The sequence below is a fragment of the Capricornis sumatraensis genome, chromosome 1, assembly GCF_032405125.1.
Source record: "Capricornis sumatraensis isolate serow.1 chromosome 1, serow.2, whole genome shotgun sequence".
In the NCBI taxonomy this organism is placed as follows: Eukaryota; Metazoa; Chordata; class Mammalia; order Artiodactyla; family Bovidae; genus Capricornis; species Capricornis sumatraensis.
Window position 1 is genome coordinate 251683678 of NC_091069.1, and position 70849 is coordinate 251754526.

Sequence of the window (70849 nt, forward strand, 5' to 3'; positions counted from 1 at the left end):
ACAGGCGTGGGGCATGGAGAAGCCAAGCCTGTCTCCCCAGGCTCTGGGTGGACGAGGCAGCGTGGCAGCTGGTAAAAGGCAGCAGGCCCTGTGTCCCCGCCATGCACCATGGAAGAACCTACCATGTGGAGGGTGGCAGCCAAAAGGGGCACCCCACACTCTCACCCTAACTCCCACCTCCACAGGCCCTACTCCACAGGGAGCATCCTGGCAGCTGGGGAAGTAAGTCAATGATTGAAAAAAAATCAAATGGAAAATCTGGAATTAGAAAGTGTAATAACAGAACTGAAAAATTGACTAGAGGGACTCAATAGTAGATCTGAGCTGACAGAAGAAAAAAAAAATCAGTGAACTTGAAGGTAGATCAAAAGAGATGATTTAACTTCATGATTTAAAGAAAAAAAGGGGAGAGAAGAATGACCAGAGCCTCCAGGAATTGTGGGGCATTGTTCATACACCTACGTGCGCATAATGAGATGCCAGAAGGAAAGACAGTGGGGGAAAAAAAAATCCACCAGAATAATGACTGAAATCTTCTCAGATTTAATGAAAAACAACAATCTATGTATCCTGGAAACTTCACAATCTCTAATAGGATAAACACAGAGAGATGCACACCCAGACACATCACAGTAAAAATATTGAAGTCCAATATTTTGGACCTCAGTTTTAAAAATAATTTTATTTATTTACTTATTTTTGGCTGTGCAGTGGCTTTTCTCTGGTTGTGGAGAGTGCGGGCTACTCTCTAGTTGTGGCGTGCGGGCTTCTTAATGCAGCGGCTTTTCTTGTGCAGCGTGAGCTCTAGGGCATTGGGCTTCAATAGTTACAGTTCGTGGGCTCTAGAGCACAGGCTCAGTAGTTGTGGCTCATGGGCTCAGTTGCTCCGAGGCCTATAGGATCTTCCTGGATCAGGATCAAACCCATGCCTGTGCTAGTGGGCAGATTCTTTACCACTGAGCCACCAGGGAAGTTCTCTCAATTTTTTTTTAAAAAGAAAACGCTTTAACTGTAAACCTAACTTGAGAGAAAGGGAGGCTATGTCTAAGGGGCAGGAACCTGAACTTAGAGCAAAGGTTCTGTCCCTAGTGCTGCTGCAGGCCATAGCCATCTGCAGGCCATGTACCCAGACAGGGCTAGAATGTCATAAGATGATGACACAAGTAGATTCTAGGAAAGAGAAGGTTGTCCAAGTGCCATGGTCATGGCTGGACTGGGTTGAGGTGAGTTCAAAGACAGAAAGATTTGAGCAGTAAGAGAAAAGTGACCTGCCACACACAGGGAACCCCAAGCATAGTAACAGCTGACCTCTCATCACAATCAAAGATAGGCAGATGACATGTTCAAGTACTCAAAGCAAAAAGCTGTCAACTTATATCTTATATCTAGCACAACTATCCTTCAGAATGGAGAAGGCAATGGCAACTCACTCCAGCACTCTTGTCTGGAAAATCCCATGGATGGAGGAGCCTGGTAGGCTGCAGTCCATGGGGTCGTGAAGAGTTGGACACGACTGAGTGACTTCACTTTCACCTTTCACTTTCATGCACTGGAAAAGGAAATGGCAACCCACTCTAGTGTTCTTGCCTGGAGAATCCCAGGGACGGCAGAGCCTAGTGGGCTGCCATCTATGGGGTCGCACAGAGTCAGACACGACTGAAGCAACTTAGCAGCAGCAGCAGCAGCAGCCTTCAGAAATGAAGATAAAATGAAGAAACTTTCAGGTAAACAAAAATGGAGAAGGTTTGTTGTTAGTAGGCCTCCTGAATAAGACATATTACAGGAATTTCTTTGAGCTAGAAGCACAAGACCTCAGACAGCAATTCAAGTCCACACTAACTCATGAACCAAGAGCACCAGTAAAGTTAGTATTTACTAACTATAGAGGCAGCACAATTACATATTTCTTTTTTTCCTGACTTAAAAAACAATTGTAGAAAATAGTATCTATAAAATTGTATCATGGGGCCTATAATACACCTGACCTTTGTCACAAGGAGGGGGTAAGACTGATGCTATGCTGGAAACAACAGCAGATGAAACCTCAGATCCACAGGGGGAAATGAAACTTAAAAATAATAAATATATGGGTTAATATAAAAGTCAATAAACATATCTGCTTCCTACATGTCCTCTGAAGGTGGGGGTCCTCCTCCCAGCCCCCCTCCTCTACCCGCTGGGAGCCACACCTGGACTTTGACTGTTTTATCGCCTGCCCTGTATATTTTACCTCCTCCTTGCACAGTGTTTCATTTTGCACAGTTTTTAATGCTGATAAGTTTAATCGTGCTAAGTGCATTTTCTATTACAAGCGTTTTCTTCACGTGGCTTTTTGTGTGGCCACTGACTCTGTGACCCAAACATTTTTAGGGTCAAACAGCATTCTGGTCACATGTGTCTGCTCATTGCAAGTGGAATTGGGGTTATTTGCAGTTTTGTTTGCTTTTTACTGTTATAAAGGTCACTTCTGTTATAAAGGTCACTGCTGTAAACATTCTTCTGGGGTCTCCTCACGCAAGTATTTGTATTTCACAGGAAACACTAGGATTTGGACAGCCCCCATGCACAGCAAGCGAGGACACTCATGGTAGAGGCAGCAGGCCTTGGCGGAGGTCACTGCAGCCCCACTGGGCTGCCCAAGAGAAGCCCCATCAGGGCACATCTGCCACTAGGATCTGCACGCTGACTGGGAGACCCTCCAGGGCACTGCATACTGATAGCTTATGGTGAACGGTGTCCGCTTCGTGATCTCTGAAGAAGAAGATTTAGCTTCGAGACCAGGGGCCAGGCTTGATCACTCAAGAGCTTTTGTGTAGCAAAGTTTTATTAAAGTGAGAAAGCTTCTGACATAGACATCAGAAGGGGGACAGAGAATGCCCCATCCCTAGTCTTAGCAAGGGAATTATATACTTTTTAATTGATTGTTACAATAAATCAAAAGAATGTCTCAAGGTTATAAAGATCTTACTAGACCTACTCCCATAATATACATTTTAAGATAACAGGATTAGTCAAGAGGTTTTCAGGAAAGAGAAATGTGTCCTTAAGCAGGATACATTATTGTTATACAATCCTTACTAAGGAATGTAGAGAAAAAAGTTTGTCCTTTCCTCCTCCTTGAGAATTCCAGACCCCTATCTCCTCCTTGAGATCCTCAGACCCCTTTCTCCTCCTCAGGGGCCCCGGATTTCTTATGAACCTGCCTAGGAATGGACTCTCTCAGTGCTGATGGGAGACCCTCCAAGGAGCTGTACACTAACTGGGAGACCAGGAGCCAGTGAGGCTGGAGGATCCTCCCCCAGAGCTCCAGAGGGCACTCACCTCTAGGCTGTGAGAAAATGAACTTCTACGGCTTTAGGCTGCCCAGTGTGTGTACTTCATTATAGCAATCCTAGGTAATGTAATCACACAGGAGAAAATGGAGCCGAATTTACAGCCAAAGGCCCTGATGGACTCAAACCAGACCCCCGAGAAAGGAGCCGCAGCTGTCGGGCCAAGTCCCTGGGCAGCACTGCTGGCGCCCCAGGGACACAGCTGCTGGCCCTGGTCAGGCACAGGCATCTAGATGAGCACGATGCACATCCCTCGAGACCTTGGTTCTAGAACCATCTCTGCAGGTTTCAGAAGGAATCCGGCTCCCTGGGGACGTGGCTAGTCCAGGGGAGAGCACAGAGAGGGTGAGCTGGAGCCTGGTGCTCAGAGAAGCACAGACAGGGCTGGTTCCACCGAGTCCTGCCGGCAGTCAGGAGGCCAGCGTGAGCAAATAAAGTCTCAGCAGTCACAGGCCACAAGCTACAGAACAAGAGGAGAATCTGTGAGTACCCACAGCAATAAATGCAGGAAAAGTCAAGGGGTGCAGGAGGAAACTCTCCCTTAGAGCAGAAAGCAAACAACTGGAGATGGAACAAGGAAATTACAAAAACCACCGTTACAGAAGTCAGAGTCAGAGTTGTTTTCATCAAGAATCATCAAAGGATGTTAAACACTTGTAGGTGAAGGTTTAATGAGAAATAAGGAATTTAATTTCTTAGAAATAAGCAGGTTTTCCAAGAACATGCCCAGAAGATGGTAACCTCTCAGTGGAAATCTTGGTTGATGTCCCTTCACCTGGGAGCTGATCAGCCGTGATGTTCCCAGCGGGACACGTGGACCTCAGGAGGCTCCTGACCCCGTGTCCTAAGAAGGGCTCAGAATTCCTGCCAGGAACATACAGCTTGAAGCTGACCAGGAGGGAACATCAGGCAAACCCAAAGTGAGATGCATTTTACAAACTAAGTGTCCTGATTCCTCAAAAAAGTCAACTCAGGAAAGGCAAAGAAGAGGTTGAAGAGGCCTGACAGCCAGACCTAAGACGTCATCCCGGGCTGACCCAGGCAGTAGGTGTGTGTGTGTAAATATAAAATTTTCCTCTTTGCTATAAAGCATGCTACCATGATGATTAAAAGCACTTGAATATGCTCTGTAGATTAGGCAGTGTTATCTGGCCAATATTAAGTTTCTGATGCTAATTATGATACTTGCTTGCCCTCGATTATCAGGAACATGCAGGCGAGACTGACTGACCTGACCCTACAGAGCCCTGGGGGAGTGTCTCTTGGAGGCAACAGCATTTGCCATTGTGGCTCCTGGGCCCATCCATCCGTGGGGGCTGCGGCTGCCCCACGGGGTGGACCTCGCCTCCCAGGTGTCCATAAAGGCTACTTCAGTGGTCAGGGCGTCCTCCCAAGCAGGTGCAGACGTGAGCCTCCAGTGCTGGGGATGGCGCGCTGGCCCCTGACGGGGTCCGAGCAGGGCGCTGCCAGGCCCTCCATGGACACTACTTGGCGTGTGCAGGGGGCCAACGGGATGGCTGGGAAAAGCTGTAGAGACAACTCCTGGAAAAGAGGGCACCGCACCCGACCGGACTGCGCCTGTGAAACCCCCCAGGACACAGGATAAACCACCGCAGAAAATCATTCTCAAGTGTCAGGTTATGAACTCAGTGTAGGGGGAGATGACCCCGCTTGCAAGAGTAAAACAACCTAAGACAGAGCAGAATAAAGTGAAACAATAGACCCATCAGCGTACACTGAACAAGAGCTGCCCAGAACACGTGAGAAAAGACCCATGCCTGCCCTGACCTTTCTGCCTGTGGTCGTCCCCTGGGCCCCCACACCTCGGGGCAGATGCTCCACCTGCCCCCCCAACAACCAGGGCCTCGGCCTTGGGGCTCAGGCCCTGGACGAGGCTGGGGGGGGGGGGCGTCTGCACGAGTCCCCGGTGGGCAGCAGAGGGCGCCCCAGGCCCAGCACACTCGCCCGTCCCGAGTGACCACGTATGATTTCTCCAAGCATCCCGCGTCGTCCTGAGTGTCCAGTGGGTTTGGTGGGAGGGAGGGAGTCCTGGCCCCTGCCTTCCTACCACGCCCAGGGAGAGGGCCTGGGGGGAGCAGAAGGGTCCACAGACAGAGACCCCCCAACTCCAGCCAGTGTCAGATGTGAGCGCCTGCTTCTGCATGTGTGGGGGACACTGGCGCCAGCCCATGGCCCATAGAGACCGTCGGTCCCGATGCTGAAGCCTGGGGGTGTCAGCCTCATGGCTGGGGGCTCAGAAGGCCTCATCTCCCTCGGCCTCTCCCTGGAGGGGAACCCAGACCCTGCACACACCCGTAGTCCAGCACAGGGCAGACTAGCGCTCCCCGTCTGCCCCACCCCTGGGCCCACTGACACGTAGTGGGAAGTAGAGGCTTTAATGGTGCTTCCTTGGAATAATTTAAAACCATGGCCCCTGGAGGCCCTTTTCCCTGGAACATCAGTGTTCTGTTCTGTACACTGTCTCTGGGGTTTGGCTGGACGGCGGAGGACAAGCAGAGGCCAACCAGGCCCCACGTATTCCAGAGAACCCCAGCTATTTACCCCAAGCACACATCTGTCCCCCTATGCACGCTCAGCACCGCTCATCCCAGAGGTGAAGCAAATGTGGGAAAAATGGAGACGAAACGTGGACTCAGGCTCAAGAGGGTGGCCCACTAGACCACTGGACCAGTGTCCACATTCTCCAGCCTCGTGGGGAGCTCGCCAGCCAGACTCCAGGCCAGCGCCATGCCCCACCCCCACCCTGCTATCATTACCACCCCCGCCCCCCAGCTCCCACCCTGAGCGAGGCGGGATTTCTCTGGGCAATTTTTGAAGCTGATGTGGCTGGCCCGAGGTCACACAGCAGGGGACAGGGCTGGACCTCTCCAGTCCGACTGTGCCAGCTCCTGGGGTTTTGGACCTTGGGGTAAACTGGCTGGACACCAGCAGCTTCCTAGAGCTGTGGTTCGGTCAGGCTGAGGGTCGAAAGGGCTCAGTGGCCCTCTGCAGATGCTTTGGTCCTGGGACTATCAGGGCAGGAAGCAAGGAGAGGGGCTTGCTGGCCAGGGGCCACGGTGACCCAGGGCTGAGGTCATTCTGCGCCTGGCCAATGGAGGGGGCTCCCTCCTTCTTTGGGATCCTCTTTTGTGTACTGGACCATGGATATGGGGGCCTCGCCCTTCTGGAGCCTGGTTGCACCTCCAAGAGACCAGGACAGGGCTGGCCACCCCACAGGGCCTTTGCCTTGGGACCCCTGGCCCAAATACCAGCAGGGCAGGAGTGACCTTTGTCTGCAGGAATGTTCTGGCAGCCGGGGCCCTAGCGGGTGGGCTCTGGGCCCATGGGAGACGGTGGTGGACGGCCGGGTCCATCGCTGCCTGGGAAGCCCCTTCCCCCTGGGTCCTGGCTGGGCCTCCCACGGGCCCCCAAGTTCTGTCTAAACCTTGGCCGTCTCCAAGGCAGGCGGCCAAGCTTCTCCTGCAGCCTCAGAGCCCATTAGAGACATTTTATTGCCAGATGTTTTGCTTTTTCCACAGAACCAGAGGCCAGCATGAGGTAGCCGGGGGAAGATTAACCCCTCCAGACCTGCAGCCGGGTCCTATGTCTCAGCCTGTCCTCCAGGTCCTATGTCTACCCTCCCAACCCACTCAGGGCAGGGCGGGGGGCACCCTCCCCAAAGACAAGAAGCACCCCAGCCGAAGCCCCTGGGAATTTTGTGAAACAGACGGCTATGGGTGCTCCACCAGCCTCGGACAGGGTCCCCCGTGGTCCCCCATGCCAGCCCACTCCCCCACTGTCACAGCCGTGCCACAGTGCGACCCGGGGGGGCGACCTTCAGCCACAGGTCCATCAGATGGGCAGTGGTCCCAGGCCCAACCCCAGGACGCGGGGGCAGCCCCCATACAGAGTCCATCGCAGACAGTCTGGAGGGTCCTTCCCTCTCCTCCCCCTCCCTTCCACAACCTCCCTCTCCCCTTCCCCTCTCTCTCTTTCCTTGCCTTTTCACTGTTTTTTCAAACACAACCACAGCCTCTATCTGATTCCAACCGACCAGAGGACCCGACTCTTGGCTCTTGAGCAACATGACAGAGTAAATCAGGCCAGGCCAACACATGTCTCTGGGATGCCGGCCAGTCAGACTCATGGGTTTTCTTGGGGCAGCTGGGGTGGGAGGGGTGGGGCAGCCTGGTGACAGCCCCTCGGCACGGTTTCACAGGGAAGCACACGGCCCCATACTCACGATGAACAGGGCAGTACAGAGGGCCGTGAACGCAGGCGAGATGAGGCTGAGCCCCTCCTGCCCAGGGCCCCGTTGGCCAGAGGCTGGCTGTCCAGAGCCTCCCCTGACAAGTGGGGAGCCCTGCTGGGTCTGCACAAATGGGCTGCTGTCCCTACCCCTGTGCCCCAACACCCCCCCCCCCCACTGCCCACCCTCCTCTTGCGCCTCTCACACCAGGCCTGTGTATCCAGTTCCGTTCTCTGCAGCTGGTGGACCTCAGACAGTGAAGGGCCCCATAATTTTCTGAACAATCCCTATTGTTGATTTTTCTGGGGATGTTGCCACATTTTTTCAATTAAAACCCATCATTTTTCTGTTGGTTTTACAAACATGTCTGTAGGATGTCTTCCTGGTAATGAAATGGCTCTAATTCACACTCCCTTGTGGGTGTGCCCCACCCACTCTGCAGGCTGAGGCCCTGGGGGCCTCCTGTTATCCAGAGTGGCCAGCACGCATCGGCATCAGTGGGCTAGCACAAGCCCCTTGTCAGTTAGGACATGAGTCACTCCTCGAGGGGTTCCGCCTGCAGGGCAGCATGACTCAAATGCCCCATCTACCAGCGCTTCCTCCTGGGCAGGCAGCCTGGCCGTAACCGGTCCACACCTCTGAGCCCCAGGAGCCTAGAGGGAGAGGCTGCTCCACGCTGGGGGTGGGGACAGGAGCCGGGCCAGTCTGGTGCCCCCAGCTCCAACCTCTGCTCAGTCGCACCGCCATGGAAACCACATGTGTAGCTGCAGAAAACGTTTTCCTTGATGAATCATGTTCTAAGTTGGGAGGGAATTCACTCGATAGTTGAGGCATTAAAAAGAAATCAAAAGGGTTTTGTTCAACAGATGCTAAGAAGGTTTGAGTCTTTGGTGTTTATAAATGAAGGCAGCTTTCCATCACCCACGCCCAGGAAGGAGCAGGACATTCTGGAAACACCCGCCATCATTGCTCAGGAAGCCAGGCTCCTAGGACACTCTTCACGTCACTCTAGAGTCCCCATCAACCCATCCTCTGGGCCCTTCTGGTCTAGAAAGTTCTAGCAGGAGGAATCTGAATTTTTGGAGACTGTGAAGGATGGCTTACCCTGGTGTGGGTCCAAGTGGCCCTGGGTGGGGCCAGACAGTGTACATTCAGCGGTGAGGGCTCAGCAGTGGGCAGCGGCCTGGGTCTGTGTCCATGGGTTTCTCATCCACCGTATGGCTGAGACACCCCTCCTCACTTTCCCCACCTGGACAATGGGGATAATCTCTGCCTACCTACCCCGAGTCAGAGGAAGCCTTGAACCAGGAGACATAGGGAAAAGCCCTTTCTGCCTTGAAAAACAGTGTTTGCAATTATAAGTGTAGTTTTTCCCAGAAAGCACTGTTTCAGACCAAAGAACCAGCATTCAGCAAAGTGGACTTTGCTCCCAAGGGCAGTGCCATCCGACCCATCAGCTGACTGTGGCTGTGGGGACTCTCATCCCAGTATAGGACAGAGGAAGGCCCTCTGGATTCCATCTGTATGGTTGCTTCAGACCAGAAACCTCACTGCACGTGGCCTGGACCCTGGGCCTGCACAGAGGCAGGTGGAGGTAGAAGGTAGACAAGAGGGAGTCAGGTGGGGGGCTCTGGAGCTGCACAGACCATCCAGGGAGGACTAGCCCCCACGAAGGTCCTGGGCACCGAGAGTGAGAGCCAGGCCTGAAACAGTTGCCTGTGTGTTATGGACATTACACCAACAGTCTTCCCAGAGAACTATCACTTGTTTGGTGGCTTGGGGCACAACATGGGGTCACCCGCTGGCCACCTTCACTGTGTGGACACAGTGCTGTGAGCATGTGGAGAGGAGGTTCTGGGGGATACATTGCCCATGGCAAGGCACGCTGCCTGCCTCATCCTCTGTAGGTGTGCACTTGTTCTAACAGCCGAGGAGCAAAGACCTTGAGGCCTGACGGGTGTCCTCACAGCCCACAAAGCATGTCCACATTCCCCACCTGCCCAGGCCAGATGGTGCTTCACCCATCTGGGAACATCACGCATCTGAGGGTATCACCCATCTAGGGCCATCACCCATCTGGAGGGCATCACCCATCTGAGGGCATCACCCATCTGGAAGCACTGCCCACCTGGGGGCATCACCCACCTGGGGGTGTCACCCATGGGGAACATCACCCATCTAGAGGCCATCACCCATCTGGGGGCATCACCCATCTGGGATGTCACCCATGGGGAGCATCACCCATCTGCGGGGCATCACCACTGATGCACCCATGTGGAGACCATAGTGGGAAGTGGTCTGCTCTGCTCTCCCCTCCTTGCCCCTGTAACCCTCTCACCCTCCATTCATAAAGGCCCTGGGCTGTTGCTTTGCTGTCCTTCCTGGGGGTGATTCTGTGTCTATGGGGCCTGACCCCTGGCTGGGGCAAGCTGATAGCCCCCCCACAAGATCCTGGAGAGGGTCCCACAGCTGGGGTAGGTGGGGAAACGTGCCCTGGGGATCCTGGCACGACCCGGGCCCTGACTGTGGCTGGAGGGGCTGCAGGAGGTCACCTCCATACTTGCTGCCTGAAAGGGTGGGAAGAGAGGGGAAGGAAGATAGCTGAGGAGAAAAGAAGAGTATTAAGCTCAGATGGTAAAGAATCCACCTGCAATGCAGGAGACCCCTGTTCAATTCCTGGGTCGGGAAGATCTCCTGGAGAAAGGACAGGCTACCTACTCCAGTATTCTTGGGCTTCCCTGGTGGCTCAGCTGGTAAAGAATCCGCCTGCAATGCGGGAGACCTGGGTTTGATCCCTAGACTGGGAAGATCCCCTGGAGAAGGGAAAGGCTACCCACTCCAGTATTCTGGCCTGGAGAATTCCATGGACTGTGTGATCCATGGGGTCACAAAGAGTTGGACACAACTGAGCGAAATCACTTCCCTAGAAAAAGGCCTGCCCTGAGCTGTGGTGAAGACGTCCGCAGGGTGGAGGGGGCGCTGTTGCTCCACGGAGGGGAGGGAGGGGGCGGGGAGGTCTGCTGCGCCGCCGCCCCCCACCACCCCCATCAGCACGGCCTGGGCAGCAGGCCCTTCCCGGCTGCACTGCGGCTGCGGCTGCGGACGCCAGCCGTTTCCTCCCAGCTTCCACCCACTCCATGGTTGGGTTTTAACCCCAACGACCGCCCTGGTGGACTTCCTCTTGCCTCACACCTACTTTTGAAGGCTTCTGGTGACTCAGGGGTCGGGGAGGCGCAGCAGTCCATTCGGAGGGTCTCCCGGAGGGCTCCTGTCAGGGCCCAGGGCCCAGTGCTCCAGGCCTGAGACCAGGGAGTGAGTCGCGCGGCCTCTGGGCTCCAAGGGGCACAGGACACTGCAGGCCGCACCCTGGGGCTAGTGACCCGTGCTTCCCTGAAGCAACCACCCAGCATGGGTGCGGAGCTCCTATCACCACCCTGCCCTTCCTGGGGACAGCCCTGTCCCCAAGCCTCCTGTCCCGAAACCTCCTAGCCCCTCTCCAGGGCCTTGACTCCCCCTTGGAGACCTCGGCCGCCTGAACAGGGTCACGGGGTGGTGGGTGGATCCCTTCAAACCTGCAGGAGCCCTGCTACCTGCCCCACCCCGCCCCTGGTCCCAGTGGACCTCGACCTGTCTGTCGCTCACCTCTCACGGATGCTGGATGCCAGGCACAGTTCGAGGGCGGGTTGGGGGGGGCGGTGCTTGCATCCTTGGGGTGAGTATGTCCCTGTAGCACCCCCCTCATGACCCTGGAGGTGGGGGATTCTGGTGCTCCCACCTGGCAGCCTCCCTTGTGGTCCTCGTAATGCTGTGGGGAAGGCCTGCGCCCTCAAGGCTCCTCTCAGACTTCACATGAGTGACACCCCAACCCTGGGGAGGGGTCAGCAAGGCCCCTGGGGGAGCGAGAGGAAGAGACAGCAGCACCCAGCTGCCTGTCCTCTCTCCTCTCAACAAGTGGGGGACCGCAGAGCCCCAAGCCCCAAGCTTCCTCCCTTACAGCCTGGCAGACAGTCCCCCAGGGCAGCTGTGCTGTCTGTCTGGCTCCCGGGAGCCCTGCAGGGATCGGGCAGGGGCCTGGCTGGGCCCTGGGGGTGGGGGTGTTGACGCTGCCAAGGCCGGTCCACCTCGTGTGTTCAGAACCACCCAGACTCACAGTTCCTGGTTTTGTACAATATGGTTCGATTTCTTCTCCAAACCTGCAAGAACCTAAGAGTTGCTATCTCTGCAGGTAAAACAGCTCAGACTTGGAGAGGCCATGGCAGGTAACAGCCTCGCATGAGGAGCTGAGGCCCTTTGTTTGACTTGGAAGCTGGGCGCCTGTGGCAGACCCCGAGGCACAGAGAGAAGGGCCCACAGCAGGGCTGGTGAGGCTCGGGGCAGGAGAAACCACCCTAGTCAGTCCACAAGTTTCAGAAAGTAGGTACGGGGAGATGCTGGAAGAGACCCTACAGTAGCCACGGAGACGCACGGTCTCCAAAGTTCTCTCAAACTTCTTAATGGTTACACGATTTCTGCATGTCTTAAACTATAAAGCATTTCGGCTGGTATTAGACCAGTGTTAACAGCGCCAGCTCTGGGGAAGATCTAGAATGTTCTCTGGGGCTGGGGTGGGTGTGGCCTCGCCCGGAGCCCACCCCCAGCAGGCCCCAGGGTGGGGCCTTCACACCTGTCCCCAGAAGCAGGGCCTCAGCTCTTCCCTGTGTCTCTGTCTACACACGCTCTCCAGTTTCTCCAGTGGCTCAGCTGGTAAAGAACCTGTCTGCCAATGCAGGAGACTCAGGAGACGCAGGTTGGATCCCTGGGTCAGGAAGATCCCCTGGAGAAGGAAGTGGCAACTCACTCTAGTATCCTTGCCTGGAAAATCCCATGGACAGAGGGCCTGGGGGGCTACAATCTATGGTGTCACAAAGAGTCGGACAGAACCGAGTACACGCACACACACAAATGTGTGTGTCGTTATTGTTCTGTGCTTCCCTAGAGCAAAAGCGGAAGATCTTTTGTCAATATGTATGTGACTAAACCGTGAAGAGGTATTTATACGACAGCTCGAAAGTCAGACAGATCCACGGAGCTGAAACATTTAAACAAACAGCACCACTTTGTAGAAACTGGTTAGTGAGGGGGAGGTGAAGAGGCCGGTGGATCCCATGCAAAGAATGGAAACGCCCAAAACATGTTTCAGGGAAATTCATCTTGGGTTATGCACTCTTTTTCAGACTTCTTAAACTCAACAGGAGAATTGTAAGCAAATAAAAGTCCTCATAAACCAGGGAGGTAAATCCTCTAGCTGAGGGCTCCAGTGGGAGGGGAGAGGGAGTGACTCACCCAGAGCTGGGAGAGACGCCCCCCACCAGGCTCCTCCTCCACCCTCTCCTCCCTCCACCCCTCCCTCCCTCCTGGGCTGAAACTCCGGAACGAGAGCAGACAGGACTTCTCTCTGCCCGGCCAGCATCACGGTCACTGCAGCCCACCCTGCCCGCAGCCCTTGCTCCATGGTGGCACGAAGGCCGGTGACATGAGGCTGCCCCGCGCTCTGCTGCCCCTGCTGCTGCAGGCCTGCTGGGCCTCCGCGCAGGACGACCCCGTGGCCTCGAGGGCCATCGCCTTCCAGGGTGAGTGGACTTGCCGCGTCTGTTGGGCGAGGCCGGCCTGGACCAGACGCATCCGGTGTGAGGTCCAGGGGACCCTGGCCCCTGCCAGGATGCTCAAGCGCTTAGATGCGGCCCAGCTGGTGGGGGACCCTGGGGAGGAGGATGGGCCTCACCAGGTCTCAGCCCCTGTGTCCCCTGAGTGTCTGTCCTCAGCGGGCACTGCACCCCCTCTGCCTCCATCATCGGCTCCTTCTGATTCCTTCCTGGTGGTCAGTCAGGAAACACAGTCACCTGGTCCTACCCACCCTCTCCTGAAGGTCAAGCCCCTCCCTGGTAGTTTCAAATTGAACTTGGAAACACAATGAGAAACGTCTCCTTGCTCTTTCAGGAGTGTTGGGGCCTGACTGGGTATAAGGGGGTGACTGGCTGGGGAAGGGGCCGGGGGGCTGGTGGGGGCTCCCCTGGGGAAGGGGAAACACAGGGCTAAGCCTCTCCTCCTGTCCCTGGCCCAGACTGCCCTGTGGACCTATTCTTTGTGCTGGACACCTCCGAGAGCGTGGCCTTGAGGCTGAAGCCCTATGGGGCCCTGGTGGACAAGGTCAAGTCCTTCACCAAGCGCTTCATTGACAACCTGAAGGACAGGTAGGACCTTGTCCTCTTCCTCCCGTCCACCATCCTCTTGGAGGGCGGAGGAGACAGGCTGGTGTCTCCCCTGCCGCAGCCAGTGGGCAGGGCTGGGCCTCAGTGTCCCCATCTGAGAAGGACAGTGTTGGCCAGGCCACTCGAGTCCCTTCCCCTGGGGCTGTGTGGTTCACATGGGCTAGAAAAAGACTGAGTTGAGATGGAGCCGGCTGTTTAGCCAGGAGGGCCGAGGGGGACAGTGCTACAGCCTGGGCTCCCCAAACGCAGTGTTGAACAGCTCCCCTCCCCCACCCTGAGCCGGCTTGGGAAGCTGGCCTGAGGCCCTGTGGGTCTGCCTGGTACCTAGAGGGGGCGCCCCTCACCAGCCACCTGGACACTGACGGCTGCCCAAGTAGACGGTCACAGCCCAAGTCCCAGACCCGAGGTCTCAGTGTCCCCTGTGTCCAGTGTCCTGGACAGAGGGGCCCCAGCCTGGAGTTGGCTTTGGGGGCAACATGCTCCATCCATCCATCTATCCATCCATCCATCCACTCACTCACACATGGGGAAGCCCCTGGCAGCGGGTGTGGCGGAGGACGGGACACGCCTGCAAGGAGGCGGGGCTGGGCCAGGGGGCGGGCTAAGCTCAGAACCAGGCTCCACCCCATCTCCCTCACCCTCACAGGCCCCGCCCCTCCTCCCACTCTGACCCACTGACCGGCTGACACAGGCCCCCAGCCTCCCACCCACCAGAAAGGCTGCAGGGAAGGAGGAACGTCTGCCAAATGCAGGGCATGGTGGGACCGAAACCCCACACCTCCTGAAAGGCCCGGGTTTATGAAGGCCAGGGAAGGCCCAGGTGTGGACAAGTTTCATAGAGTGGGCACGGGGCAGCCAGGTGACTCAGCATCCCACTCTGGGGGGCTTTGGCCCCGTACCTCATTCACTCCAAATGTGAACTGGGGGCTCTTCCTGCCTTTGGGGCTGTTGGCGCCCCACGGAGGCCTCTGTCACCTGTCTGCTGATGGGCTGGAGGGGCCTGGCTACCCCCTGAGATCGTCGGCCAAAGTGACCAGGGCAGAGAGAAGAAGCCACTCAGACCCAGGGGTCCTATCCCCTCCCTCCCCCGTCCCCTGTCACTGGCTCCACTTCTCTCTATGCAGGGCCGGTCCCCCACTCCATGGCCCTGCGATAGGGTCTTGCTCGCGGCTCCTCATCTGAGGCCTTGGAGATCAGGGGACGTGGTGGTCACTAGCTGGCTGGGCCCGCCCTCCTGGCCACCGCCATCTATCCGCCATGTGCCCCCGGCGCGGGGACCAGTGTCTCAGGGCTGCTCACGGGGCCACAGGCTCCTCCCTCTCGGCGTGAGAGGGGACCGGCCGTCTGTCCACCTGTGACCCTGCTGAGCAGGGGAGGAGAGCGGGCCAGGGTGTGCGGAGGCCCGCTCACCATCCCGGGCCCGCAGGTACTACCGCTGTGACCGCAACCTGGTGTGGAATGCGGGCGCGCTGCACTACAGCGACGAGGTGGAGATCATCCGCGGGCTCACGCGCATGCCTAGCGGCCGCGACGCGCTCAAGAGCAGCGTGGACGCCGTCAAGTACTTCGGCAAGGGCACCTACACCGACTGCGCCATCAAGAAGGGTCTGGAAGAGCTGCTCGTGGGGTCAGTGCCTGCCTCCCTGTGGCGCCGCCCCCCACCCCCCGATGCCCCGTAGCTCTGCCTGGGGAGCGCCCAGCGCTGCCTGGTCGCTGCCCGCTGGCCGGCGGACTTTGGTGCCTGAGGTCCCGAGAGCAAACCTATGCCCCAGGGGGTCATGCTGGTGACCACCGCCCAGCCTGCCCCCTCACTCTCCACCAATCTGTCCCTCCCTCCAGCTATCCGCTGTCTCCTCAACCACTGAAGGCAGAGGGGACCTGAAATGTGATCCCACAGAACTTTATTTTTTGTTTTAATATCCTTTCCTATGTTGTTGAGTCGCTCAGTAGTGCCCCACTCTAGACCCCATGGACTGCAGCACTGCCAGTCTCCTCTGTCCTTCACCACCTCCTGGAGCTTGCTCAAACTCATGTCCATTGAGTCAGTGATGCCATCCAACCATCTCATCCTCTGTCAACCCCTTCTACTCCTGCCCTCAACCTTTCCCAGGATCAGGGTCTTTTCCAGTGAGTCGGCTCTTCGCATCAGGTGGCTAAAATATTGGAGCTTCAGCTTCAACATCAGTCCTTCCAATAAATATTCAGGACTGATTTCCTTTCAGGTAGACTGGTTTGATCTTGCAGTCCAAGGGACTCTCAAGAGTCTTCTCCAACACCACAGTTCAAAAGTATCAGTTCTTCGGCGCTCACCTTTTTTATGGTCCAACGCTTATCCCTTTCTGTAAGCCCACCTTGTGGCCGGATCAGCACAGAGAAACTGGAAACAGTGCTCTGAGCCACCCTTGGGTCTGCATCTTTCTCTGGGGTCTCTAGCCCCCTGCCCCTCACCTCCAGCCTCGGGGTCTCAGCGATGTGGTCCCAATGGGGCCCTGGGCTGTGAGGGTCAGTGTTGGCCCTAGGAGGCTGGGCCAGGTGGTCTCACCTCCTCCACACCCTGCAGGGGCTCCCACCTGAAGGAGAATAAGTACCTGGTCGTGGTGACTGACGGGCACCCCCTGGAGGGCTACAAGGAGCCCTGCGGGGGCCTGGAGGACGCTGTGAACGAGGCCAAGCATCTGGGCATCAAAGTCTTCTCCGTGGCCATCACGCCTGACCACCTGGTGGGGCATCCCCCAGGGCCTGCAGTGGAGGGAGGGGGTACCCAGGGACTACAATGGGAGAGGGGTACGGACATAGCCCGAGGGACTGTGGCTCCGGGGGAGCAGAGGAGGGGAGGCCCTGGTGCTCTCACTGTCACTGACGTTCACCCTCGCTCTGGTTGCGTCCATGGCAGGAGCCACGTCTGAGCATCATCGCCACGGACCACACGTACCGGCGCAACTTCACAGCAGCTGACTGGGGGCAGAGCCGTGACACGGAGGAAGTCATCAGCCAGACCATCGACACCATCACGGATATGATCGTGAGCACTGCCTGCAGGCCCACCCCAGCACCCTGCCGAGTCCAGGTGCCAGAAATCCTGTGCCCAGGAATGGAAGCTAATTTGACTTTTCTCTCTCACTTTTCAGAAAAATAATGTGGAGCAAGTGGTAAGCGTCTCCCCGCCCCCCTGCCACCCGCCCTGGCATCACCAGCGCCCGTTCCTCCACCAGCAGCCTGAGCGTGGGCGGCCAGCATGGCCGTGCCCACGCTCCTGACATGCCCCTCTGTCCTCCCGTCCCACAGTGCTGCTCTTTCGAGTGCCAGGTGAGTGTGGCCCTTGCCAGCCCCCACCCCTGGGCCGCCCCCAATAGTGCCCCCACTGACTGTTCTTTTTGTGTCTTGTAGCCCGCCAGAGGACCCCCCGGGCCTCGAGGCGACCCCGGGTACGAGGTAAGTGGCCACATCCTGCCGGTGCTTACCTTGATGAAGGGGGAAGCCTGGGAGAAATATCCTGCAGGCTGGTGCCAGGTCTAGGGGTGCAGCTGGACCCCAGGCAGCTGCCCTCAGCACCCACCGCCCACCTGCTCTGCTGAGCAGGGAGAGGGTCTGGGCGTGGTGCCCCACAGCCGACGTGGTGGCCATGCTGCCGTGGAGGGGAGTCCGCTGCCCCAGCCTCCTTCCTGTGGTGGAGGGCATGGCCTTCCTGGAGTGAGTGTCCCTGTGGCTCTGCTCCTGGAAGTGGGCCTGCTGTGGGATGGAGCAAACATGGGCCCGAGGCCGGACTGGAAAACAAAATTCGTTGCTAGTATTCACAGTCCAGGAGCTCACTCGTGAAATTCTAGATTTCTGGCTTTTCCCGGAAAGTGTCAAGTCCAGTGGCCATGGATCCATGTGGCCACCTCCCACAGGGGGCTCCCAGGCTGCGTCCACCCTGCCCTCCCACCCATCCCTGGGGGCCCAGCACGGCAGCAAGAACAGGCAGACAGAAAAGAGTCAGGGTTATTTTTGCTGGTGCCAGGCAGTCCCAGGGCTTGGCAGAGTGTGTGGCAGAGACCCTGGGCCTGGCCTCACACCCTGGGCCACGGGAAAGGTGTCTGGAAACCACGTAGACACTGGAGATGGGATGGAATAGCTTCATAGACCTGTTTTTGTTAGCAAGTAGGGGCTTCCTTTCACCAGCTTTTTAGAAATAAATGGAATCTGTCCTCTGACCATGATCTGCTCTCTGTTCTAGGGAGAAAGAGGGAAGCCCGGGCTCCCGGGAGAGAAAGGAGAAGCTGGAGACCCTGTGAGTGCCGGGTACCTGACTGAGGGGTTGGGACACTGAGAAGCCAGAGGCCAGGGAGCCAGACTGCAGAAACTTCCAGAAGGATGACTGGTTTCATGAGCATCATGTGGCCTGATCCTCAGAGGACACAGCTCCTGTAGGTGATGAGGACTCGGGGGCAGACGGCACAGCTGGCCTTCCAGCACCCCCACTGGGGCAGACCCCCACGCCCCTCAGCCGCCCCCCACAGGCCCACCTGCTCCCAGAGGACAGGTGGCAGGGATCAGCCAGCAGGTGGCCTCTGCTTCAGCCATGGTGGTCTCCGCCCCGGGGGGACCCCGGTGTTTCTCCCTCCCTGGAGCTCCACTGAGAGCCCCCCAGGGGTGGGGTTGGGCTTCCGCAGCAGGGCGCTTCTTGGACACAGGTCAGTGGTCAGCAGGCCGGGTCTCTCTAGCTGACCAGGCCTGAGTAGGGTGGGGAGTGAGGGAGCTGGGTGGGGGTTTCCTGCTCCCAGGGCTGTCTAACACGACCCCCTCCTCTGCTGCAGGGAAGACCTGGGGACCTTGGACCCGTCGGCTACCAGGGCATGAAGGTGGGTCTCTCCTCCCCAACGCGGCCTTGCCCTGGGCCTCAGGGCATTAGGCCTCCGGCACCCCTCACAGCCCCTTCTTCTTCTCTGTTTGCTGTGTAGGGAGAAAAAGGGAGCCGAGGAGAGAAGGTGAGTGACCTGCGGCTTTGGGACGTGTCCCTGGGGCACGGAGTGGCCCCCCACTCTGGACAAGGACAATGCTGCCTGTTCCCGGCGTGGCGGGGCTGCAATGAGCTGGGGGTGCCTCACCCCACGATGGAGAGACCAAGTCCCTCACCCTCCCTTTCTATCTCCACAGGGCTCCAGGGGACCCAAAGGCTACAAGGTGAGATGCTGGAGGGGTGCAGCCAGTGGAGACACTGTCCTGTGGGGGTACAGTCTGACGTTCGTCTGACCTTTGATTTTTTCACTTCTCAGGGAGAGAAGGGAAAGCGTGGCATGGACGGCGTGGATGGCATGAAGGTCACCCTCAGCTCGGGGAGGGTGGAGGCGGGGCACATATTTCGGGGAAGGGATGGTGGGCCAAGCTGGCTATCCTCAAGGAGGTGGGTGGGTAGGGGTCTCGTGTGTGGCCACCCTGGGCAACTCTGAGGTAGCATGGAAGGCAGGATTCGCATTCTGCCTCTAATTAGAATCTGTTGCTGATTCTTGCCAAGCCTCAGGTCCCGATGGACCCTAAGCTACCCAGCCAAGCTCAGAGCGTCTTCCACTGGGGAGAACTTCCTTGGGAAATGGTGGATGAGCCAGAGCTGAGAGGCTTGACCCCCAAACCCACCTTCCTCCTTACAGGGGGAGTCAGGGTACCCTGGCCTGCCAGGCTGCAAGGGCTCGCCCGGATTCGATGTAAGTCACTTTCTCTCACCCACATCTTAAGGCTATAAGCTCTCAGAAGTGAAAATTGCCTCAGCCCTCCTGCTAACGATGCGAAGTCACGCATGCCTTGTGGCTTGGGGACCCGCCCTGCTGGCTTGTCGCTCGCCAGCAAGTGGCTGCCATTTCATACTGTGGTCTGACTCTGCGACCTCTCCCCAGGGTGTCCAAGGACCCCCCGGGCCCAAGGGCGATGCAGGTGCCTTCGGACTGAAAGGAGAGAAGGTCAGTGACTTGAGCCCACAGGGGTGGGCCCGGCTGGGGCTTCATGACCTGCCTGGCATTGAGGAGAAATTCCTTCTGGAAGCAGGTTCTCGGCTTTAGTGTGGGGGCCAGGCCCCACTGCCCTTCCCGGGCTGGCAGGGATGGGCATGGGAACCTCTGCCCGGGAGAGCACTGGGTGCCCAGCCTTGGGTGTTCCCCCCGCCATTGCACTTCCTGCACCTGCCCGTCTGTCCAAGGCCTCTCTGGGCACCTCAGGACCATCCCTGCAGCCTGTAACCCTCCGGTCAGCCCAGGATCAACCTGCTCACGTGAAATGTAAACTCAAGAATAAGCAGGGAGATACTCACACTGCAGTGGGCAGAGCAGTGAGGCCTGAGGATTCGCGTTCTGCCTCTAATTCGAATCTGTTGCTGGTATTTCTTTGGGTTTTCAGCAACAGGAAATGCTGGAAAAGTTGGAGGAGTAACACGGATTCTGTCCCAAATGCATTCTAGCAACATGGATGTCCTGGAGTGTGGTTGAGGTCTGAGGGTGCCAGCCCCCAGCCTGGTAACCCCGGCTGGCCCCTGCCATGGGCAGTGTTTGAACCCGGGAAGTGGGTTTGGTGCAGAGATGTGGGTGGCTAGGGTCGTCAGGGACCATGGCCTGAAGCCTGGGTGAGGAGGCCAGTGTGGGGCCACGGGCCCCCAGGACAGCCGGGCACGACCTCCTGAAGGCTGACCCTCAGGTCTTTCCAGGGTGAGCCCGGAGCAGACGGGGAGCCTGGGAGGCCAGGGAGCACGGGGCCCCCTGGAGATGAGGTGAGTGTGCATGTTTCCCTGATGCAGTGGGGGTGCCCATGCCTGGGAGGGCCACAGGATCAGAGGAGACAGTCTGCGCTGTTGTTCTCAGGGTGAGCCCGGACAGCCTGGTCCCCCAGGAGAGAAGGGAGAAGCCGGCGATGAGGTAGGCGCCCTCCTGCCCACAACGCCCCAGACTCAGCAGAGATCCTGCTGCTGACGAACTCATGTCGATTCCTCTTACTCCAGGGAAATGCAGGACCAGACGGAGCCCCCGGAGAAAGGGTGAGTGGGTGCTCTGAGCCTCACCAGTCAGTGGCCGGTGTGACTGGTGTGGCCCACGTGGCCCCAGGTGGACAGGGAAGGGCATGAGACGGAGAGACCACACATCCTGGCATCTGCTGGGGGGACAGCCCCGAGCCCAGGCCCCAGGCTCCCACCCCACACCTCACCGCCTCTGCTCCCTCCACACAGGGCGGTCCTGGGGAAAGAGGACCTCGAGGGACCCCAGGTGCGCGGGGCCCAAGAGGAGACCCGGTGAGTCACTGTCCCCAAGCTGGGACCCCCATGCCCTCAGCAGGGAGGTGCAGAGACCGGGCCAGACTGGGGTCTGGCCATCAGAATCAAGGACAGGCCACCATGACCCTCTGGCCCTGAGATGTGGGTGACCCACACACAGGACTCCCATGTCCCAGAGACCCCCCTCTCCTGCCCACTGCCTGTGTGGGACCTCGCCCCCCTCCAGGCCCCAAGCTGCAGAGAACGGTCAGCAACAGATTTGAATTAGAGGCGGAGCACGAATCCTTAGGCCTCCCTGCTCCGCCCACTACGGTGTCAGCATCGCCTTGCTTGTTCTTGAGTTCACATTTCACAGAGGGGAGTGTGGCCAGTGCCCCCCCAACCCCTGCCAGGGGGGTGGGGGGAATGAGCTGCCTCCAGGCCTCGGCAGGGGTATCGGCCCCTCATCATGGCCCCTTGAAAACACGAGTCCCCTGACGGCCAAGCACGTTGCCACTTTGGAGGACTGGGGTGAGAAGGAAGCGAGGCCACGCGCAGCAGATGACAGAAGCTGCTGGACCTCAGCCGGTGGCCCCCAGGGCAGCCGGCCTCCTCCGTCTCCTCCTCAGTGGCTTTTCCTCCCCAGGGTGAAGCTGGACCCCAAGGTGACCAGGGACGAGAAGGCCCCGTCGGTGTCCCCGGTGACCCGGTAGGAAGCCTGGCTGGCAGGGGTGGAGGGGCGTGGTGCTGCCAGATGGGAGCAGCTCACAGATGCAGGGGGAGGTCTCTTCACTGCACACCCAGGTGCTTCCTTGTGGGGGTGTGGCCTGGAGACCTGGGGTGTCTGGGGTTGGGGGGACGGTGGCCAGGGGGCTGGTACAGATTGGCAAGGTGGACCAGTGCTCACAGGGGGAGCCCTGTCCCTGGGTGGGCACTGCCAGGATGCAGCCCTGAGCAAAGATCCCTTATGCTGCCCCTCACGCTGCCCTCAGAGTGGGGAGGGTGCCTTGGTGTGGCTAGTGCTGGAAGAGGTCACTGAGGGTGGAAGCCGGGCAGTGAGCCATCAAGACCAGTGGGGGCAGGGCTGGCAGCAGCAGAGGCATGCTGGAGCCTGGGCCCTGGGGACCCCTCCAGCCTGGGGAGACGGGCGAGGTCTCAGAGGACTGAGCCCAGACAGGCACCACACCGCAGATGAACTGTGTAAACCTCCCTCAGGGTTTGGAGCCCCGGGGGTGAGATGCTGGCAGGAAGTTGACTTGGGAGTGTCAGTCCAAGGAACATTCCAGAATTCCTGGGCGTGACCTTCTAGAGGCCATGCTAGGGGAGGGGAAGACAGTGGAGGCCTGAGGAAGCAGTGGGCTGGGCGGGAGGAGCAGTCGGGGAATAGGCTGGAAGGTGTGAGCAGCTGGATGGGAGGGAGAGCTGAGACTACTCCCCCAGGGAGCATCGTGCCCAAACGCCCCCCTCCCCCCGTCGCCCGCTGGTACTCTCAGCCCGTCTTCTCCAGACCCTGACTGGGTCCTGCCACAGGGCTCGCAAGTGGAGGGCATGTGGGGTGACAGAGTGACACAGAGGCGAGGCAGGTTGGGTGGGCTGTCACCACTGAGCAGGCCTCGGCCAGAGGGACAAGGCAGGAGCCTGGCTGTCGGGTTTGTTGAAGCTGCCACACCACATTGACGGGTGGTCTTGGCCAGGCCATGCTGGGGCTCTAGTGGTGTCCTGGCACTCCTGGTTGCCAGTGTGTCCTGGAAGAGGTCTGCAGAACCCACTTGAACTCCAGCCCGCCCTGGGGAAGCACTGGAAGGGGGGCACACAGCCTGGTGCCACCCTCATGGGGCACGGGTGCTGGCAGTTCAGTGGGGAGACAGACCATATGCACGTGAACACATAGCAAACGGACCAACGTGCGTGGTGAAGATGCATGGCAAGGGAGCTGGGTCCTGCGAGGCCCCGGACTGCACCTGCCACCTCCCGTGGGGTGAGGGCTGCACCCAGGACCCACAAGCCCCTGAGGGCCCCTGAGATGCAGGGTACAGCCTGGGCCTGCGATGGGGCCTCTTCCTTGGCGTCCTCGGAAGGCTCTGCTTCCTGCCCCTCATCATTCGCATGGACTGTGTGTAGATTGTCTGCAGTGCTTTGCTTTAGAGAAAAATACTGTCAAAAATATTGACATCCATCTGTTGTTCAGTCAGCTCATCCGTCCGTCCGTCCATGTGTTTATCCATCTTTATCTGTCCATCTACTCATCACCTGTGTACAGGTGTCAGTTCAGTCCATCTGACATATGTGTCCATTCAGTTCAGTCGCTTGGTCCTGTCTGACTCTGCAACCCCATGGACTGCAGCACACCAGGCTTCCCTGTCCATCACCAACTCCCGGAGCTTTCACAAACTCATGTCCATCGAGTCGGTGATGCCATCCAACCATCTCATCCTCTGTCATCCCCTTCTCCTCCTGCCTTCACTCTTTCCCAGCATCAGGGTTTTTTCCAATGAGTCAGCTCTTCGACTCAGGTGGCCAAAGTATTGGAGATTCATCTTCAGCATCGGTCCTTCCAATGAATATTCAGGACTAATTTCCTTGAGGATGGACTGGTTTGATGTTCTTGCAGTCCAAGGGACTCTTAAAAGTCATCTCTAACACCACAGTTCAAAAGCATCAATTCTTCAAAGCTCAGCTTTCTTTATAGTTAGGCTCTCACATCCATACGTGACTACTGGAAAACCACAGCTTTGACTGGATGGACCTTTGTTGGCAAAGCAATGTTTCTGCTTTTGCATATGCTGTCTAGGTTGGTCATAGCTTTTCTTTCAAAGATCAAGCGTCTTTTAATTTCATGGCTGCAGTCACCATCTGCAGTGATTTTGAAGGCCAAAAGAATAAAGTTTCTCACTGTTTCCATTGTTTCCCCATCTATTTGCCATTATCTTAGTTTTCTGAATGTTGAGCTTTAAGCCAACTTTTTCACTCTCCTCTTTCACTTTCATCAAGAAGCTCTTTAGTTCTTCTTTGCTTTCTGCCATAGGGTGGTGTCATCTGCGTATCTGAGGTTATTGATATTTCTCCCAGCAATCTTGGTTCCAGCTTGTGCTTCATCTAGCCCGGCCTTTTGCATGATGTACTCTGCATAGAAATTAAATAAACACGGTGACAGTATACAGCCTTGATGTTTTGGAACCAGTCTGTTGCTCCAAGTCCGTTTTAACTGTTACTTCTTGACCTGCATACAGATTTCTCAGGAGGCAGGTCTGAGATGGTCTGGTATTCCCATCTCTTTCAGAATTTTCCACAGTTTATTGTGATCCACACAGTCAAAGGCTTTGTCGCATAGTAAATAAAGCAGAAGTATATGTTTTTCTGGAACTCTTTTGCTTTTTGTATAATCCAAAGGATGTTGGCAATTTGATCTCTGGTTCCTCTGCCTTTTCTCAGTCCAGCTTGAACATCTGGAAGTTCTCCATTCATGTACTATTAAAGCCTGGCTAGGACAATTTTGAGCATTACTTTGCTAGTGTGTGAGATGAGTGCAATTGTACAGTAGTTTAAACATTCCTTGGCATTGCCTTTCTTTGGGATTGGAATGAAAACTGACCTTTTCTAGTCCTGTGGCCACTGCTGAGTTTTCCAAATTTGCTGGCATATTGAGTGCAACACTTTCCCAGCATCATCTTTGAGGATTTGAAATACCTCAGCTGGAATTCCATCACCTCCACTAGCTTTGTTCATAGTGATGCTTCCTAAGGCCCATGTGACTTCACATTCTAGGATGTCTGGCTCTAGGTGAGTGATCACACCATCATGGTCATCTGGGTCATGAAGATCTTTTTTGTATAATTCTTCCGTGTATTCTTGCCACCTCTTCTTAATATCTTCTGCTTCTGTTAGGTCTATACCATTTCTGTCCTTTATTGTACCCATCTTTGCATGAAATGTTCCCTTGGTATCTCCGATTTTCTTGAAGAGATCTCTAGTCTTTCCCATTCTATTGTTTTCCTCTATTTCTTTGCATTGATCACTGAGGAAGGCTTTCTTATCTCTTCTTGCTATTCTTTGGAACTCTGCATTCAAATGGGTATATCTTTCTTTTTCTCCTTTGCCTTGAGCTTCTCTTCTTTTCTCAGCTATTTGTAAGGCCTCCTCAGACAACCATTTTGCCTTTTTGCTTTTTTTTTTTTTACAATGTGTACACATGTGTGTATCTACCCATCTATCCATCCACCCATCTGTCTAGTCATCTGTCATATATCCATGGATGTATGTATCCATCCATCCATCTGTCTGCCCACCCACTTGCTCGTCCACCCATCCTGAAGAACTTCCAAGGCAATATCCAGAATGTAAATTCTTAGCAGCAAAATGTCTTAGCCCCAGTGTTGTGTGTATGAGTTGACATTTGCCAAATAATCCTACCTACCTGCCCATCTGGCCCCCACTCACACTCCCCCAAGAATGTAAAACAAGCCGCACACACACCTCTGCCAACATGAGCTATGATGAGACTCTGGCTCCGCACAATTACTCGTCTCCTGGTTTGACTGTTGGTGTGTTTGTGGGCTGAGTGGTCTCTGCAGGGCTGTTTATGCAGGTGATCACTTCCTGCCAGGGTCTGTGTTCCCTGTGGTGGTGGGGGATGGGGGGCTGCACCCATGGTGCGGACGTTGTTCTCATCTGTCCTGAGCTTGTCTGGGGTGCTTTGCAGTTGAGGTTGTCCTGCTTGTGCACAAAGGTTCACAGATGCACTCACCCCTTCCAGTGTGGTTTTGCTCACCTCTGATTTGTCAGGAGCGTAGACTCCAGTGGTGGAAGAGGGGTGGGCTTGCCCTGCGTGGCTTTTTCAGTGAACAGCCAGCCCATTGTCACAACACACACGAGTGCAGTCTGTCTCAATGATTGAAATGTGGTTCCATCAGGTTTAAAGTCCCTCATCTCTACGTGTCTCTTTCTGGAACGACTGTCACCCGCCCCTGCTCTTTCCGTGTCCACCCCATTCCCACAACTGACTCTTGTGGCCTCTGTTGCCAGGCCACCTCCCTGGCTGTGGCCTTTCCTGGACGGTAACTGAGGAGCTGTGACCGCTCCCGGCCAGTGGTGCTGACACATTCTGCCCAGGTTCTTCCTGAGGCACTGTGAGGAAGTCATTAACTCTAAAGGCACAAACACTGGAAGCAGGACCCGGCACGGGGTCCTGGGTGCATCCCAACTGCGTTAGTTTCCAGAGTAATTGGTTGCTGCAGTAAAAGGAAGCTGCCAAGAGTGTGGGGCAAAGGGAGGCCCCTCCTAGGCCGCAGGAACCCTGGACACTGCTGGGAACGGCTGCCTCCTTTGGGAGGGGGCTCTGTGTCCCCCTAGCCTGTGACCAACTGGGGATGGTCACCCCTGGACCTGTGGCTCCCAACCCAGGTGGCACTTGGTCACCTGCACATTCAACTTCCTGGCCCCCAGGTCTTCTGCTTCTGAGCTCAGCCCCACCCTCCTGACCCTGTTAGGGGCCCCACAAGCCCCTCCCGAATCCAGACCCAACAGGAGGTCGGCTCCGACACCAGGGTCCATGCGAAAGGTCCTGGGAAATGTGTTTTCCCAAATCGCAGGGAAAGGCCACTGAGAAACTGAGGATAGGGTCCCATTCTCCTGTCGTGCACCCAGCCACCAGGCCTCGCCCATCCCGTGTCCCCCTGCAGTGGTCACCCCCGTCCCCCCGTAGTGGGTGCCCCAGGAGCTCCACCCAGTTTGGTGTTTCCATGTCTCAGGTAGTTCCTTGAGTTCCCAGGATGCGCTACTGGGGACCAGGAGGCATCACCACACAGGGCCACTCCCATCCCTTTCCTGTCCCAAGATAGGTCAGGGGTCTGTGGAATCCTTGGGGGACCAAGAGCCTGGATGGGAATGCAGGCGATGGCCCCCAGGGAGCGGCAAGATGGAGCAGCCAGCAAGGGTGGAGTGTGGGGCCGGGGGCCACTGTGGGTCAGAAGGGGCCCATCGGGTGTGTCCTCTCTCTGCAGGGCGAGGCTGGCCCCATTGGGCCAAAAGGATACCGAGGTGATGAGGGACCCCCAGGGACCGAGGTGAGTAGTCCTCCCTGCCGCTATCCCAGGAGGGACTAGCCTGACCCCCGTCCCCGCCCCCTACCCAGACTTCTTTGGGAGAACCCACTGGGCTCCTACACATAAATGTTTCATTTCACTTCATGGAATGTGTGACTCTGATGACATTTAGAAAATGCAGAAAAATATTAGAAAGAAAGAGAATTGAAATCTAAGCCCCCTCCCCACCTCAGAAAGAAACAGCATCAACAGTTTGACTTCTTTCTTTCCAAATTCCTTTTTTTCTTTCTTTGCATGTTATGCCTTATGCATTTGACTTGAGAAAGTTTTTTGTTGTTTTTCTCATTATGAACTCAGACCTTAACGACTTTTCAGCTTTGCTGATGTGCTGGCGCTGGCCACACCTGTGGCGTGTCCGCTGGCTCCTCCACCCTCTCTGGTTGGGCTCTTGGGTGTGAATCCCCCACAGTGACCCCATGGGTCCGTGTCCCTGTTCTGGTCACCTCCTTCTTGGGTCACTCCCTCAGTGGACATGGGGCAGGTGTAGCTTCTAAGGCCCAAAGGTGGCGTGGCCTCCAGGATTTCAGGTTTAAAAACCTTTCTTTGAGTAATTTATGTGCTGCATGAAAACATGTTACCTTATTTAATTCTCTTTGCTCCAGGAGGCCTCGTGCCTCCGAGCCTGTGTGGCTTACTACCCAGAGACCACTTCATTTTCTCCTCCTTAGGGTCCCAGAGGAGCTCCAGGGCCTGCAGGCCCCCCCGGAGACCCCGGGCTGATGGGTGAGAGGGTGAGTGACACAGAAGGGTACATCCTGGGCGGGAGGTTGCCTGCGGCCAAGAGTCTGGAAGCAGCTGGCCTGGGCGAGTCCTGCAGTGGCTGGACTCCATCTGCTCTCCCAGGGTGAAGACGGCCCCCCCGGGAATGGCACTGAAGGCTTCCCCGGCTTTCCCGTGAGTACCCTGAGTCCTGCCTGGTGCCCCCTTAAGCCAGTGGGGCACATGGCTCTCTGGCTGGGGCTGCCCCTCTAGTGTGACTGGTGTGACTGATGTGACTGTCCCGCCTTTCCCCAGGGCTATCCAGGCAGCAGAGGTCCTCCTGGGATAAATGTGAGTACATGCCATCTGCTCTGTTGGCCATGGGAGGTGCACACGGGCACACACGCTCGTGCAAGCGCATCACTCCTACACCTGAGCACACGTGCAGACACACACAGGCCTGCTCATCGCCAAGGTCCCTGCCCATGACTCTCTCTCCCTAGGCTCTGCTCAGCCCCGGGTGCCCCTGCTGGCTGACGCTCCCCTCGGGATCTGTTCTCTCCATGGCCCACCCCAGAGGCCTGCCCCCTAGAAGCCCAGAGCCGCAGCACCCACCCCAACCCTGGGCCGGCTCCCCCTAACTATGTGCTCTCCATCACCTGCAGGGCACCAAAGGCTACCCTGGCCTCAAGGGGGACGAGGGAGAAGCCGGGGACCCCGGAGAGGACGTGAGTGCAAAGCCCACCACGTTTGGCAACATCCCCAGTCAACCTCGGCCTCGAGGGCCCAGAGCCCACAGACCATGGAGGAGCGTGGCTCCAAGGGTGGCTGAGCCTTCTGGGGCTCAAGGGGGTGGTGGCCAGGCTCATAGCACTTGGTCTGGCCATGCGTGGCAAGCCTACAACACTGCACTGTTTCTTTCCAGAATAATGACATTGCTCCACGAGGCGCCAAAGGAGCAAAGGGCTACCGAGGTCCCGAAGGCCCCCAGGTGGGTCCATGGGCGAGCGGGCACCCTCCCTGAGTCTGGGGTGGTGGGAACCTGGGAGTAAGGCTCTGGAGATGGGCTCCAGGAGGATTGGGGGGACATGCAGTTTCAGGGCCTGAGGGGCTGAGCATGAAGGGGTGGGCAGAAAGGGAGGGCAGGTCTCCGGGCAAGCTGTGAAGGCATGGCAGGGCCTCAGGTGGTGCCTGGGTGAGGCCAGGCACCTTGCCCATCAAGGTGGTGCCATTAGACCCACCGGGACACTCACCTGCAGGGGGTGAGCTCCCACTGACCACCAGGAAGGGACAGTTGGACAGTGGCCACCAGGTGGACGACAGTAGCAGGTTCCCCAGCTTTCAAGGTGCAGAAGCCTTGGCTCCCCCTAGGGCTGGGGGACCCTGCATGAAGGGGGTCAGCCAAGGGCTCCCGTCAGATCTGTGGCCCAGGAATCAGCATGGCCCCAGCGTCCATCCTGACAATCCTTCTCCCATCCTTTCTCTGACAGGGACCCCCAGGACATGTGGGACCTCCGGGGCCAGACGTAAGTATTGTGAATATCCTTGTGGACTGACCACTCTGGCCAAGGCTCCTGTCAGGGTGGGGAGACTGACAGCAGCAGAGATGGCCACAGGGAGACATGTGGAGGCCATGGGGGCACGTGGAGGTCACAAAGGGGCACGTGGAGGCCACTGCAGGGACACAAGGGCCGTGGGGGATGTGACAGTCATGGGGGTCACCTGGAGGCCACAGGGGGACACATGGAGGTCACAGAGGGGCACGTGGAAGTCACAGCAGGGACATGGGGAGGCCATGGGGGCACATGGAGGCCCCAGGTGGGAGACATGGAGGCCACAGCCACCACGCAAGGGTCGTGGGGGCACGTGACAATCACAGTGGGGATGTGTGCTGGTCATAAGGGAACATAACAAGACACGTGATGGCCACAGTGAGACACCTGTGGCCACACATCAGAGGCCACATCAGATGTCCATGCTCCGAAGGCAGGGGCCTCGCAGGTAGAGCAGGGCACGCCCTGGGAAGGGGTCACCCTGCATAGCCCAGCCCAGCCCCTCTGGGGTCCCAGCTGGAGTCCCAGGGGAGGGGGACCTGGAGGGGTGGCCTCACCCCCCAAGCCCTGGGAAGCCTCTCACCCCTCAATTCCATCTCCTGGGAGTATCTCTTCCCTCACCCCCAGGAATGCGAGATTTTGGACATCATCATGAAAATGTGCTGTGAGTGTCTCCCCCTTGATACCTACCCTGATGAGAAAGAGCGTCCTGCCATATGCTGACTGGGGGGTTTGGGCAGGCAGGAGGGCAAGCATGGTCCCCTCCTGAGAGGAAGTTGGGGGGAGGGGTGAGGAGGGCCTTGCTGAGGGGTTGTGTCCCATGAGAAAGTCAGGAGGGGAGAAGGGGGAGCTGGCTGGGGGGTTAGTCTTGACACCATATGATTGCCTTTTCCTTCTCTTCCCAGCTTGCTGTGGTGAGTCTGACTCTTCACCTTGGGGGGTGGACTTACCCCTCCCCACTGGATTGGCCCTGGGTGCTGGCCTGCCGGTCCTCCCCTGGTCATTCACACAACCAGGGATGGGGAGGCCAGAGTTCTCTCCATGACCCCCAGTCCTTGAGCCCTCACCCCTATCTGCCCTGCTTTGGAGGGGTCCTGGGAGGGGCTCTGAGGCTTACCACACCCCTGCCGCCTGCAGAGTGCAAGTGCGGGCCCATCGACATCCTCTTCGTGCTGGACAGCTCCGAGAGCATCGGCCTACAGAACTTCGAGATCGCCAAGGACTTCATCGTCAAGGTCATTGACCGACTGAGCAGGGACGAGCTGGTCAAGGTGAGGCGGCCACCCTGGCCTTGTTCGAGGATGAAGGTTCCTAGGGAGGCAGGGGTCTGTCCTGACACCAGAGTGGAAGGGCCGGGTGCTGGGGGCTGCAGGAGAGATGCTTTGTTTTTCAAAAGCCAAAGCCCCCAGCCCAGCAGAGCACAAGAGCCACCTGGGGGCCTGGGGGCCAGTCCAACCCGGGACGGGAGTGGGTGGAGGCACGACCTGAGCAGGGAGAAGCACCAGCACCCCGGGGATCCCTGAGGGTGCTCCTCATGGCGGCGGCTCTCTCGAGCAGTTTGAGCCTGGGCAGTCGCACGCGGGCGTGGTGCAGTACAGCCACAACCAGATGCAGGAGCATGTGGACCTGAGGGACCCCAGCATCAGGAATGCCCAGGACCTCAAGGAGTGAGTGTGGCTGCTTGGCGCCTGACCCCTGACCCTGGCCCTGCCCTGGCCATGACCTTGACCCCTGGCCCCCTAACTCCTGGTTCCCACCCCAATGGTACTATTGCCCTGCAGGGCCATCAAGAAGTTGCAGTGGATGGGTGGGGGCACCTTCACGGGCGAGGCCCTGCAGTACACCCGGAGCCGGCTGCTGCCGCCCACCCAGAACAACCGCATCGCCCTGGTCATCACCGACGGCCGCTCGGACACCCAGAGGGACACCACCCCACTCAGCGTGCTCTGCGGCCCTGACATCCAGGTGGGGCGGCCTCCGTGCCACGCTGTCGCCCTCATGCCCAAGGGCTTGGGGGACTGTCCCCACCAAGGGCCACACCAACGCTGTCCCTCTCCCCAGGTGGTCTCTGTGGGCATCAAGGATGTCTTTGGCTTGGCTGCGGGCTCCGACCAGCTCAATGTCATCTCCTGCCAAGGCCTGGCACCCCAGGGACGGCCGGGCATCTCACTGGTCAAGGAAAACTACGCCGAGCTACTGGACGACGGCTTCCTGAAGAACATCACCGCCCAGATCTGCATAGGTGAGCATGGCATGCGGGCCTCATGGCTCTGCTCTCCGCCGCTCTCCACTCGCTGTGACCTCCGGCTGTGGCAGCAGACGCCCATGGCCAGCAGCGTGTCCACTCCCCCCTGAGCTGCTCCCCATTCTTACTTTGGAGGCTGTGGCCTGACTCCCTTGTGGCTCAGCATCCACACCGGTGTTCCCCGAGTGCAGGCTGCACCGTGGTCCCCCACTAAACACACGTGCACTGGGGTCTGAGGTTTGGTGCACCTAAATGTGTGGGCAGGGGTGGGCCTTGGAGCCTGACACCCCTCAGAGGTTCCCACATAAGGGACACATTTGCCATGTCCATCTGGGCTTGGCCCAGGATCAGAACTGAGTTCACACTGCAGCTGCTGGTCAGCAACTGGAGAGTGCTTCAGGCTCAGACTCGGGGCCCCAACTGGCGCAGTGGAGTCAGCATTATCTGGGGCCTCTGGCATGGGGCCTGTGCTGTAGAACACCCTTCCTCCACCCTGAGCTTGGTTTCCCCGCTCTCAGAAGGGCTGGTGCCTGGAGGACCGTTCTGTCACTCAAAGGCCCCCTCTGGAATAAGGGACACGCCTCCTGTAGGGTGGAGACAGTGGTGGCCGTGCCCTCCACCTCAGAAGTGCCAGGCGTCCTCTTGCTGGGGGGTTATAGGAGGAACAGCGGTCCCTGTGATTGCTGGGTCATGCTATGGGGTTTTCTCTTTTACAGACAAGAAATGTCCAGATTACACCTGCCCAAGTGAGTACTGGGGGGTGGATGGGGCACTCTCGGGGTGGGGGTGCTGGGTAAGACGGTCTGGAGGCTGTAGGGAGCGGGGCAGGCCCCAGGGCCTGCGCTGCACGCTCACAGCTGCTCTGCCTGCAGTCACCTTCTCCTCCCCGGCCGACATCACCATCCTCCTGGACGGCTCCGCCAGCGTGGGCAGCCACAACTTTGACATCACCAAACGCTTTGCCAAGCGGCTGGCAGAACGCTTCCTGACAGCGAGCCGGACAGACCCCGGCCAGGACGTGCGCGTGGCAGTGGTGCAGTACAGTGGCACGGGGCAGCAGCGGCCGGAGCGCGCGGCCCTGCAGTTCCTGCAGAACTACACTGTGCTGGCCAACACCGTGGACTCCATGGGCTTCTTCAACGACGCCACCGACGTCATGGACGCCCTGGGCTACGTGACCCGCTTCTACCGCGAGGCCTCACCCGGCGCCGCCAAGAAGAGGCTGCTGCTCTTCTCGGATGGCAACTCGCAGGGCGCCACGCCAGCTGCCATCGAGAAGGCGGTGCAGGAGGCCCAGCGGGCAGGCGTGGAGATCTTCGCGGTGGTGGTGGGCCGCCAGGTGAACGAGCCCCACGTGCGTGTCCTGGTCACTGGCAAGGCGGCTGAGTATGACGTGGTCTTCGGTGAGCGCCACCTGTTCCGTGTGCCCAGCTACCAGGCGCTGCTGCGGGGTGTCTTCTACCAGACGGTGTCCAGGAAGGTGGCGCTGGACTAGTGACCTGGCCCCTGCCACCGAGACAGAGGCAAGAGAGGACCCAACGTTCCTGACCAACCCAACTAGCTAGGATTTTTTAAAGGGAAAGCTTGAAAAGCCGTGATTCGATGCTCTATGCTTTGCCCACCCCCCAACCCCCAGAGCAGAGTATCGGTGCTGGGGATCTGCCAGCCCCCTCCTGCCACCTGCCTGAACCTGCACCCGAAGTGCCCTCCTCTTGCTGCCTGTCCACGTCCCCTCACCCCAGTCAGAGCCCCGGCACCTGGTTCTCTGTCCTTCCTGGGATCAGCTGTTGCTGCCTTCCCTCCCTACCACCCCCCCACCACCACCCAGAGCTTGGCTCCCCTCCGATCCTAGAGTCCTTCAGGAAACCCTCGCTCACCCCAAAGTCAGGTATCCCAGGGAACTGGCACAGGAGCGTGAGCCCTGGAGAGCTGACCCCCCTCACGAGGCTCTTGTCACTCATGCCTGCCAGCAGAAACCACAATTCCTCCCTGATGGCAAAGCCCAGACCGCAAACCCCAGAGCGAAGGTGCTATCCTGCCCCACCCCACCCCAGGACCAGAGGCCTGGCCGCACCCCCTGGGGCACAGTGAGGCATTTAATCAGAAACAAGCCGAAGTCCTTTCTCCTCAAGGAAGTGATTGGTTCCACATTTTATTGAAGATTTTCTTGGTTCTTTAGGTTTACTTTTACTCCTTTTTGTGTTTTTTCTCAACTGTGTTCATGTGGGCGACTTTTCCAAATAAAGGTTTTCACCCTCCTTTCTGTGGTCGTCATTCCGAGGAGCTAAAGCCCCATTGTGCTCGCCCTTTGCAGCGACAGGAGGACTCAGGGGCCGAGGCATCCAGGGGCCTGAGCGGTGCCTCCACGGCCAGGCGCCGCCCATCCACATCCCTCTTCCAGGTCTGGAGGAAAATCGGGAACTTGAAGGCCGTCCCTGGTACTTGGGGAGGAGCTGGGAGGACGAGCCTGACACCCTGACTATAGAACAGAAGCAGTGGGGGCCACTGGGAGATAAGTCCCAGCAAATGGCCTGCATTCCAGCCCCAAAACCACCCCAGGATGTCTGCAGGGGCTGGGCAATCCAGCCTGGATTCAGAGCAGACTGCAGAGAAGCCCCACCCCCCGCCCCGCAGCCCCCACCCCTGTCTTCAGGAGAAGCCCCCCATCTGAGGAAGGGTTAAGGCAGGTAGAGGGCTGTGCAGGGAGGAAAGGGGAGATGTGTGGCGTGGGCTGCAGCTGAAGAAAGAGGAAGGAGTTTGGGCAGGAGTCGCCCAGGGGCTTCCACATGGGCATGGCGGGAGTGGGGAAGGGACCCTGGCGAGCATCCTCGGGCGGAGGCCCTGGGGGTGATGGCGCCCCCCCAACACCGCACAAGATGGGGCCATGATAGCAGAGCACCAGGCGGTGGGGGTCCTGACTCTGGGGGGGCAGCACCCCTGTGGAACAGGGGGGTTCAGGGATCTCCCGGGGGCTCGACCCTGACCAATGCCACACTCAGCTCCATGGGAACCTGACCACTGCTGACGGTAAGGGTCCACTGCTCACTGTCACCAGGAGGAGCCCTGGTTAGAGGGGTGACCCCCTCCTCAGCACCCCCAGTGGTGTGACCATGAGCTGGTCACCTTCACCTCAGTGTACTCAGCCATAGCTGGGGTCATAACTCGGAGGCACCTGCCCAAGGGACAAACAGCGTGCACTTCTCTGTTTGGGGTCCAGGCAGCTGGAGGCTCTGTGTGTGGCCACAGCGGAGAGGCCAGAGGACTGACAGGAAAGGGCAGCTTTAGGGGTTGAGCCTGGTTGGGTAGGGGTTGCCAGGGCTCCAGGAGTCTCTGCAGGACCCCTACACCCCCACCTTCCACCTCCACAGTCCCCACTGCTTTGACTGCCTCCTAGGGATCCCAGGTCTGCACCTGGATCGGGGGCTTTGGCACAGGCCTGGGGGCTCTCCCCTCCTGGGGAGACCTCCTCCTGATGAACAGTGAGAAATCAGAAACTTCGCCTTTAAGAAAGGATGAGCCTTAATCGCTGAATCACCTCTAACTGGACTCCCGGCTGGGACCAGGCTTTGGGATCCTCTTCCCAACACCTCCAGATTAGGACGAGGGTCTTCCTTCATTTTTAAAAACTACGGTGAGGGAACCTGGGGCCCAGCACGCCCATATGTTCTCCATGTGTGTATAGGAAATGTCCCAGACCCTCGCTTGAAGTCCCGCAAACCAGGGCAAAACCGGTTCCTGTTCCTGTTCCTGTTTGTGGTTGGGCTCTCGTTCTTTCTAGGCTTTGGCTCATGGCTCCAATGCCTGCTCCCCTCCCTCTGTGCACAGTGGGAGCTACAGGGCACCCTGGGGTGCAGTCACCCTCTTTGCCCTGACCCATAGCTGTCGGGGGTGACGTCGGCCTCACTCCTCTGAGCCTCGGCTTCAGCTTCCTCCTCCTCCCAGGAAGCCTGGTCCTTGAAGTGGGGTCTGGAGGTGCTCAGAGGCCCCCTGCCAGCACCCCCTGGAAGCTGCCCAGGATCCATCAGCCAACGGGAATGGACAGACAGGGCATACACAGCCTCCAGGTCCCTTCAACTCTGGCCTAGCCCACAGTCTGTCCAAGTGTGGGGAGGGGGGTGATCAGAGGGCCAGATGTTTGTGAAATCAACCTTGAGGCTGTGGCCTCCACGGGGTCCTCCCGGATGTCCCAGCTGGTTGGCAGAGGGGCCACAGCCTTGACCGTCTTGGGTTAAAGATGAGGTCGCAGCCCCTTTCACTTTCAAACTACAGACACATCCGTCATCTTGGTGAGTGTTCAAACACGGCCTTCGGAGGCGTTTAGCCCCATCTGTTGGTCCTTGTTCTTCATGGAGAGTCAGTCATCTCCACCCTCACTGCTACATCCAGGATCTGGTCTTTGTGGTGAGTTTTGTTTTTGTTTTTGTTTTTGCTAAGAATGCACAAAAAGGAACACTTTTTCATCTGTGATCTTTCAGGAGGGGGGGGGGCAGGTGGTGGCCATGGGTCAGATGGCTGCTGAGCAGCTCTCTGATGGAGACCCAGGCACCTCCACCCATGTCCAACTGTCTGGTGGTCACTGTCTAAAGGAAGTGATGCTCTCCTAGGGTGGTATTTAAAATTCAGTGACTCCTCTGTCTTTCGGCTCCTGGATGACGACACTTAATGGTTCCCAGAGACTGAGAGGTCCTCCTCCAGTGAAGCCTGGACAGCCGCTCCGCTTGGGGAGCAAGGTGACCCAGAACAAGATGTCACCAGGGGTCAGGAAGGCATGAGGCACAGAGCTGCACCATGAGACGCTGTGGGAAGGGGCACCTCCGTGTTAGAACCCCTGGGTCACTCGCACTTCCCACACAACCCATCACCCCATCCTGAGCCCTGTGTCCAGCTGCCTGGAGAAAGGACAGAGAACCACAACCCATCCACTCCAATAACTCCACATGTGACACCAGGGAGCAGGCGGCCAGGTGAGCCTCACGCCCATCGTGCTGCGTGAAAGACTCAGGACTCACATGTGTGTGTGACACATGGTCCCATATGCAAAGCTCCAGGGCAGGAAAGCTGATGAGTGGTAATAAGTCAGGCAGTCTCAGCCTCTGCAGATGGGACTGGTGGGAAGGATAATGGAAGTGTTGTTTGTCTGGATGGTGTGGAGGTCACAGGGATATGCATTTGTCACGATTTTCAGAAATGTACATGTACAGGTGCTTTAGATTAGGAAAGAGAAGCCAGAATCTCTGCCAGTGGCTCACCATCTCTACGGTCTCCACCAGCTCTCGACTCCTCCTTCTGCTCCCCCAGCACATGTCCACCCACCCCCTTGGAGGGGCTAGGAGCATCCCCCTTGGCAGCCACATGGCCCTTCTTACAGGCAGAGCAGGGTTCCTTTTATTCATACCAACCCCTCCCCTGAATGTGAGTCAGCTGAGATGCCTGCCAGAGTCTCTGCAGGGTGACCAAGGTCCAAGTCAGTCAACTCTGAGTGGAAAATTCTCCTGGGTGGATCAGGTCCAAGAGACATCAGAGAGAGTCTTCTAAACTGCCCATGGAGCCCCAAGAGGGGACTCTGGCCTGCAACAGCTAGGATCTGAACCCCACCAAGAACCAATACATCTGAAAGAGGGCCCCAACCTCAGATGAGATGGGCCAGCACCCTGGTTCCAGCATGTGAGTCTGAGAAACCATGGGGCCCATGAGGTGCTCTATTTGTGTTATTTTAATCTGCTGAGCCGACAGAAGTTTGTTATGTGGCTGAACTGGTTCAAAAACTGTACACCCTATCTCCACCTCTTATCCCCGATCCTTCAAAAGTCTTGTTGTAATTTAACAGATGGCGCCCTCGCCACACCCTTCCCTCCTGGAATTAGGCCCTCCAACCTCAGTGGGTGCAGGAGAAGGGGGCACCTTTTCCCCCCCCATCTTCCTTCTGCAAGTCTCTTGTCAGGGCCCCTGAGACCACCCACACATCAGGTGCAGCCTGGCTGTCAGACCTGAGCAGGGACAATATTTGCCGAGGACTGCCAAAGCCAAGTGCTTCCTCCCATCTCTGGTGCCCTCCTGGAGGTCTCCAACTCCCTCTGCAGTTTAGGTTCTCTCCATTAGGGACATCCGGGGTCATCTGAGTGGGCCCAGTGTTGTCACAGGGTCACACTGTCTGTGGGGATTTGCTGCAGAAGCCAAGGGACACACTTTCTCCCTGAGACACAGAATCTCTTTCAGGATTGGCCTTGTGGCCCCGTCAGACACCCTGAACTTTCTTCTCCAGTCAAGCCTGAGAGGATCTCCCAGATGGTCCAAAATGGCACCAGGGTCAACAAATAAGAAACGGATATCCTTGGTAAGAATAAAGTTTGTCACTTGATTTTGCTCCTCAAATCCTGATGGTTACTCCACTTTGGCTTCTAACTTCTTGGGATTCTTGGAAAACAGCTTGGACAAAGTGCATGAGGGTCCTTGGTCTGGGGATGGGCCGAGACAGAGCTCCAAGCTCCCAGCTCTCTCCAGGGAGATACACATCTGGAGCGAACTGTCTCACCGACTCGGGCATCCTGGAGTCCCAGACCCATCGCGTGGGAACCTAAGTGAGAAGGAGCTGCCAGTGACCTGTGGACCCACCAGTAACTTTACGGTCTGCATCTGAGAAACCCTGGAGGGTGGGAACAGGGGTGACAGAGAGGACAGGCCCCAGCATCAGGCCACGTCCACCTGGCCAGGCTCTAGGCTAGCACCATAGCCCTCCAGTCCGCCCCCCACCCACAACCCCACACCCCTGCCTGACCCCACACCCCTCCTCCTTCCTGACCCCACCAGTGGGTCTCTCTGGCCCAGAGGAGCTGCTGGGCCATCCCTGAGGCATCCATCCTGCTTTCTGGAGAAGCTGTTGGCCGAAGACGAGACCATCTGGTTTACGTAGGAGGTGAGCACAAACTTGGCCAGCAAAGAAGAATGGATCCTTGTGAGAATAAGCCCTCAATAGATCTTAGTTTTTTGAGGAAATGCTTATTAGGGATAAGTAATGATGCTAAAAATAAGGGGTCAAGAGACCGCAAGAGACTGTCAACCACCCAAGACCCCCACCCTCACTCCCAGCACTCACGTCTTGCTCCTCAAGGACCAGCTTAAATGCCTGCCCTTCTCATCCCTGATCTAAAGCAGATCCTCCTTGTCCTTTTTAAAACTGATGACAAGTTGAAATTATAGTGGAGCAATCCCAGTTCCAGGGAACAAAAATGGAGTCAGGCAGCCACCTAGGGTCTGCTCTCAGACACATCCCTGCCCCACCAACAACACTTTCAAATTTCTCGGAACCTCACCAGACCAAAAGCACTCCCAGCCATACTCAGGACAGCAGCTGCAGCTGCAACCTTGAGGTCTCAAGGTTACCCCTTGAGACTGAGCAATCGTTTCAGACCCCAACCAATCCTCACTTAGCAAGCAGCACCTCTTGCCAGCTGCAATTATAATTCTTGATAAACAACTCATGTAACTCACTGTGGCCCTGTGGTTCTGTCTCTGCAGGCCTTCTCTCCCATTTTGTAATTCAGTGCAACATAGTTCAAGTGTTTCTTGAATCTATGTCCAGGGATGCAGTCCTAACAAACCCCAAATAACCTTTTTTAAAAATTCAATCAGTTCTCCATTTCTGAAATTTTTAACAAAATCATCATAGTGCTTTTCACGCATGAAACATTTCAAACCTAGGACATTGCAAGGACAGTGCAATGGCCACCCTGTACTTCTAGGTTCACCTATGATCATCTTCCAGACCTGCTTAAATGACTTTATGGTTGAAATATTTTACAGTAAATTACAAGCATTTGATGTTTCACACAAATACTTCAATATTCATCTTTAAAAAAATAAGAATTGCTTTCTGCATGACATAATACCATTAGCAAGTCAAAATTCAAAATAGACCACACTAAAAATAGCTCATAAGCATCATCATTTACCCAGGCCATATTTAAATTTCCATAATTTTCTGAAATTGTCTTTTACAAGCTGTTTGCCCCTTAAGCTCTGAACAAAGTTTAAGGCTCCTTTCAAGTCCTTTCTGAGAATGGGTGGTAAAGCTACAGTGTTCTAAATTACTTGAAATGATATTTTTCCTTCTTCAGTTTAATAAGATATGCAGTTAGGGTTACTTTATCTTCACTTGTTCTTTGTATTAGGAACTTTTACTTTGCAATTTAGTTGTTCAAATATTTGAAATATTGACCTGGCTCAAAAGTCAGAGGTCAAAGAGTACCCTGGAGAGGTCATGGTCCCCCTACCTCACTCCCATCAGCTCCCTGCAGGCTCCTATTTCTATTAGTTTCTAGTTAGTTCTTTTGGCATTTTGTTTTGTGACACAATTTCTACACAAAAGAGAGAACATGGAATTCACCCACCTGAACTCTAGTTTTCCCTTAACAACACAGGATGGAGGTTCCTTTATATCAGTGTCCATCCCCTGCAGCAATTGGGTTTTCCATCTTGTGCATTCACCATGGTTCCAAGAAGTATCTCAAACATTTGGGTGGTTTCCAATCCACGGCTACAAAGAACCCCCCCCCACACACGTGCCATTTCCTGCTCATGAATGAGTGTGCCTCCTTAGGACAGATCAAGGGAAGCACATTTGTCGCTTAGTTAGATCCAGCCGAGTCCTTCCATAAGCTGTATTGTTTTGCGTGTGTCCTGAGCCTGGCGCCGCATCCCCACCATTGACTCTGGCCAATCTGATGGCTGAAAGCCAGTGCTTCAGAAAATGGGTACGCATTTCTCTCACTACAAATGATGCTTAGCACTTAATGTGATGAGGCCCTTTGACATCCATTTTTTCTTAGAAAGGAGTATTCCTGGCTCTTGCCCATTGATTCATTGATCTTGATTTTTTTCTTCTCTGTTTTTGGAAAATCTCTTTCTATTAAGTAGATTAGCCCATTAGCCCTTAGTAAAAACTTGCAAGTGTTTTTTTCTCAACCGTCATTGGTCTTTGCCATTTGGTGGGGCGGGGCGGGGAGGAGGATCAGGAATGTTTCATATTTAAAATAATTGAATTTATTGATCATTTCCTCTGTTGATATTTAGAACAATTTTAAGACAGGATTTCCCCATGCCCAAGTTATAAAGCAATTCACATGTTTTCTTCTAGTACTTCTAGGGTTTCATGTTTTATATTTGTATCTCTGATCCACTTGGAGTTTATTCTATAGTGGATAGGATAACAGAATCCAAGATGGCTATCCAGATTCCCCAATATCATTTATTAAAATGTCTATCTTTCTAAGATAATGTGTCCATAGGTGTGTGGATTTATCTCTGGGCTTTCTATTTTGTTCCATTGATCTATATTTCTGTCTTTGTACCAGTACCATACTTTTTTGATGACTGTGGCTTTGTAGTAGAGCCTGACTGAAGTCAGGCAGGTTGATTCCTCCAGTTCCATTCTTCTTTCTCAAGATTGCTTTGGCTATTTGAGGTTTTTGTATTTCCATACAAATTGTGAAATTATTTGTTCTAGCTCTGTGAAAAATACCACTGGTAGCTTGATAGGGATTGCATTGAATCTGTAGATTGCTTTGGGTAGTATACTCATTTTCACTATATTGATTTTTCTGATCCATGAACATGGTATATTTCTCCATCTATTAGTGTCCTCTTTGATTTCTTTCATCAGTGTTTTATAATTTTCTATATATAAGTCTTTAGTTTCTTTAGGTAGGTATATTCCTAAGTATTTTATTCTTTTCGTTGCAATGGTGAATGGAATTGTTTCCTTAATTTCTTTTTCTACTTTTCTCATTATTAGTGTATAGGAGTGCAAGGGATTTCTGTGTGTTGATTTTATATCCTGCAACTTTACTATATTCATTGATTAGCTCTAGTAATTTTCTGGTGGAGTCTTTAGGGTTTTCTATGTGAGGATCATGTCATCTGCAAACTGAGTTTTACTTCTTGTTTTCCAATTTGGATTCCTTTTATTTCTTTTTCTGCTCTGATTGCTGTGGCCAAAACTTCCAGAACTATGTTGAATAGTAGTGGTGAAAGTGGGCACCCTTGTCTTGTTCCTGACTTTAGGGGAAATGCTTTCAATTTTTCACCATTGAGGACAGTGTTTGCTGTGGGATTGTCATATATAGCTCTTATTATGTTGAGGTATGTTCCTTCTATTCTTGCTTTCTGGAGAGTTTTTTATCATAAATGTATGTTGAATTTTGTCAAAGGCCTTCTCTGCATCTATTGAGATAATCATATGGCTTTTATTTTTCAATTTGTTACTGTGGTGAATTACATTGACTGACTTGCAGATATTGAAGAATCCTTGCATCCCTGGGATAAAGCCCATTTGGTCATGGTGTATGATCTTTTCAATGTGTTGTTGGATTCTGATTGCTAGAATTTTGTTAAGGATTTTTGCATCTATGTTCATCAGTGATATTGGCCTGTGGTTTTCTTTTTTTGTGGCATCTTTGTCAGGTTTTGGTATTAGGGTGATGGTGGCCTCATAGAAGGAGGCAAGAATATACAATGGATTAAAGACAATCTCTTTAAAAGTGGTGCTGGGGAAACTGGTCAACCACTTGTAAAAGAATGAAACTAGATCACTTTCTAACACCATACACAAAAATAAGCTCAAAATGGATTAAAGATCTAAACGTAAGACCAGAAACTATAAAACTCCTAGAGGAGAACATAGGCAAAACACTCTCCAACATAAATCACAGCAGGATCCTCTATGATCCACCTCCCAGAATACTGGAAATAAAAGCAAAAATAAACAAATGGGATCTAATTAAAATTAAAAGCTTCTACACAACAAAGGAAACTATAAGCAAGGTGAAAAGACAGCCTTCTGAATGGGAGAAAATAACAGCAAGTGAAGCAACGGACAAACAACTAATCTCAAAAATATACAAGCAACTCCTGCAGCTCAAGTCCAGAAAAATAAATGACTCAATCAAAAAATGGGCCAAAGAACTAAATAGACATTTCTCCAAAGACATACGGATGGCTAACAAACACATGGAAAGATGCTCAACATCACTCATTATCAGAGAAATGCAAATCAAGACCACAATGAGGTACCATTTCACACCAGTCAGAATGGCAGTGATCCAAAAGTCTACAAGGAATAAACGCAGGAGAGGGTGCGGAGAAAAGGGAACCCTCTTACACTGTTGGTGGGAATGCAAACTAGTATAGCCACTATGGAAAACAGTGTGGAGATTCCTTTAAAAATTGCAAATAGAACTGCCTTATGACCCAGCAATCCCACTGCTGGGCATACACACCGAGGAAACCAGAATTGAATGAGACACATGTACCCCAGTGTTCATCGCAGCACTGTTTATAATAGCCAGGACATGGAAGCAACCTAGATGTCCATCAGCAGATGAATGTTGAAGAAAGCTGTGGTACATATACACAATGGAGTATTACTCAGCCATTAAAAAGAATACATTTGAATCAGTTCTAATGAGGTGGATGAAACTGGAGCCTATTGTACAGAGTGAAGTAAGCCAGAAAGAAAAACACCAATACAGTATACTAATGCATATATATGGAATTTAGAAAGATGGTAATGATAACCCTCTATGCGAGACAGCAAAAGAGACACAGATGTATAGAACGGACTTTTAGACTCTGTGGGAGAGGGAGAGAGTGGGACGATTTGGGAGAATGGCATTGAAACATGTATACTATCAGGTAAGAAGCGAATTGCCAGTCTATGCTCGATACAGGATACAGGATGCTTGGGGCTGGTGCACGGGGATGATCCAGAGAGATGATATGAGGTGGGAGGTGGGAGGCGGGTTCAGGATTGGGATCTCATGTACACCCCTGGTGGATTCATGTCAATGTATGGCAAAACCAATACAGTATTGTAAAGCAAAATAAAGTAAAATTTAAAAAATAAAATAAAATGTCTATCTTTCCCCCAATTTGAGGTGCTGCCTTTATCATGTTTAAATTCCACACATGTATGTGGGCCCACTTCTGGATCTTCCAGTCTGTCTTACTGCTCAGTCTATTTATGTACCAGTACTATGCTATAATAGTAATTATGGACACTCTATAGGATTTTTAACATCTATAGGGAAAGCCCCATTCCTCTCTCCATTGCTAATCACTTCCAGCATCTTCCTGACTCTTCTCATGTATTTTTTCATATGAGCTTTAGAGTCAGTTTTTCTAGGACTATAGGAGAGGAAGAACCTTTCGGTATTTATAAATTAAGACAACCAGACATCATGATAACAAGTGTTCCTGTCCAAAGACATAGTCTGTATTTTCATTTGTTTGTCTAATTCAGTATGTTTCAAAGTAAAACTTACTTCATATAAGTTTTGCATGTATGCATGCATGCTAAATCACTCAGTCGTGTCTGATTCTTTGAGACCTTATGGACTGTAGCCCCGCTCCTCTGTCCATGGGATTCTCTAGGCAAAAGCACTGGAATGGGTTGCCATTTCCTTCTCCTTAATTTTTGCATATTTATTGTTAATTCCTGGCTATGTTGTCTGTTTTTACTATTGTTTGGCCATTGTTTCTATGAAGACTACTGATTTCTCTATGTTAAGGTTGCACCCTGTTATGTTAGTGAATTCGCTTATTGTTTCAGTAGTTTCTCAGTCTTGATTTTATTGGAACTACAATCTACACTGGAGAATGAAAGTCATTTTACCTCTTGCTTTCCAGTTCCTACATCTGTGTGTGAGTGTGTCTGTGTGTGTGTCTACTTGTGTGTGTCTGTGCGTGTTTGTGTGCAATTGCATTTGATGATGCTTCCAACAGGATTAAGTAGCCAGGGTGATGGTGATGGTTGGTCACGTTTCTGACTTTGGAGACAATGCCTCAGTGCACCCCATTAAGATACTGTTCTTTTTCTATGTATCCATTAAAGATCATGAAATGAATTTTCTTTAGCATATATGGAGATGGTCATATAATTTTCTGTTTAGCTCCCTTTGAAACATGCAAGGATGGGTGGTGGAGAGGAGTAGTTAGTTAATAAAAGAGCATTTTTCTATGTGAATTTGTCTGCTTAGACATTCTGTATTGGCTTAGCTTTGGTAAGCAATAGAAAATTATCTTTTCATCCAGGTTTTCAAGTGCTTTTGTAGTTGTTGTTGAGTCACTAAGTCGTGTCCAACTCTGTGATCCCATAGACAACAGGTTTCCCTGTCCTTCACTGTTTCCCAGTTTGCTCAAATTCTATCCATTGAGTCATTGATGCTATCTAACCATCTTATCTTCTGCCACCCCCTTCTCCTTTTGCCTTCAATCATTCCCAGAATCAGAATCTTTTCCACTGAGTCAGCTGTTCACATCACGTGGACAAACTATTGAAGCTTCAACTTTAGCATCAGTGCTTCCAGTGAATATTCAGAGTTGATTTCCTTTAGGATTGATTGGTTTGATCTCCTTGCTGTCCAAGGGACACTCAAGAATCTTTTCCAGCACCACAGCTCAAAAGCATCAATTCTTCCGTGCTCAGCCTTCTTTATGGTCCAACTCTCATATCCCTATATAATGACTGCCCTAGAACTATTAGCAATCCCTTAAAATTTATTTAATTTGCTTGATGATCATTCCTCCTCATTTTAAGATATTTATTGTGTATATTTATGGTTTTATTTTTTCTGGATTAAATTCGTGAGCAATGTACCTATTTTGTTGGTAATTTTCAGAGAACTGAGTTTTTGCTTATTTCTTTTGTTTTTCTGTTTTTCAACTCAGTCTTTTTCAATAAGACTTTGCCTTATTAATGGCTACTTTCAGTTCATTGAGTAGTTCTTACATTAAATTTTTGAGTTGGACACAATTCATTTATTTTTCTTTTTTTTTTTCATGTTATAAATATAAGGCTACAAGTTTGTCTCTGAGCACTACTTGAGCTACTCTCCCTAGATTCTGATATGTTTTCATGATCACATTTCCTACCATTTCTGGAATTGGTTCACATTTACCCTTTGACATAAGAGTTTTTAAATAAAGTTTTTACATGTATGGGGAAAAAGCGTTTACCATTTCTGTTTTGATCTCTAGCTTTATCATGTTGTCTACATTACTTCTGTCTGGAATTGAGCTTTTTATTGTGGCCTAATTTATGGTCCATTTTCATGACTATTCTATGTGCCCTGGAAAAGACAAGGTGCTTCTCCACGGTCAAAGCACAGGTTTCAACAGCTCCATGAGGCCCACCAGGCCACTTGGTCAGGACTTACACCTGGTTCCTCGCTTCTGACCCCTTGGTCTGTATTGAACTGAGAGAAGAGCATTAGATCTCCTAAGAGCAGGATTTTTTTCTGTTTCTCCTATTACCTCCTGCAGTTTCTGCTTTGTGACGATAGTTGCTGTCATTTGTGTCATAAGTAGTCATGGCTATAACACAGTTGTCTGGAAGAGTAGAACACACTCTGATGTCTTCTTCTCATTTAATGCTTCTTGGCCCCAAATCTATCCTGTACAAATCAAAATCATGATCCCTGTATTCTTTTACTTAAATCAACTTTACTGAAACACATTTGCATACAGTGAAATTAGCTCATTTTAAGTGCATAGTTAGATAAGTTTTGACAAGTATACACTCCTGCATGGCCCCCACCAGAGTCAGGAACATTTGCAACACCTCCAGTCTCAGTCATCCTCTGATGCCTTATCAGATGCTCGGATCCCCAGGCAGCACTTTCTTTCTGACACTATAGATTAGGTTTGTCTCTTTACAGGTGCATATTGTGGAATCATACAGTACATATCCTTCTTGTCTGACAGTTTTCACTCCACATTACAGCGTTTTTGAGGTCCGTCTGTGTTGTCACCTGCCTCAAGAGTCTGTTCCTTTCTATTGCTGAGCTGAGCCAGTTTCCAATGCATGGTGTTCGTATTACCCTTGACACACTGATAGTAATTGTTTCCAGGTTTGGACCTCTGTAAATGACACTGCTATAAACTTTTCTGTACAGGTCTTGCTTTAAGCCAGTATTTTCATTTTTCTTGGGTAAATACCTAAGAGAGGAATTGCTGGATTGTTTGGGAACTATCTGTTTAACTTTTCAACCAGCTGTTCTCCAAAGTCTTTGTACCATTTCATATTTCCATCAGAAATGTATACATCACAGCTACTGCCTCTTTGCCAACACTATTCTGCTGGGAGTGTAGTACTATCTCATTGTGGCTTTAATTTTCCCTGATGACTAATGAAGTTTAATACTTTTCATGTAATTATTGACTAATCACTCCATTGTGGGGTGTCTGTTGCAATTTGTGCCCAATTTTACTGGGTTGCAGTTTTGTGGTTCTGTGTATATGTAGCTGTACATTTAGCTCTTTTAATGGTCAGCGTAAAAGTCCTTCATTGACATACTTTGCAGATATTGTCTTCCACTCTATGACTTGCTTAGTCGTTATTTTCTCAATACTGCCTTTTTATCCTATGGACAGAGGAGCCTAGTGGGCTACAGTCTCACGAGGTTGCAAAGAGTTGGACACGACTGTAGCAACTTAGCACATGTCTTTTATAAACAGAAGATTTTAATTTTTATAACATCTAATACCCAATTTTGTTTTATAGTTATTGCTTTTTGTGTCCTAAAAAGTCTTTGACTAATCTCAAGTCATAAAGATACTCTTGTTTCACTTAAAATTACAGGCCTCTGATCTACCTCAAATTTTCTTTGTGTGTTTGCTCTGTGTGTGTGTGTGTGTGTGTGTGTGTGTGTGTGTGTGTGTGTGCGTGTGTGTGTGTAGAGGGTCTGTAAAAGGAGAGAACTCAGACAGGGAAAGATGTTGACCCACAAATCTGAATATCAACTCCAGATCCTTGGCTGACATCTGAACTGCATATGTTTAGGAGAGAGTGCAAGAGATCCAAAGAAAAGCAGAAGCTAAAAGAGAGCAAAGACAAGCTGGTGAGCAAAGAAAACTCTTTTCAACTAATGCTGCAGGAAAAACCAAAGATTCATTTTTTTTTTTTAACCTCCTAGAAGGTATAGACATCGTGGACTTCCTGATATGATAAAGTAAAAAAGATAAAGTAATCAGAATCCAATCAAGGGGAAACATCTAACTACCCCAAGTTGAGAGATAGTCTGCAAAATAACTGGCCTATATTATTCAAAGATGTCATAGTCATGAAACACTGAGGGACAAAGGAACCACTTCACATTAAAACAGACTAAAGACATGACAACTAAATGCAACATGTGATCCAGGGTTGGATCTTGTTACAGGAAAAAATACTATAAAAGATATTATTGGGACAATCATCAAAATTTGATTATGGTCTCTAGATTAGATGATGGCTTTGTATCAACATTAAATTTCCTAGTTTTGATCATTGCACTCTGGTTATGTAAGAGGGTATGTTGTTCTTAGGAAAACACATGGAAATATTTAAGGATAAAAATAATATCAACTATACTCAATAATGGAATTAACTTTTATTTAGAAATTGTAATAAATAACTTTTGCAAATGTACCAATGATCACACAATTCAAAGATTTTCAGCAAAGTTTCCATTTGAAATAAATTTACTAATACCACTTAATTTTCCAAGGCAAAGAGGACATGTAAAGGAATATCCCAATAAACATACAACTAACATATTTCAGTGTGTATTTCTGAATCAGTTCAATTTTTATTGTTTTCAGAATATCCAAAGTAACCCAAGATGTTCCAAATGAAAGATGTGACCACAGAACCAGTCTCACACAAGGTAAGGACTAAATTTCTCTTGGGAGAAAAAAAGATAGATATTGCTAAACCGCCCCCCTCGACAATGTTTGCACAAATGAGAGTCCTACTGACAGTACTCAGCCAAGACCATTTCTGCACACATTCATTGGCTATGGACATTTGTATGTAAGTCTTTGTGTGGACATACACTTTCATTTCTCTTGGGAAATATATTTGGTTAACTTTTAAAGAAACAGACACACTTTCCAAAGTGGTTGTAACATCTTGCACCCTTACCAACAATGTGTGAGAGTTCTAGGTGCTTCACATCCTCAACAACATTTGTTATAATCACTCTCTTAAATCAGAGCCATTTCAATGTATAGTGGTATCTCATTTTGTATTTCCCTTATGACTGATGATACTGAGAATCTTTCATGTGCTTATTTGTTAACATATATCTTCTTGAGTTGTATCCATGTTTTGGCTATTGTAAATAATGCTGCAGTGAACATATCTTTTCTAATTAGCGCTTTTTTTTTTTTGCTAAATTGCTGGGTCACATGCTAGTTCTAGTTGTAGTTTTCTGAGGAATCTACACCGTTTTCTTTAGTGGCTGTACGAGTTTACGTTCCCATTAACAGTGTAGGAGATTTCACTTTCCTGCACATCTTCACCAACTCTTATTTGTTGTCTTTTTTAATAGCCATTCGGAGAGATGTGAGATGATATCTTATTGTGATTTTCACTTACATTCCCCTGATGATGGCTAGTGATGCTGAACACTTTTTCATGGGCCTGTTGGCCATCTGAATGTCTTCTTTGGGAAAAAAAAAATCTATCCTGATCCTCTGCCCAGGTTTTTTATCAGGTTGTTTGTGTTTGTTCATTAGCTATTGTGTTGTATGAGTTCTTTGTATATTTTGGATATTAACTCCTTATCATATATATAGTTTGGAAATATCTTCTCCCATTTTATAAAGTGTTTCTTTTCATTTTGTTGATAGCTTCTTTCACTGTGCAAAACCTTTTTTAGTTTGACATAGTCCCATTTGTCTCTCTTTGCTTTTGGTAGCCATATTATATATAAAACTGGGAATGATGGCAAAGAGACTACTGTCTACAGTTTCTTTTTAGACGTTTTATGGATTTAGGTCTTACATTTAAGTCTTTAATCTATTGTAAACTTGTTTCTATGCAAGGTGTGAGACAGTAGTCCAGTTTGAGTCTTTTGCATGTAGTTGTCCAGGTTTCCCAACACCATTTACTGAAGAAGTTGTCTTTTCTCCATTGTATACTCTTGCTTCCTTTGTTGTAGATTAATTGCTCATATAAGCATAGGCTCATTTCTGGGCTCTCTATCCTTTTACATTGAACTATGTGTCCTTTTGTGTGTGCCAGTTTTCAGAAAACAAAGATTGTGGCATCTGGTCTCATCACTCCATGGGAAATAGATAGAGAAACAGTGGAAACAGTAACAGACTTCATTTTTGGGGCTCCAAAATCACTGCAGATGGTGACTGCAGCCATGAAATTAAAAGATGCTTACTCCTTGGAAGAAAAGTTATGACCAACCTAGATAGCATGTTGAAAAGCAGAGACATTACTTTGCCAACAAAGGTCCATCTAGTCAAGGCTATGGTTTTTCCAGTGGTCATGTATGGATGTGAGAGTTGGACTGTGAAGAAAGCTGAGCGCAGAAGAATTGATGCTTTTGAACTGTGGTGTTGGAGAAGACTCTTGAGGGTCCCTTGGACTGCAAGGAGATCCAACCAGTCCACTCTGAAGGAGATCAGCCCTGGGATTTCTTTGGAAGGAATGATGCTAAAGCTGAAACTTCAGTACTTTGGCCACCTTATGCGAAGAGTTGACTCACTGGAAAAGACTCTGAAGCTGGGAGGGATTGGGGGCAGGAGGAGAAGGGGACGACAGAGGATGAGATGGCTGGATGGCATCACTGACTCCATGGACGTGATTCTGAGTGAACTGGAGTTTCAGCTTTAGCATCATTTCTTCCAAAGAATCCCAGGGCTGATCTCCTTCAGAATGGACTGGTCCATTAAATTTGCTGGATACAAAATTAATATACAGAAACTCATTGATGAGCTCAAGTAGATTTTGGTGGTGTCTTGAGGATTTTTCTGTATATAGTATGATGTTATCCACAAACAGAGGCAGAGTTAATTTTCCTGTCCAATTTGGATTCCTTTTCTTTCTTTTTCTTGTCTGATTGTGGTGGCTAGGACTTCCAGTATGTGATCTTTGGGGATTAGAGTTTTTTTCACTCAGCATAACTCTCAAGAAATTCATCTAGGTGTTGTATGTAACAGTAGCCCATTCTTTTTCACTACTGAGTAGCATTACATAGTAGATATAAATGACAGCTTGTTTAACCATTCACTGACAGAAGGACATCCAGATTGTTTCCTGTTTGGGGCTATTACAAATAAAGCCACTATATATTTTTGTATACAAGTTCTTTTGTGAGCATTAGTCTTAATTTCTCTGAGGAAAATGCCCAGGAGTGCTATTACTGAGTAGCAGTTGCATATTTCCCTCTCATAGATCAGTCTTGTGGTGAAGGGGCTTACATAACTCAGTGAAGCAATGAGCCAAGCCGTGCAGAGCCATCCAAGACGATGGATCATAGTGAAGAGTTTTGACAAAACGTGGTTCACTGGAGAAGGAAAGGGCAACCCACTTCAGTATTCTTGTCTGGAGACCTCCCACGACAGTATGAAAAGGTAAAAGATATGACACTGGAAGATGAGCAATCCCCCTTTGCCCAGGTCGGAAGGTGTCCAATATGCCACTGGGGAAGAGTAGTTCAGTTCAGTTGCTCAGTCGTGTCCGACTCTTTGGGACCCCATGAATCGCAGCATGCCAGGCCTCCCTATCCATCACCATCTCCCGGAGTTCACTCAGACTCACGTCCATCGAGTCCGTGATGCCATCCAGAGTAGAGTGCATTACTAACGGCACCAGAAAGAATGAAGCAACTGGGCCAAAGCAGAAATGATGCTCAGTTGTGGCTGTGCCTGGTGATGAAAGTAAAATCTGATGTATAAAGAACAACATTGCATAGGAACCTGGAATGTTAGGTCCATGAATCAAGATAAACTAGATATGGTCAAGCAGGAGACAGCAAGATTGAATATCAACATCTTTAGGAATCAGCAAACTAAAATGGACGGGAATGGACAAATTTAATTCAGATGACCACTACTGTGGGCAAGAATCCCTTAGAAGAAATGGAGTAGCCCTCAAAGACCTCTGAACAACAACAACAAAATCTGCCATCAATATACTCTTCAGTGAAATTTTGTTGCATATCTTTTCCTTATTTCCTAATGGGATTGTTTGATTTTTTTTATTGTTCTCTCCCCTTTCTCTCCTCTCTCCCCTCTCTTTAACAGTTCTTCATATATTCTAGATCACTAGTCCTTTGTTTGATATATGGTTTGCAAACATTTTCTTTATAGCTTACCTTTTCATCTTCTTAACAGGAGCTTTCACAGATCAAACATCTTCCATTTTGACAAAGTTCAATTTGTAAATTTTTTCCTACTATTAATAAATATTATGCTTTTGGTATCAAGTCTAAGAACTCTTTGCTTAGTGCTAGATCCTAAACCTTTTCTATTGCTCTAAATATTTTGTATTTCTATGTTTTAAATTTACTTCCACTACCTGTAGCCCACCAGGTTCCTCTGTCCATGAGATTTTCCAGGCAAGAAAATTGGAGTGGGTTGCCATTTCCTACACCAGGGAATTTTCCTGACCCAGAGACTGAACCAGGTCTCCTGCATTGCAGGCAGACTCTTTACCATCTGAGCCACCAAGGAAGGTGAAACTTAGGTGGAGTTTCATTTTTTAACTTTGTTGTCATTCAGTCATTCAGTTGTATCTGACTCACTGCGACTCTATGGACTACAGCACCACCAGGCTTCCCTGTCCTTCACTATCTCCTGGAATTTGCTCAAACTCATGTCCATTGAGTCAGTGATGTCAACCAACCATTTCATCTTCTGGCATCCCCTTCTCCCCCTGCCCTCAATCTTTCCTGGCATCAGGGTCTTTTTCAATGAATCAGATCTTTGCATCAGGTGGCCAAAGTATTAGAGCTCCAGCTTTAGCATCAGTCCTTCCAATGAATGTTCAGGATTGATTTCCTTTAGGATTGACTGGTTGGATCTGCTGGCTGTCCAAGGGACTCTCAAGAGTCTTCTCCAGTGCCACGGTTCAAACAGCAGTTCTTCAGTGCTCAGCCTTCTTTATGGTCCAACTCTCACATCCATACATGACTACTAGAAAAAGCATAGCTTTGACTATACGGACCTTTGTCAGCAAAATGATGTCTCTGCTTTTTAATATGCTGTCTAGGTTGGTCATAGCTTTTCTTCCAAGGAGCAATGGTTTTTCATTTCATGGCTGCAGTCACTGTCTGCAGTGATTTTGGACCTCAAGAATATGAAATCTGACACTGTTTTCACTTTTTCCCCATCTGTATGCCATAAAGTGATGGGACCAGATGCCATGATCTTTGTTTTTGGAATGCTGAGTTTTAAGCCAGCTTTTTCACTCTCCTCTTTCACTCTCTCAAGAAGCTCTTTAGTTCCTCTTCACTTTCTGCCATTAAAATGGTATCATCTGCATATCTCAGGCTGTTGATATTTCCCCTGGCAATCTTGATTCTAGCTTGTGGGTCATCCAGCCCAGCATCTCATGATGTACTCTGTATATAAGTTATATAGGCAGAGTGACAATATACAGCCTTGATGTACTCTTTTCCCAATTTTGAATGAGTCCATTGTTCCATGTCCAGTTCTAATTGTTGCTTGTTGTCCTGCATACAGGCTTCTCAGGAGGCAGGTAAGATGGTCTGTTATTCACATCTCTTGAAGAATATTCCACAGTTTGTTGTGATCCACACATTAAAGACTTTAGTGAAGTCGGTGAAGCAGAAGTATATGCTTTCTTTGGAATTCACTCGCTTTTTCTATGAGCCAGCGGTTGTTAGCAATACAGTCTCTGGTTCCTCTGCTTTTTTCTAAATCCGGCTTGTACATCTGGAAGTTCTCGGTTCACGTACCACTGAAGCCTGTCTTAAAGGATTTTGAGCATAATCTTGCTAGCATGTGAAACGAACGCAACTGTGTGGTAGTTTGAACATTCTTTGGCATTGCCTTTCTTTAGGATTAGAATGAAAACTGACCTTTTCAGTCATGGAAAACTGCTGAGTTTCCCAAATTTGCTGGCCTACTGAGTGCAGCACTTTCACAGCATCATCTTTTAGGATTTAAAATAGCTCAGCTGGAATTCCATCATCTTCACTACCATTGTTTGTAGTAATGCTTCCTAAGGTCCACTTGACTTTATACTTTAGGATGTCTGGCTCTAGGTGAGTGACCACACTATTGTGGATATCCCAGTCATTAAAACCTGTTTTGTATAGTTCTTCTGTGTATTCTTGCCACTTCTTCTTAATCTCTTCTGCTTCTGTTAGGTCCTTGCCGTTTCTGTCCTTTATTGTGTTTATTTTTGCATAAAATGCTCCCTTGGTATCTCCAATTTTCTTAAAAAGATCTCTAGTCTTTCCCATTCTATTATTTTTCTCTATAGAGAAAAGAAGACTATAAGAAGACTTTCTCATCTCTCCTTCCTATTCTCTGCATTCAGTTGGGTATATCTTTCCTTTTCTCCTTTACCTTTCACTTCTCTTCTTTTCTCAGCTCTTTTTAAGGCCTCCTCAGACAGCTGCTTTGCCTTCTTGCATTTCTTTTTCTTGGGGATGGTTCTGGTCACCACCTCCTAAAAAGTGTTATGAACCTCTGTTCATACTTCTTCAGACACTGTTTACCAGATCTAATCCCTTGACTCTGTTCATCACTTCTACTGTATAATCATAAGGGATTTGATTTAGGTCACACCTGAAAGGCACAGTGGTTTTCCCTACTTTCTTCAGTTTAAGCCTGAATTTTGCAATAAGGAGCTGATGATCTGAGCCACAGTCAGCTCCAAGTCTTATTTTTACTGACTGTATAGAGTTTCCCAATCTTCAGCTGCAAAGAATATAGTCAATCTGATTTTGGTATTGACCATCGGGTGATGTCCATGTGTAGAGTTGTCTCTTGTGTTGTTGGAAGAGGGTGTTTGCTATGACCAGTGTGTTCTCTTGGCAAAACTCTGTTAGCCTTTGTTCTGCTTCAATTTGTACTCGAAGGCCAAACTTGCCTGTTACTCCAGATATCTCTTGATTTATGAATGTCCAATTGCTCTAGGACTATTTGTTGAAATGGCAGACTTTCCTCCATTGAATTGCTTTTGCGCCTTTCTGAAAAAAGTCTGTGAGCACTTGTTCAGCCCTATTCTCTTGCTCCTTGCTCTCTGGGATCCGGATGACATGAGTATCAACTATTTTGTCATAGTCCCGCAGGTCCCCGAGCTTCTTTGTGTGTGTGTGTGTGTGGCTCTCTTTTTTTGTCTTGGCATATTATCTCTCTGTTGCTCATGTTAGGTCATTTCTATGGTTTTACCTTTCCTCTGTTTCTTCCATTCTACTGTTGAACCCATCACTGAGCTTTTATTTTGATTACTGTAGCTTTCACTTCTAAAATTTCCATTTGCTTCTTCTTTACATTTTATATTTATTGGGTGAGGCAATGTATTCAATTTCTTTGTTGAAGCTTTCTATTTTTCATTTGTTTCTAGAATTTTCATCATGACTGATTTAAATTTTGTCAGATAATTCTAACAACTCTGTCATCTCAGAATTCGTATGCATTGTTTGTCTTTCTCAACTTGACATCTTCCTAGTACTTGGTATAATTAGAGATGTCTGATTGAAATCTGGATTTTTTGTGTTATAAGACAATAGATGTCATTTAAATCTTGTTCTAGTGGCCTTCTTTGACACTGTTCTTACAAGGGGAAGGGGCACTACCTTGCCACGTGGAGACAGAGGTCCAGGTTCCCCATGAAGGCCTCCACTGACACCCAAAGGGAGGTGGGTTCCTTGATGCGCCTCAGTGATGGAGAGAGTTCCAGCTGATACCACACTGAAGGTGGCCTCGTTACCACTGAGCCATGTGTGAGTCCTAACTCTCAGCAGGTGCCTATGACATCATCCCAGTGAGGAGGGGGAGGCATACTTCATTACTGCTGGGTAATGAAATGTGCCAGCTCCGCCATCCTGCTCTCTCAGCTCTCTCATTTGCCTTCTCCTTTCTTTCTCTTTGGCCCCATTTCTGTCTGTTGTTTGTGATAAGCCACTCTAGGTGTTCTGTCTTTCAGTCTTGCCCTCTGCTGACAATCCTCTTTTACCCCAGGAGTCATCACCATCGCTGAGACTAGGGCAGGAGGAAAAAGGTGAGAAAAGCTCTGCCTCTCTGAATCCTCGTCTCCTTTCCCAGGGCTACTGACTCTCATCTCCTTTAGCCCTACCATTGACAGGATCAGTGGGCATGTTCCCCAATACTCTGACTTCTGTCTTCTCTCTCCACAGCTTCCAGTCAGGGTGGAGGCAGGTGCTGCTTTGCCAAAGGTAACTGAGCTCTCTTCCTTCCAATAGTGAAGGCTCCTGCTGTTTGCTTCACATGTTAAAACCCCCTGTTCTTAATATTGTTTGTGTTTGAGGATAGCAATAAAGAAAACTGCTGTCACCAAGCCAGATGTGGCTGAAAACTCTTCCAAGGTGTGGGTTAGTTGCTTTGATCTCTAGCTTATGGATGAGGAAACTGGGGACTTCTTCCAGAGTCACAAGCAGTGAGTTGAAGGGATTATGCATACAGTCTTCTCACTCATGTCATGCTTTTAATTCTTCAATATAGTAGGGACAGAACCAACATTCTCTGATCAAAAATGGAGACTATTATATTCAGTAGGAGATGTCTTGGAAGAAAGAACACTTTCTTGGAAAGAACTCCTTGACAAGCACTAGGGTAGAAGGGCAAACGAGTTGGCCCCCTCTCTTCTCACTGTGACCAAGGAGGACAGCAATGCTTCAGAAAAGAAAGCAGGTGATGTGGATGTTCACCACAAGAGAGAGGAGTTTATAAAGTCACCAGGGGAGATGTGGGAGGGAAGAAAAATGCTGGAGCTATGTAAGGGGGGAATACAGGGGAGAGCAAAGTGGACTTCAGAAGGTCAGGCACACCCCAGTGTTTTATTCAAATCCCCCCTCCATCACCCATGAAACACTTGGTACGGTTTACACAGCTCAGTGAAAACTTGATATGCCGAGATGTAGGGAGTCCTGCATCTGGTGGATGTCGTGGTTGTACAGCAGGTCTGGGGACAGTGTACTGACCTGTGTCCTGGGGCACAGAGATCAGGAAATGAGAGTGCCCATGGATTAGCAGAAATTCCCCAGCAAGAAGCTTTGGATTTTCACTTACCTGAGGTCAAGTCAGTTGTATCTGGAACTTGGCAGACTTCAAACTCAAATTTGCTAGCATCCAGGCTTTATCCCTTTGGCTGTTGTGCCTGAGGCACTAAGCTTGACACTTACGGGCACAGGATTAGGAGCTGACCACTTGGACTCAGATCTTGGCCGTTGGTGCCTCCATTTGCTCATCTCTGATGTGGGAGCAGTAATAAAAGCCACAGTTGAGTGCTGTCCTGAAGATTACAGGGATCCTTGTAAAGCACCTAGACAGCACCTGGGCATGGTAATTGTGACAGAAAGCATTTAAATCTGCAAATTCGATAAAAATATCTATCCCATGGCTGTGAGATGAAGGGACAGGGGGATTATAACTGCACCTCACACTCCACAAGTGCTAAACACATACAAGCCCCCACCATACACCATCTTGTCTTTTGCAAGGTCATTCCTAGGTCAGATTCCCACTACTTTTGCTTTAGGGTTGCTTTTCTGTGGGTTCTGCCCGTGTGTTCTGCATCTGTGTTCATCTCTTGCCCGCTGGCTCTAAGCAGGTTTCCTCTCAAGACTCTGTTTGATCTCCACTTCTACCATATGGTCCCCACATGTGACAGGCGAGGCGTAGGAGTGGCTGTGATAGTGTTGTTCAGAATTCTCTCCCCGGAGGAGCACATGTGGAATGGCTGGGCTGAGGATGGCAAGCCTCAAACTGCTCGAAGAGACAGAGGGTGTGATATCAGCAAGACATATGACTGACTCCATGTGTCAGGCCACACCACACTGACTCAGAAACCATGTAGATCCAGTACATCGGTTCACAGAGAACTGGAGCAGCATGTGGACTCCATGGACTTCCCTGTCTTCCAGGCCTTCAGAGCTGAGGTTCTCCACCGGCTACCAGATGTATAACGGCCAGGGTTGGGAGGAGGCTCTTAAAATCTGTGATGTCAGACCCCGCCCTGTCCATGGACTAGAGCCTAGGCCCAGCCAGCTCTGGAAGGAGCCTAGTTGATTTTAATGAACAGCCTCTGACCTGGAGGAAAAGCGGCCTTAGCATTCCTCACATGCTCTGGAAGCTACAGAAACCAAATGAAACACTTAGTCCAAACACCACTTGGCGGAAGAAGAGAGCCACTCCCTTTCCCAGCATTCCTGCCATGGGGGATGAGCTCCCTGCCAGCTTTCTGGGGAACTGGGGCTGGAAACGCTGCTACTATATTCACGCTTCCTCACAGACCAGCTTCCCACATGAAAAGCCCTTGGACATTGCGGAGACAAGCGCATCAATGGAGACGAGCTTCAGGAGGGAGGCCTGGGACGCCTCGTAGACACCGATGGGAGTCTGAGGCCAGAGAGTGGTTTGGGAGCCCATTACTTCCCCAGGACCCTGCCCATGTATCCAGGTCCCAACTTCCCAGCATACCTTAGGGGACCCCATGGGACCCCACGCTGGACCACTGTGCACACACATGCCTGTGTAACACTGAAGCCAGCTCCTCCAGTCCTGTCAGGAGGAGAGCACATCCCAGAATCCCTTAGCAGCCTCGTCCTCATATCTCATTGGCCAGAGCCGCATCACGTGCATGTCTCTAAGCCAATCAGTTCCAGCTCCGTAGAGGACGCGCCTCAGCCTCAGGGGCACCAGGTGACATGCTGAAGCCAAGTAGGCGACATTGAGGTTCTGCTGAGAGATGTTTCTGAGCCTGTGTGGTCCTAAGCCTGGCCCCAGGGATGGCCTCCTGAACAAAATGGGACTCCCAAAGGAAAAGGAAACTGTCGGTGTCGGATACCGAGCTTGTGGGCTTGAAGCACTCTCATTTCCTGGTGGTTTGTCCAGCAGTGATAGCCTTAATTTGAGGCTTCACAATGTACCAGACGCAGTTCTAACAGTTCAGTGTCCATTAAGTGGTGTGACCACCCCCCTCCCCTAAAGCACCTACCTTGAGTGAAAAACTTGAACATACACACTGGACAGATGAGAAAACTGAGGGCAGAGCCCAGATCTGAAGTCCAGATTCAGATTGCCTAATTTCAAACCTGTGGTGTTGCTGACTCCACTGATAGTGCCCTGTGGTCAGTCACGTGGTCAGCATCTCTCACATGTCTGCACCTTGCTCCTCACTGGAGATTCACTTAGGAATGAAAACCACAAGCATAATTGTGTCAGCTTTTCTGTGGGCTGTTGCTGGACACCATTCTAAGTGCTCTGATATAGCCACCTTATGAAATGACTCTTATTCTTTCCATATTTACCAGATGAGAAACATGAGTGCTGAACAGGTTAAGGGTACTTATCCAAACTGACATAGCTAAACAGTTGAGGATCCAAGATTTGAATCCAGAATGACTGAATTCAGAGAGCTTCACCATTATCTAGGGTGGGTTTCAGAATGGTTTCTAGGCTGGGTGTGTCGTTCATTGGTGGTCAAATCAAGTCTTTCCTAATCTTCCAGTGTTTGGATGGACTCAAAGTGCTTTCTATACCAGGAACTTAAGAAAGGAAAGAGTACCCCCAAGTCTAAATGTAGGAGGTGTTCCTGACTGGAGCAGAGAACAGGAATCTCCATGACAGAGGTTTCTAATTTCGATCTTGATAACATGAATCAGGTGGTGTGGACAGACAACTGGGACTGCAAGACCTAAAGTCCACGAGAGAACATCTTTGCTGTATAGCCTTTTCTGATTGGCTTCTGCCGTTGCTGGTCTGCTTTGCTGCATTGACAGGCAACAAAACTGCTTTCTTTAAAATTCTTTGCTTAAAAGAGCACACAGGAAAATGTATCCCACTCATGCTGATATCAGAGGAAATGGGGACCCCAGGAGAAACATTTCAAGAAAGAGAAGATGATATATGTGGAATCTGAAATACAATACAAATGGGCTTATCAACAAAATAGAAAGAGACTCTCAGATGTGGAGAACAGACTTGTGGTTGCCAAGGGAGAGGGGAGAGTGAGAGGGATGGACTGGGAGTTTGGGATTACCAGGCGCAAACTATTAAATACAGAATGGATAAATGACAAGATCCTACTGTATGGCACAGAGCACTATATTCAATATCCTGTGATAAACAATAATGGGAAAAAATATGAAAAAGAATGTATCAGTTCAGTTCAGTTCAGTTGCTCAGTCATGTCTGACTCTTTGAGACCCCATGAATCGCAGCTCGCCAGGCCTCCCTGTCCATCACCAACTCCCAGAGTTCACTCAGACTCATGTCCATCAAGTCCATGATGCCATCCAGCCATCTCATCCTCTGTCGTCCCCTTCTCCTCCGGCCCCCAATCCCTCCCAGCATCAGAGTCTTTTCCAATGAGTCAACTCTTCGCATGAGGTGGCCAAAGTACTGAAGTTTCAGCTTTAGCATCATTCCTTCCAAAGAAATCCCAGGGCTGATCTCCTTCAGAATGGACAGGTTGGATCTCCTTGCAGTCCAAGGGACTCTCAAGAGTCTTCTCCAACACCACAGTTCAAAAGCATCAAGTCTTTGGTGCTCAGCCTTCTTCACAGTCCAACTCTCACATCCATACATGACCACTGGAAAAACCATAGCCTTGACTAGACGGACCTTTGTTGGCAAAGTAATGTCTCTGCTTTTGAATATACTATCTAGATTGGTCATAACTTTCCTTCCAAGGAGTAAGCATCTTTTAATTTCATGGCTGCAGTCACCATCTGCAGTGATTTTGGAGCCAAGAAAAATAAAGTCTGACACTGTTTCCACTGTTTCCCCATCTATTTCCCATGAAGTGATGGGACCGGATGCCATGATCTTCGTTTTCTGAATGTTGAGCTTTAGGCCAACTTTTTCACTCTCCTCTTTCACTTTCATCAAGAGGCTTTTGAGTTCCTCTTCATTTTCTGCCATAATGGTGGTGTCATCTACATATCTGAGGTTATTGATATTTCTCCCGGCAATCTTGTATACATATATATAAATGAATCACTTTGTTGTATAGTAGAAATTAACACAACATTGTAAATCAAGTAAACGTCAATAAACTAAAATTAAAAAAAAAAAAAGAATGAATGAAAACACAGCTTGAGAAGTCTGGGCTCTGCATGGGAAAGGCATCGTGTTTCCCTGATGTTTTGGTTCAGGGTGACTGTGTTTCATGAGACAAGGCATCACATTGCTGGACTGGTGGTTGTGGACAAGCTGGAAGAGCTTTGCTGAAAGGCTTGCTCCCTTGAGCTTTATACTGCAGTGTGAGTGCCCTAAGACCAGAAATAATTGCATGTGGGTGGTGCTAAGGTGTGGGTCAAAGGTATATAATGTCCTGGTGTTTCCAAAAATTAAAACTTTGAAGATAATGTCAATCGTAAGGAAACGGCAAAATAAGCTCTGGAACGTTCATACTGAAGGATAGCAGGCAGTCATTGAAAAGAATTGGAGGCCATCATAGAAGTACAAATTAAAATTAATGAAGCTCTACCATACATCTGACTAAATGTCAGAAATCTAAAAAGACTGAAAATACCAAATGTTGGTCAGGATTTAAAACAACTGGAACTCTCATACACTGATGGAATGTAAAATTGTTCTACTACTTGGGAAAACTGGCAGTTTCTGCTAAAGCTATATGTGTACCTTCTTATAATTCAAGTCCACCCAAGGAAAAATTAGAAAAAATAGTATATATGCCCACCAAAATAACCTTACAAGAACATTCATGTTGGCTTTGTTCATAACAAGTCAAAACCTGGAAGCACTAGTCCGTCAACAGGATAATGAATAAATAAATTGTGGTATAATTCATTGATGAAATATTACACAGCATTAAAAAAAGACACATGACAATATAATGAACTTCACAGACGTTATTTGAGCAAGAGAGGTCAGACACAACACAACGCATACTATATGTCACTAAGTTGAGACCATCTCTTGTGACCCCATGACCGTAGTCCATCAGGCTCCTATGTCCATAGGATTTCCCAGTCAGGAATACTGGAGTGGTTTGCCATTTCCTTCTACAGGGGATCTTCCCAACCCAGGGATCGAACCCAGGTCTCCTGCATTGCAGATGGTCTCTTGCATTGCAGGCATACTATATGCTTTCAATTATGTTAAACAAGAACTGACAAAAACAATCTATCATACTAGAAATCAAAATAATGGTTAACCCTGGGAGGGAGTATTGACTGAGAAGAATCAATGGAAATGTCCTGTATCTTCATCTGAGTGGTGGTCACAAAGCGTAAATGTGTATAAAATTCACTGGGTTATAACCTTAAGATTTGGGTACTTTGCGTTAAGAAAATTATTTCTCAATAAAAAGGAAGACAAGAGAAGTTAACGGCAATTACCTTAGATATTGTTTTTATTGAATGTGTGTGTGTGTGTGTGTGTGTGTGCCAAGTTGCATGTAAGTCATTACTTTTGGGGAAAAAGTAAAAGTGTTTAAAACTCTAAAATTATGAGGTAATCCTGTTTGTGTTCACAAGGTAAGATGTCCATGGCATACTGTCATGGAAAAAGCATGTAGCAGAATACGAAGGACAGGAGATTTCTGATTCAAATCCAGATGGGAAGGACTTTCATTCCCATGGGGACAAGAAGAAAAACCAAGACAAAATAAAAATTGTACTTTAATGTAAGAGTAAGAAGAGAGGAGGATAGAGGGAAGCCTTGGGAACTGGATTCCGGAAATAAACTATCGTGAGTTAGCAGAGACACATGGCAGCTCCCTACTTCCATGCAGAGGTCTGGACGAAGTCGGCCTGCCATGGATGAAGACCCTTCATGGTAACACAGGGCTGTGAGCTGGACTTCGGACAGCAATGTGGACTGATGGCACAAACTGGAGTCTAGGAGAGCCACAAGGCAAGGATAGGGGACTCAGCCTGAACAATTCTTCCCCACTCCAAGTTTTGCCATGAAAACAGCATTGGAGGAAGGGTTACTAAGCACAGAGAAATCAAAAAGCCCCATGCTTTCTTTTGTTTAGTGGCATTGAAACTACAAGCAACCCTTCCCAGCACAAACACTGACAAGATCCAGAAGACTATAGCTCAGATTTAGAGATTGGGCTAATTCACAGGTTAACTCAACCTGAAGAAAGACACAGCTTCTCTACCTCAGCTAGGCACTAGGAGAAAGCTGAGAGACTAGTGCCTCACTTTTACAGCACTCAGAGGAAATGGACTGCAATCTCTAAGGAATAAATAGAACAAAATAAAAGCACGTAACTCTTTATTATTCTTTTTTACACAATGTACAGAATAAAAATAACTGTAAGACATGCAAAAGCAGGGAAATGTGCCCTGTATTGAAGAGAAATTGCATTCTTTAGGAGAGAGCACTGATGGTTCAGTTACTAGAATAAGAATAAACCAAAACAATTATCTCAAATCTGAGCTAACAGATGGTATAATTTAGGAAGTGAATGGAAAACTAAATTAAAAAAAAAGAAGGCTGAAAAATAGACTGGAAGAGAAAACAATCAATGGGTGGACTGGATAATGTAGAAGACAGAATCAGTGAATGTGGGAAAAAAGGTCAATGGAAATTATCCAAATTGGACAAAAGAGAGAAAAACGTTTCATAAAACATCTATGAAGTGCAAGATCCATATCAAGTCGTTTGAGATATAAGCATTTTGGAATCCAAATACAAAAGGAAAGAGAGATCATAGAAGAAAAATATTTGAAGAATTCTTGGCTAAAATATTCCAATCTTATGAAAAAAAATCCACAGACTGCGAAGGCCAAATATAAAGAAAAACATCTAAAAATCTGGCAGAGAAAGAATATGCATTACATAGAACAATGACTTTTTTAAATGGCTGGTTTCATTGGCAACATTTGGAGGCAGAAGGCAATGGGGCAACATGCTTACGATGCTGAGAAAAAAAAAAAAACTTCAGCTAGAATTCTTTAACTAGCAAAATTATCCTTCAAAAAAGGAAAGTGAGATAGAGATTTTTCAGATAAACAAAAACTGAAACAAATCAACAAACAAACCTCTGTGCCAATTGAACCTCCACTACAAGAGATGTTAAGGGTAGGTTTGGGGACTGAAGGGAAATGATACTGAATATAAACATGAATTTACAGCAAGTGCTCAGCTGTAACACTGCTGACATTTGTGGCCAAATAATTCTCTGTTGTTATGCAGAACTCCGGACCCCGGTTGTGACAAGCAAGAATGTCTACCATGGAATGAAGTCTGCAGAAGAAATGAAGAGCACCACAAAGGGTAAATGACAGGCTCAATGTGTCCCCCCTGCAAATTCAGGTATTGAAATTCTAACTCCCAATATGACTGTATGAAGAGGTGAGGCCTTTGGGTGGGGCCCTCATAAATGGGTCTAGGATCCTCTTGGCAGAGAGCCACGTGCCCCATCTGTGACATGAGGACACGGTGAGAAGTCAGCCATCTGCACCAGAAAGGGCCGCCCCACCCCGCAGTACATGGCCCCACACCACATGGTCCAAGTACACAATCTTGGACTTCCAGCCTCCAGAACTGTGAAAAAAATATATATTTCTATTATTTACAAGCCACCTAATCCATGGTACTTTGTTATAGCAGCCCAAGCTGATTGACAGTAAGTATGTAAGTACATATAAAAGAATATTTTTCTGAATTTTTACTTTCTGAAAGTAAATTTAGTTAAAAACAATGATAACAATAGTGAATTTTGTGGTTTGTAGTTCAATTAGAAGTAAAATATAAGACAAAAATAGTACAAATTCAGAAGAGGATAAATAGAAATATATTGTTGTTATGTTTTTATATTACAGTGAAATGATACATATTAATTTAAGGTAGACTGATAAGTGTATGTGAAATTTATAAAACAACCACTAAAAATATATAGTTAAAATCTAATAGAGGAGAAAGAGTGGAATACAAAAATTTATCAGAACCGTTACTTTAGAAAAAAGCAGGAAAGGAGAACAAAAATAAATAATAATAGGCAGTAATGCTGTGCTTTACACAGCATTGTATAAGGCAACTGTGTGTTGTGTCTGACTCTTTGCGACCCCATGGACTATATACCCCGCCAGGCTCCTCTGTCCATGGGGATTCTCCAGGTAAAATACTGGAGTGGGTTGCCATGCCCTCCTCCAGGGGATCTTCCCAACCCAAGGGTCAAATCCAAGTCTCCAGCATTGCAAGTGGATTCTTGACTGTCTGAGCCACCAGGACCTTATCAATAATTAGAGTAATGAAAATGGCCCAAATCCTCCAATTAGAAAGTTGAGATTAGTAAGCCAGATTTTTTAAAAATAAAAGCCAATTAATTATATCCTGTTTGTCAAAGATGTCATAGAGATATAAATAGGTTCAGATTTAAGCAATGAAAAAGTTATACCATGAAAACATGAAAGATAAAACTGAAGTGACTGTATTCATGAAAACCAGCGTAGATTTCAAGACAGGAAATGTTGGTTGTGACAGAAAAGCACTTTATAGTGATAAAAGCATTATTTCATGAAGAAAATATAACAAATCTAAATGCATTTATACCTGAGATAAACCCATTATTATTGTTGGGGATTTAATTCTCTTCTCTTAGACAAAAAAAAATATTAGTAAGGATATATAAAGCTTGAACAACTGTCAATTAACTTAACTTCATTGTGTGGATCATGACAAACTGTGGAAAGCTCTTAGAGAGACGGGAATACCAGACCACCTTACCTGTCACCCGAGAAGCCTGTATGCGGGTCAAGAAGCGACAGTCAGAACCCTGCATGGAACAACTGATTGGTTGTTGTTGATCAAGAAAGGAGGATGACAGGGCTGTCTGCTGTCACCCTGTTTGTTTAACCTGTACTCTGAGCACATCATGAGAAATGCCGGACTGGATGAGTTATGAGCTAAATCAAGATAGGCAGGAGAAACATCAACAACCTCAGATAATCTCATGATACCACTCTGATGGCAGAAAGTGAAGAGGAACTAAAGAGCTTGCTGATGAGGGTGAAGGAGGAGAGTGAAAGAGCTGGATTAAGACTAAAAAAAAAATAAAACTGAGATCACAGTATCCAGCCCCATTACTGCATGGCAAGTATAAGGGAGAAGGGTGGAAGTATCCTCTTCAAAATCACTGCAGATAGTGACTGCAGCCATGAAATCAGAAATCAGAAGATGATTGCTTCTTGGCTGGAAAGCGATGACAAACCTAGACAGTGTGTTGAGAAGCAGAGACATTACTCTGCCGACAAAGGTCCATGTAGTCAAGGCTATGGTCTTCCCAGTGGTCATGTACAGTTGTGAGAGCTGGACCGTAAAGAAGGAAGAATGCCAAAGAATTGATGCTTTTGAACTGTGCTGCTGGATAACACTCCTGAAAGTCCCTTGGACAGCAAGGAGATCAAAACAGTCAATCTTCCTGAATATTCACTGGAAGAACTGATGCTGAAGCTGAAGCTCCATTATTTTGGTCATCTGATGAGAATGGAATACTCATTGGGAAAGTCCCTGGTGCTGGGAAAGACTGAGGGCAGAAGGAGAAGAGAGCATCAGAGGATGAGATGGCTGGACGTCTTCACCAGTGCAACGAACATGAACTTGGGCAAACCTCAGGAGATGGTGAGGGACAGGGACGCCTGGCATACTGCAGTCCATGGGGTCACAAAGAGTCGGACACGACTGGGCAGCTGAGCAAAAATAACAGTTGAAAAAATTTTAAACTATACCTAATGTTTGAAAACTACATATTATTTTCAAGTTCACTTTGAATATACTCCAAAATAAGCTATATAAATTGAGCCATAAAATAATGTCAATAAAAGTAATAGCATTGAGATAATATAGGATATGGAGTTGGTTAGAAATCAATAACAAATATATCTGACTCAGCAGCTTTAACACATTGGAGGCATACTTTGGCAGAGGTAATGACTCCCAGGGATGCTGAGAACATAATATTTGATGGGTCTTTGATTGTGGAAGGTGAGCTTCATCCCACACCTCCTACTCCCAGAGGTCAACTGGAAGGAAAGATGCAACTGGGAAAGACCTGCATTTCTGCACAAGGAAAAAGATCAACAAAATGTTAGTAAACCAGATAGCAATACACAAAGAAAGGGTAATCCATCATGACCAAGTGAGGCTGTCAACACCTAATGCCCACGTGGATGTGAGGGGCTGGCTGTGCACAGACCAGTCATGATATGATGCAATAAACAAGGCTGAAATGAACAAATCTCATGTCCTGAAGCCCCCTCTAGATTGGGTATTTGTGACACACACTATTGTATTTTTCCTTCCTGTTGTGACCTTGCATATTCAGCCCTTAATATGGAGTGTTTGGCACATGGCCTCCAAGCCAGATGTGACCCCAGTGAGGTTATCACAGAGCTCAGGGAACATTTTCAAAGTGTGAGGCAAGATCTGGCATCTCTTACAAACATCTTCATTTCCGGGCAATCTGCTGGATGGAGGCTATCTGACCTGCTGGGGTTTTCACGAGAAGAGATTGGGTCTCTTCCTCTGCGCTGACCTATGGCTTTCTTAGCTCTGTTGGCAGCAGCCTCAGGTGGGTTGCAACACCAGCAGGATGGAGAATGGGTGCCTGAAGCACGTACATCACAGAGTGAGTTGTTGTATTTTACATCAATTAACTTGTCTTTCCAGAGCCCTTCAGTGCGTATGCTTTGTAGTAAAGGAAATAAATTCAAAGCGTTTTTAAAATCCACATGTGTATTACCCTACTTCTAAGCAACTATGAAGTATATATGCTTTATTCATGCAGGGACCTTTATCCAGCTGGAGACGGCCCCAGTGTTGGAGAAAATAAACCAGCCTCTGACCAGAGCACAGCAAGTGCCGAAACCTCACTCGTGCTCTCCCTTCTCCAGAGCTTGCGCAGAAGCATCTGAGGAACATTACTTGCTCCTCATTAAACTCGTAGAGTGAGCCAGGGACTGGAGCTGGCTCTCCTTCTTCCATAAATCTTCTTCCTGCTCAAACAGGAGGTGGTAGCCAAGAACAGCACCCCCATCTGTTTGGGGATACCCAGAGAAGCCAGGGTGCCCTCGGGTCTTTGGATGCCCTGAGGACGAGGGACCAGAAAGGTTCCCTCTTCCCGCCGCTCGCCCGTCTCCTGCTCTGAATGGTATAGCACTTGGAGTGTTGTTTATGGCACCTAGGTCCCTGGCCTCAGCTACCTGTCCAGCTGCTGTGGGCCCTAAACACCTCCATAGGCCATTTAAGGAACACAGTTCAGATGGCAGCAGTTTGCCCAAGAGCACAGCTGTCAGTGGCAGTCTGGATTCCAGCCCAAGTCTGCCCAGTTCCAAAGTCTGTTCTCTTCCTAAGAGTGTCCCATGCCATGCTCCTTGGCACCACACCATTGATGGGATAAGAGAAGAGGGTAGAATCCCTGCCAAGGCACAGAAGGACCTATGTTTAAGTGTGGCTTCTGTCAAACACGGTCTCTACAAGTTGAACCCCACACTGTTTGTGAGAGAATGTATCAGCTTAGTCTACAGGGAATAGAGTTGTATAAAATTGAAAGAAGGCTTCAAGCTCCTGAACTTCTGCAGAAAGGAAGCAGGCCAAGAACACCCAGCTGCAAATGCTGGTCATTTCCTGTGGAAGACAGGGGTGACTTGGGGGCCATCCTGGCTCAGAGAAGAGACAGGGGAATTTCTCAAGAGACATGGGCAGCAAGTTGGCATGAGATGGATGCCCAGCTGAACTTGAGACCCCTGTGAACCATGAACTGCTGTGTGCCCCTGTGTTATCCCTGTTTGCACAGGAGCATCCACAGAGATGGTGGCATGTTGAGTGTGCAGGGAAGAGTTTGTCCCTTTCCCATAAGCCTGGGGCTTTCCCCCAGGAACCCAAGGGTCTCAGTCATACCTGAACTTGATTAGGGAATAGAGTCTCGACTTTGAACCTGTGTCGGAGAGCACGAGGGAATGAAGCTGTCTGGGGAGGAAGTGTGTCTGTCTGCTCGGGGGAGGAACACAGTAACTTCTGTCTAGAGACAGATGGTGGCGGTTTTTACTCTTCTCCCTTCAGAGATGACCATTTATGACCTTTCTCCTGAATCTATGTGAGCCTGTGACCCCATCCACTAACAGCACAGTGGGAGGGACACGACGGCGCTTCTGAGCCTGGACCTTTATGAAAGGCGGTGCCACTGCCCCCTGGAGCAGGACGCTGGCTCCCGGAGCTCTGAGCCCCAGATGGGCTTCCAGCTTGCAGTGGCCATCTTGTAAGGAGGCCGTACTTGTATGCCTTCCTCAGCGCTTCCGGTTAGGCTTGTTCTTGGGGCCCCAGCCCAGAGACCTGGCGTGTGAGTGAAGAAGCTTTCAGCTGATTCCTGCCCTCAGCATTTCAAGTCACAGAGCACTCAGACATCTGGAGCTGAACAAACTGTTCCTGCTGAATTCTGTCTGAATTACTGACCTGCAGAATCTGGGAGTATATACAACACATCTCATCATGTTTTGCTAATCAGCGATAGGAAACCATGACAAAAAATGAGAAGCCTTTCTATCTAAAGGTCCTCACCAAAAGAAATATTAAATGACACCAGTCAGTCAGTCAGTTCAGTCGCTCAGTCGTGTCTGACTCTTTGCAACCCCATGAATCGCAGCTCGCCAGGCCTCCCTGTCCATCACAAACTCCCAGAGTTCACTCAGACTCATGTCCATCGAGTCCATGACACCATCCAGCCATCTCATCCTCTGTCGTCCCCTTCTCCTCCTGCCCCCAAACCCTCCCAGCATCAGGGTCTTTTCCAATGAGTCAACACTTCGCATGAGGTGGCCAAAGTACTGGAGCTTCAGCTTTAGCATCATTCCTTCCAAAGAAATCCCAGGGCTGATCGCCTTCAGAATGGACTGGTTGGATCTCCTTGCAGTCCAAGGGACTCTCAAGAGTCTTCTCCAACACCACAGTTCAAATACTTCAACCAAAAATAAAGTGGATTTGAAGAAATGGCATAGGTTATAAGAAAAAGGGTTTACAGTGGCATCTACAGTAAATTACTTTTTTAAAAGTTTAATTTTTAAAAAAGATAACACTAAAATAGACAATAATAATAAGATAGGGCAGAGTTCAGTAAATAGTTGGAGCATGCTAAGGTTTCATATTCTGGAGAAGGATAGAAATCCTAGTAATTTTAGTTTCTTAGAAATTTTCTAATGTATAATAAAGATTTAAGATAACCTTGGAAAGAATAGAAATATAAATTTTAGCTTCCAAACTATCAGAGAAATATCAGAAGTCAAGAAAGAGGGAAAGGAGCCCTAATAAATAGAAAATCCAAAATAAGATGTTAGGAAAAAAGCTTACATGTGTCAGTAATTACTGTAACTGTAAATAGATGAAACTCATATTTTAAAGGATAAAGATTAATGGGCTATATGAAAATAAAATAATATTCAATTAATGCTGCTTACATGAGACATACCTGGAATGAACCACACTGACAGGCTATAAAAATAAAGAGAAAGAAAAATATACACTAGATAAACACTAAGTAAACAAAAAGTCTTTATTAATATTAGACAAAACACCATTTTAAAAGCTGTTTCTAGGGGTGAAGAAGGACAGAGCAGCCCTGCCCTCTCCGGCTCCCGAGTAACCACAGTCCTCAACCTGCTTGCTTATCATTAGCAAGCAGCTGGGATGAGGCCTTCTTGTGGCCTCTGGAAAACACACCCTCCATGGTGGGCACCTTTGTCTTGCTCCTGACTGCAGTGTAAGTGCTCTGGCTTCACTAGTGAGTTCCATATTAGCTATGAATTTTTGGTAAATATCTTCCCTCAGGTTAAGAACATTTCCTCTTCCTACTTGCTGATATTCTGACTCTTAAATGTTATTAAGTGCTCTTTTTGTCCCTATTATCAGGATGGTGTGGATTTCCTCTTTAATCAATTCTTGTTGTGATATCAATGAGTTTTACAGTGTTAAACAGGACCATTATTTCTTCTTTAAAGGTCATTGCCTTTTGGAATCAGGAAAGAGTACATAAAGGCTTGGTTGTATTCACAGTGTTTTATTCTTTAAAGAAAGCAAATGTGACAAAATGCCACCTTATGTTAAGCTTAAGTGGTGGCTCCATGGGTGTTGATAATATTGTTTCTACATTTTGTTTGACATATTCCACCACTTTTTAAATGCAAAGAATGAATATCAGTTTGGATTTTACAGAAATCCAGATTGTTTCAAAGAAAGGCTCAAGAAAATTTCCT

General features: G+C 50.0%; 1 protein-coding gene across 1 annotated transcript; it reads left to right on the top strand.

Annotated features, from left to right (window-relative positions):
* Positions 1-12993: 12993 nt before the first annotated feature.
* COL6A1 (collagen type VI alpha 1 chain) lies at positions 12994-33877 on the top strand. Its single transcript, XM_068981920.1, has 35 exons — positions 12994-13190; positions 13682-13811; positions 15256-15456; positions 16390-16549; positions 16723-16851; positions 16958-16978; positions 17115-17135; positions 17217-17261; positions 18046-18099; positions 18626-18670; positions 18770-18796; positions 18966-18992; positions 19085-19129; positions 19457-19510; positions 19700-19762; positions 20500-20562; positions 20654-20707; positions 20791-20826; positions 21016-21078; positions 21686-21748; positions 27039-27101; positions 27809-27871; positions 27984-28034; positions 28155-28190; positions 28505-28567; positions 28765-28830; positions 29330-29365; positions 30020-30056; positions 30298-30306; positions 30530-30663; positions 30950-31059; positions 31174-31357; positions 31454-31634; positions 32354-32383; positions 32510-33877. Exons 1-35 carry the CDS (start codon positions 13094-13096, stop codon positions 33130-33132), a joined length of 3084 nt encoding a protein of 1027 aa, XP_068838021.1. The 5' UTR covers positions 12994-13093; the 3' UTR covers positions 33133-33877.
* Positions 33878-70849: the final 36972 nt, after the last annotated feature.

What these genes read in the sequence shown, in the direction of transcription:
- COL6A1 (XM_068981920.1), top strand. Translation starts at nt 13,094, where the DNA reads ATGAGGCTGCCCCGCGCTCTGCTGCCCCTGCTGCTGCAGGCCTGCTGG. An exon ending in ACGGCGTGGATGGCATGAAG is followed by an intron (nt 19,130 to 19,456) that starts GTCACCCTCAGC and finishes TCCTCCTTACAG; the next exon opens with GGGGAGTCAGGGTACCCTGG. An exon ending in TCGGTGTCCCCGGTGACCCG is followed by an intron (nt 21,749 to 27,038) that starts GTAGGAAGCCTG and finishes CTCTCTCTGCAG; the next exon opens with GGCGAGGCTGGCCCCATTGG.